This window comes from Onychostoma macrolepis, chromosome 16 (genome assembly GCF_012432095.1).
Source record: "Onychostoma macrolepis isolate SWU-2019 chromosome 16, ASM1243209v1, whole genome shotgun sequence".
NCBI lineage: Eukaryota > Metazoa > Chordata > Actinopteri > Cypriniformes > Cyprinidae > Onychostoma > Onychostoma macrolepis.
Window position 1 is genome coordinate 5,622,484 of NC_081170.1, and position 59,111 is coordinate 5,681,594.

Sequence of the window (59,111 nt, forward strand, 5' to 3'; positions counted from 1 at the left end):
CAAATTCTTAAGTAGAAAGACTGAAATATATTTTCTTGTAAAACCTACTCCAATAATCTTGGTTATACTTAACTTTGAAAAATAATTTGCTGTATTCACTGCAAAAAATAAAAATAAATAAATAAAACAAAATTGTACTGGTAATTTTAAAGACATTTCTGTTAACCAAGCAATATTAAAATAAATATGTAAAACGCCTTCAAAAAAATTAATTCCTTCATATTATAACAGTACATTTTGCCCTGTTTTTACAATTTTTTGTTTTACAGTGTAGCAGTGATTTTATATGAATCTGTAGTGTTCAGTTATAATATTGTTGTCTTTACATTTAAATGTAAAGTGTTGGCATTTTTGTTTTCTATTCTAGGTTTGTTTTTGACCACTGTCATAGGGTGGGACAAATCCTGAGATAATAATAGGTCCGTTTGTGGCTCCTGTGCATAATTACAGGGTTTGATGGGTGTTTCACAGTAAATCTATTTCTATATCCAGTGAAACGGAGTTGAAAGGCAGACGTACAACATCACAGCTGTCCAGCAGCGACAAGTTTATTGTCTAAAAATGCATTTGGTATAATTCCACAATGGAAATAATTTGCACCATATATAACCGATGCAATGATTGGATTTTCATTTTATGAAGGAAATATCACTGCTTGAAAGGCAGCAAAAGAATAGTGCTGACATTTTCAGTAAGCTTGCATTTCAGCCTTGGCTCTGTGTAAATGAAATGCCATATCGTTTCATATCACACGAGAATCAACACAGTCAGTGTACAGTGTAAGGATGGCTATAAATAGTATGCAGGGAAGACAATACCAATCACTATTCAGTATGCATATATATGCAAATGTCATGATGGCTCTATTGGTTACATTTTTAATGCTGAACATTCTATCAGAGACTTGGAAGGCTTAAATGATCAAGGCTTAAACAAACCCTTAGCAGAATGTTTGAGTAATATCAGTACAGTCCTGGCTTCCAAAGACGTGCAGATGAGATCATGTGTGGAAATGTTTTCACTGAGAGCTCAAGTTATCAGATTTCATCTGAAACAGTCTGTAACAGAATCTTTGAAGTGTCCAAATCCAATAATGTGGTGGTAGAGGATTCTGTATCTCTACCATGAGAACTTGAACAGTGATGATGTTAAACACACAGACACGTAAACATATATATATATATATATATATATATATATATAAACATATAAATGTTAGACTGATTTATGATTGTTTGTTTATTAATCAATTTCAAGAGAAAATGTAGGTTGCATACTTCATTCAGCAATATCTTTGTTGTCAACAAAATGCAGATGTTTTTGCTTTATGATGCATCTATGTTTGTTAGGTTTAGACAGATTTTTTATAGTTTCATTTGGAATCATCCATTATAGTGAAATAAATAGTGTCAATTTTGATTTCATGTCAACTTGGATGCTCAGAAACCAGTAGACTTTTAGAAGTCTCTTCTGCTCACCAAGCCTGCATTTATTTGATCACAAATACAGTAAAACAGATATATTGTAAAATATTATTACAATTTAAAATAACTGTTTTCTATCTGAATGTATTTTAAAATGTAATTTATTCATGGAATGCAAAGATGAATTTTCAGTCCTTCGGAAATAATTCTAATATTCTTATTTGCAGCTCAAGAAACATTACCAGTGTTGATTCTTTGATTAATATTTATTTGAAATAGAAATATTTTATAACATTATACATGCCTTAACAGTCAGTTTTAATCAGCTCAATGCATCCTTGCTAAATACATGTATTTATTTTACCAACAACAGAGTATGTGCTCAGTCAGAATCTATAGTGGTCACTTGTGCAGGTTCTTGTCTAAACCTTTAACTGTAGTGAAATTTGTTCTGGAGTAACTTCACCAGACTGTCTGGTTCACTTGTAAATTACAGCCAAGAACTGCTTACTTAGGCAGAAAGAGACCTGACTGTCTAGTAAAGTGTTTCGACTTGCCGTTTAGGGGCGAGTAAAATCTGAAATAGATTAAGGGACAATAATAGAAATAAAATGACAGAAAAACATTTTGCAGCAACCCTTGCTAAAACACATGCTATAGAGAAAACACAGTTGAAAAATGTGTGCATACTTTGTAATCAGAAGTCCATCCAAATATTAAAAGTATTAAAAGTTCAGACAAACTTAAGAAAACTCAAGCTCCTTCCTCAAGTTCTCTCTGTCACATTTTTTTTTTAAATCTTTTTTTCTACGCGTTGTCCTTTAATTTTATTTGTTTTATTTATTATTTGTTTATATATTAAGGTAAGGACTTGTGTATGTATGTGTATGTATATATATATATATATATATATATATATATATATATATAAAAACAAATATTCAGTTTTGCTTGAGAATAGCTAATTACCTAGAAGTGTTTCTGTCAAAAATGTGATGTTAAAAACCTGTAAAACTTTGTCAAATCTAGCAATTAGTTCTTCCTCACAACTCTTAAACACAACTGTGCAAACATGACGCAACAGTGCTGTATGTCGGGCACGCTGCACACAAGGCTATATCGGCACCAACAAGACTACCTATTTTCCCAGCCTAGTCTCTAAAACCCTACCGTCACCCACCAAACACACTAATAACGGAGTACAAAACATTGGTATATTGAAAACACAAATTTGATATATTGAAGTGTTCATTTACAGCTTTAAAACAAGCAGAGATAAAGGAAATACTAGGAAAAAGATGAAAAAAGAAAGATTGTAGAGTACAATAGTTGATTTTGGTCACAAGGCATAACCTTAGAGAGGCTAAGTAGTCTAATTATAATGGTTGAATCGAATATCATCCTACAACATCTGCTGTTAATCTTTCTATTTCCCCTCCTTGTTTAAGCAGAATGAAGAAAGACACAGAAGCTCTTGAACTCCTCAAAGAAGTGCAGCTCGTCAGAGAAGCTGCTGGAGAAGCCCAGATCTTTGCATGAGGTCTTGATTGTGTGAACCACACTTAAAGGGATTGTCTCAAAAAGCAGTTCAGCCAACGGCGTCATCGTGATCTTCTTCTGCTCCGAAATCAGGCTCTGTATCCGGGCTTTATCGATGGGTTCAGGCGAGGCGCTATAGGAGACCACAACATTTAGCTTGTCATCTGACGATGGCACCTGAAAGCGACTCTTTCCCGTCAAACCGTGGAAGTCTTTCTTGTTGGTGAACATGCCGGTGGGGGAGTTAAAGACGCGGACTGACCAGCAAACCCAGTCGTACTTCTTTTTCAGGTGCTCTACCAGCAAGTCGGCTAGTTGCTGGTTCCTTTTGTCACTCTGGTCTCTCACTATGTGTTTGGCGTCCAGCTCGGCCTGTGTCGGAAAGCTGTTGATGCAGTCTTCAATCACGACGTTCATTTTATCCTGCACCACTTTCATCTTCTCACTCCAATGTTGAAGCAGCTTCTCCTCATTATCATCGCCTTTCAATGCTGCGTGTCCCAGTAAGGCGATCAAACCAACGCAGAACAGTTTCTTGAGTGTAGCGCAAAACTCCTCCACCGCTCTGCGGCTCTTCTGCTCATAATTCAGAGTGATTTCCAGCACAGACTCTCCTGAGAAGTTATCTCCGGTTACGGCGTTATAAAGAGTGTGCAGGTTTTTATCACCCCCAGTCCTGTTGAAGTGCTCCAGGAACGTTTTCTTTCTGACCTCTCTGAATTTAGGTTTCGCATTCAAGACGTCCATGAATTTGCGGAATTGGTTGGTTAGATTCTCCTCCACGGAGAAGTAGGTTGCATCTATGCCGCTCTTTTTGATCTCCTGGTTTATCTGCTGGACTTCTTCAGAAACGACTTCCAGTCGATCTCGCACTTTCTGGAACTGCTCCTTCATGTACTCGGCCTCTTTGCTTTCCACGTTATCCAACATCAGCTTCACGATCGGAGCTGCGATGGAGAACACAGGGAACAGATCTCCAGCGATGCTGGCCACCACTTCTGCGCCCTTCTCAAACACTTCCATGACGGTCTCGACAACATCCTTCTTCTGTGAAACAAGTTTCTGCAGCTGATCGGCCATCTTTTAGTTTCAAAAGCAAAAACGTCTCTGTGTAAAATAAGATCATTATATAAGTACTTGAAACAGCATAATTCTATTTTCAGGAAGTTGTTTTTAGTTTAAAGGAATTGTTCACCAAAAAATGACAATTTGCTGAAAACGTACTCACCCTCATGCCATCCAAGATGTAGAGGAGTTCATTTCTTCATTGGAACAGATTTGGAGAAATTTAGCATTACACCAATTGATCCTCTGCAGTGAATGGGTGCCGTCAGAATGACAGTCCAAACAGCTGATAAATACATCACAATAATCCACACCACTCCAGTCCATCAATTAACATCTTGAAAAGTGAAAAGCGGCATGTTTGTAAGAAACAAATCAGTCATCAAGTCGTTTAAAATGTTAACAGTCGCTTCTGGCCAAAATATGAGTCCATAATCCATAATAACGTTTTCTCCGGTGAAAAAGTACATCTTCTGTTGTCTCCACATACATATTTGTTTAGAGCTGTTTTAGACTGTTTTCACTTGTAAATGGAGATTTATCTGTGCATATTTCTCTCCTCACTTAGATGAGATGAGAGATGACTTTAGAGGACTCTCTAAAGCAACAGTTTGAAGTTAATACATATTAATGATAGATTTGTTTCTTACGAACACGCAGCTTTTTGCTTCACAAGATGTTAATTGATGGACTGGAGTGGTGTGGGTTACTTGTGGATTATTGCTATGTTTTTATCAGCTGTTTGGACTCTCATTCTGACGGCACCCATTCACTGCAGAGGATCCATTGGTGAGCAAGTGATGTAATGCTACACTTCTCAAAATTTGCTCTAAGGATGAAACAAACTCATTTACATCTTGAAAGGCCTGAGTGTAAGTACATTTCCAGCATTTTTTTTTTTGGTGAATTATTCCTCAAAGGCTCTGATTTACTAAGGCTAATAATTAGCTTGTGCAATCTAACAAATTGCATATCCATATTTAAAGGAGGCTTTTACATGTAGTAATACCAAATTTTAGCCATGCAATGCATTTTAACATTTTTTATTTTGCAAAAATAGACAAAATATGCTATTTTCTTAATTGAAAAATTAAGTCAGCTTTAGTAAGCGAGGCCTTTGTCTTCTGAGAGTGGTATATGGAAAGAAACTTACATTTGTTAGTCCTCGTTTCCTCTCAACCTTTGAGTGGTCAATGTGAGTCAGGGTGGGCTTGCTGTAAAAAGATAAAAGAAATGTGTTATACAAATCATAAAAGCAGCAACAATACACACCAGGTGTATGTACACATGCTAACAGATGCTTGCTCTCCCTGACAACCACACCTACACGTTCATGAAAGAAATGGGCCAGATGCATTCATGCAACTCAAACATGCACTAAAAGAATTGTCAAATAATATTTGAACACTTAGTCACAGTATGCAATGCATAAAAATACAGAGGACAGACATTTCAATTGGAAACAGTTCAAATGGATTTCCCCTTTTCCAAATGATAATGATGCAACACAGAGTAGGCCAATACAAAGCTTTGCTTTTTTTTGTTAAGAGAAGAAAATAGCGTGTTAGGTCATTTTAAAACTTCCAAGAAGATCATATGCACTACCAGTCCAAAGTTTGGACATACTTGACTGACTTAATGTCCTGTGATAACTTTTTTTGAGTAGGTGTGTGCAAACCTTTGATTGGTGGTGTAATATTAAATAAATACAACCTATTACCATATAATGATACGATTGATGATTGACGAACTGATGATTTTCCATTAACATTTCTGGCTGGTGCCAACACAGGTGTGGAAATGATTAGCAGGCTAGTTCAACTAGCTGAGCAAGAACCTTTTTTTCCAAAGCACCTCAGTAACCATGGAAACAAGACAAGGAAAACACCATGTCAGCTTCTCTCCAGACATCCACATTGTGCTCTTTTTCACTTGGGCAGTAGCTACAAAATTGCAGTGTTACAAGATGAAATCTCACTAATTTCGCAGTGTTCACCACTCAACCAAAATAGACATGTGTGCATATTTGAAATGCTGACCGTTGTAAAGATCTGTTGGCATGGATCACACAAAATGAATGACTAATTTAATACACTAAGTGGGCCCATTAGCTTATAGCCTCAGCTGAATTCATAACACACACATATTAAAAAAGTCAGATCTCCTATGGGTTACAATCCAACATAGAACAATTTCAACGATGGCACATGATAAAATAAAGTTGTTACAATTTTAGCTTTAGTTAATGTAGTTGAAAATATGTTTTGTCAGTTTATGAAGCAACATATCCAAAGATTTGTGATAAAACTGGGATAAGGCCTGTAATTTAACATTAAAGACGCTGTCTCGAATACTTGATTCTGATTGGTCAATCACAGGCGGGCCTGCAAATTTTTTCCATTACCGTTGTCCAGGGCAACTTACCATTCTTCCAGAAAACATTTGCGTCCTTCGCGGTTTTTACAAATAATTTCAACTGAATTATATTTCACATGTAATACTTGATGTCTATTTTTCCCTATTCTTTCTTTCTTTATTGTTTGTTAAGCAGTCGAAGTGTAAAACGTGGGACAGCGTAAAGTCATGACAGTTGGTAATTTTCGCAAAATAAACAGCTTCAGAGAGACACGACATCCAACACCCTGTGCGTTGCCCCGTACCTGACGCAAAGGTAGGTCTTTCTTTTGTCCCAGGATGCAGATTAATTTAGTTAATAACAAGTCCACCGACACTTCTTAAGAAAAGAAGGGGAAGCGAATAAATATTTCCTTCAGATAGGATTTACTTCAGATATCAGGCTGGAAAAGTTAATACAATGTCTGTTGACATAAGAAGCACTTCCTGGTTTAGTCGGCAGCCCACCGATAATAGTCAAACAAACTCTTAGAGTTCTTCAGAACGGTAACAAATGCGATTAAATTAGTTCATTTTTGCGTGAAAAATCTATTCGTTACGCATCTCACTCGTGTTTAAAACACATCGATGTCTGGAGAAAATGTCACAGACAGAGCAGACTGTGAAGAGAAACGCCCAAAAACTTTTCATGAGCAAAAACTCAAACTACCGCGCACAGACCAACGAAATCCTTATGTTATTGACGTTTAGAGAACAAATACGTACTGTTATGAACCAAACTCACCTTCCAATCGATCACAAATGGCTTTGAATAAAATAAAGCTAAAGTTCACGCTGATCTGTCTCGCTCAACGTCTGATCATGCGCTGGTTCTTCTCAAGCGCGTGGCACACCCTTCAACTACACTCTGAAGGAATTTCAAGTATTGTCCTTTATCCATTACAAAATTTACAACTGTAACATAACATAGTTTCCACCAAAATACGATGTATGTTTTATGTGTCTGGTGTGAAATAAATATTTAAGTAGGCTATAAAAATTACTAAATGTACCATGGTTTACACCAATTTACTATAGTACAACTTTTGTTAAAGAGAATGAGGTAAGTATTGTCCTTTACCCCTTAGAATTTACCACAGTAACCATAGTTTTCACAAAACACTATAGTGCAGTTCTAGAATTGAAGTGTTGCCCTTTAATTATTTGCAATATGGTTACCATAGTAAGTTTTGTAAGGGGAAATCATTTAAAATATCTACATTCAGTCTCTTTTATGAGTCTCTTATACATTACTTTTAAAATATGAACCTTATATTTACCTTGCAAATGAAAACAAACGGATGTGACGGATTAGCGTACAGTAAGTTTAATAAAAAAGTATAATATCTGTCTTGAATATGCTCCATTTGGATGGCTGTTGATACTTTGAAACAAATTTCTAGATCATAGTTGTTTTATTTGTGATTACATACAATCATAAACAAGAAACGGACATGATTCTTGGGTTACAGAGTATATATAGCTAGTTAACTGAATGCTTATTATAGCATTTTTCCAGGAAAGACTTTTACTACAATCTAAAGTTTAAATTAAATGCTTTTTGATTGTAAACACCACGACAAACAGTGAAATCCCATGAATCTGTTGATCGTATAAGTTTTCTCCACTCAACCACTCTTTCAAATGTATTCTAAACTACAAAACATATTTTTTTTTTATCTGAAATGTACACATTTATGTTTGGTCACACACATAAATTTCTTTATGGTCCTTTTATGCACTGACATGTGAAAATAAAGTGAACCAGCAATAATATACTTTCTCCTTGTAGGTGCACAATAACAATTCAGTATTGTTTGCTTTATAATGTTCAACTATTTAATACAATCAAAATTTCTAAACCAGAAGTATATACGTAGACGGCTGATTGCCAATTAAATTTTTTGCATGTCTATTCAGAATGAATGCACAGGTATGCCTTTTTGTGCCTCCCAAAGTAGAAACATTCTGGCTGGAAGTTGTTTTTCTCTTCTACTTTCTTATAGCAGCTAATGGCATGGACCACAGTGTTGGGAAACATGTTCCACAGTGTCTGAGCCACAGACTGCATGTTCCCCTTCAACTTTTGCGTATCTATCTGATCTACAATCTGGCTCTTGTTAATCGGTTTCGGGTCTCCACTGAAAGACACCACAATTCTGATGTTGTTTGGGGTCAGAAGATCAAAAAAGCTGCCACCTCCACCACTTCCATGGTACTTTTTGCCAGCAAGCCAATTCCAGAAGAATATGCCACTGTGATTGAAGACCCGAACTGACCAGGAAACCCAGTAATACTTCTTCGCAAGCATATCCAGTATAAATCCCGTGAACTCTGGGTCAACGTTGGCTTGACACTCCAGAAGTTGATTCTCCACATCCGTCTTGGCCTGCAGAGGGAAATTCTCAATGCAGTCATCCACCGCCGCTTTCATGCGTGTCTCTACTTCTTCCATGCGATCCTGCCATTTCTTCACCATGGCCTCGCCTACCGCTCCCTCTTTCAGGGCGGTGTGACCCATTATTGCTATAATTCCCATGACAAATAGCTTCTTCAGTCTGGCACAGAACTCCTCCACTGGCTTCCTGCTCCTTTGCTCTGTGGTCAGCACCGTGTCCAACATGGCATCTCCAGAGATATTCTCTCCAGTTACAGCATTGTACAAGGAATCAATGTTCAGATCGCGACCAGTGTTCTCATACTGGGTTATAAACTTCTCCTTCTTCTTCTCCTTGAACTTGGGCTTCGCATTGACAAAGTCTTGAAACTTCTCGTATTGACTGATTATCTTCGCCTCATAGTCAAAGTTCTGCTTATTCATGGTCGTTCGCTGCAACTCCAAAGCGATTTGGTCGATTTCATCTCGAATACCTTCAAGTTTCTGGTTGATCTTTTCAAACTGCTCAGTGAGGAACTTGGCCTCTTTGCTTTCTGGGTTTCCGAGGAGCTCGGCCGAGGCCAAAAACACGGCCTCCAGGATGGGGTGGAACTGTCCCACGGTGGCTGCTAAAACCTCGCAGCCTTGCCCCATGATTTCCACTCCTTTCTCGATCTTGTCCTTGTTCTCCAAAACCCATTCTTCCACCCGATTCATTGTGGTTCAAATCAGAGAGGACGTCTTATCCTTCTTACCCTTGTCTGTAACAGATCAAGGCATATATATCATAAAGTGGAAGCCACAACATAAAAATCAATACTAAAATCAATGCAGACATTTCTAAGGGTCATATTTGTTTGCTCAGGATGGGACCTTAACAGTAACCTGAGATGAATTGGACAGCCAGACCACAGGGGCAGAAATACCAGAGTGTTTGTACATTTATACATGTTTTCCATGGGCTCGAGCCATTTGAAAAAAAAATGGTCTTGTTCGGGCATGTCCTGTTCCACCTTACACCCTGCCAGCTAAGTCTCAGCAAATTATACAACAATAAAGGCAGATCAGGTGTCTACTATAAGAATTAATAAAGCAAACATGCTAAAAGTTTTTTTGTGCTTCAAAGCACACTTTATTATTAGTATTGTGAGCACACAGTCGTCGTGAATTGGAGAGCTGTTCACTCCCCTTCTTTGGGGAATAATTCAGCATTTAAACCCCAGATGTATAGCAAAGCAGATGTTTTCAGGAGGGGTTGCTGGGAGAATATATTTGACGGCTTTAGCTGTTAAGCATTTCAGGACATTTCTGGGCACTTCGATTACACAAGGGAGATGATCTCACACTCGTATCTAATTTCCCAAGACTCAATATACAGAAAAAAGGCACACCCAGATCTGAGAAAATCTGTAACCAATACACTTGTCCAGCGGTAAAACCATATTCTACACCATATGACTCAGATTTTTACATGCAAAGTAAACACAAATAAAAATACAAGACTAAACCTGACATTTGATGAACATATTTCAAACATCAAACACTTAATTTGGCTCTGTTGCAATAATGTCTCACATAATGATTTAGTGGATTATGTGAACAATTATGGAAATTCAGTAGCTTTTATTATGAATGATAAGTATGTATAACTCGTATTTGGAATTTATGACTCAACAATGCATCTTTTAAAAGAGCATTCTGATCTCAATGGAATTAGGAGCAAAACAATACTTACTGAACAATACAATGATCCTGATTGTTTCAAGTCCTCCTTTGTAAGAATAATTAAGATGGCTTTGAAATTAAAACTCCAGGATGTGTCCGATTTGAGAAAGAAAATGACTTCATAAGAAAATAAAATGTAGGAAAATAAGTTTAAAAGAAATTCAGTCTAATGATTTGCATCAGAAAACACAGTTTTTGATGGTTCTACTCAGTGGAAAAAAGGAAAGGAACCAACCAACTGATTCTAAAAAAGAGGAACTGTTCAAGTTCAGAGCCACATCCCTTATTTCTATCCAAATGCAGCTTATAGCTTCGTGGCAGTAAGTATATTGACTTATGCACAACATCCAGTATTATATGCTCATAATATGGCAGGATCTTGTGCTTAAGTCAATATTGACTGGCATCTACATCACAATGATTCCTACAAAGTGTCTTCTCCAACTCTTCATGACAAAAAGCATAGATCACAGGCCAGCTATTTTTATTTTTGTATTTTGTGACTTTTTATTGAATGCTCTATAAAGTTTTTGAAGCTGTGCCAATAAAATAACAAAAAAGATGAAAAAAAGAGAAATGAAAAGATGATAAATGGAAATGGACAAAGACCAAAAAAAAAGAATACTCACCGTTAGTCTGGTGAAATGTTCAGAGGTGTTCTCTAGTGTTCCAACAGAGTCCAACTAAAAGCACCAGCCTCCCAGGGTCCACATGTATATATAGACTCTCTCCTGCGGCACTCCCCCTTCAGATTAACTCCATCCCCTGCCAGCATTCTTCTGAGCCCACTAGAAGAGACGAGGGACAGGCACACAGACAGATAACATCCTGTAAACATGCCTTCTTTGAGAAAAATCAGCATGCAGTGGTATAGTGCCAGAAATGCTTAGAAGCGTCTTTCCATTTGAAACATTCTGCATGCTCTGCCCTTCTACATGTGTTGTCATGGGTACAGACACTCTCATTGGCTTCTGTATGGGACGATATGGCAAGCTGAATAAATTACATTTTAAAATAAACTGAAATCGAAAACAGTTATTTTGAATTGTAAGAATATATCACAATATTACTATTTTACTGTATTTTTGATCAAATAAATACAGCCTTGGTGAGCATAAAGACTTCAAAAAACATTAAACATTATATAATTTTATATATAATACAATCCCTCTCATGCATAATTAATTAAATGACAAAGAGAAAAATGTATTGTTTTTCTTTCATCAAAACAAGAATATAAATATTCGCATACCACATTTGTCCACTGCAATTTGAATGTTGAATTTATGCTGTCATAAAAATCTTAATGACGTATAAAACTGATGTACCAGAATTGTGTGTATGTCAAAGATAAGTAATTTGCATATAATATCACACACTATGAATGGCCCAAACAATAGTAGACACCATGCATCAAAGGGTTAAATTAATTATTTTTAAATGCAAATAAATAAACTGTAGTCTTCACATTGTTCTTCTTTTAGGAGACTTTGGCGAGCAACATGGCAGTCTGAAATTAGCGTGAAAACGGCCCTTGCGGGCCCGATGCTTCTAGGTCACTTCCGTCACCCTGCTTTACATGCTAAAGAAAGACTCTACTGTTTGCAGCATAGAAAGGCGGACAAACCCAGAGCCTTTGTGCTGAAGCGGTCGCTGGGACACGCTGGCATGCATTGACTCATCTGTAGAAGAACAGTGGGGGGGCTGTTGTGGATTACAGAGGGTCTGGCTTTAGCATTTCAAATCTTCACGTCACTGTTAGATCTCGCACTATGCAAATCAGTTTTGTTAATAAACAATGACGTGCACAGTAATGCTGGGTGTGATCGCTGGTGCACATGCATGAGAAACAGTAAAAAGGGCCCTAGAGTGTGATGTGGCAGATACTTTCCAAATTTAGGCTGTCTATTAGAAGTGCAATCAAATGACTAATGCACATAATTTCCTAACTATAAGAATTAAACTTCTCTTCTCATATTGTACAGGCATGAATGATACCTCAAATTGTACAGCTTGTTGACAAGAGTGCTGTTACTTTTCACCTAGCATTGATTAAGAAACCATCCAGAATATCTTCGCAACAGAATTAAAGAAAATATAAGCATATAGTTTGATTTGTCAGTGGTCTCTATAAAGCACACTATTAGGCAAAGATGGTCTGAAATATTAAAGCAATGAATGAATGACTGAAAACAGCTTCCATATCTTGTAGTGTTTTAAGGTGTGTCTTCTGAATAATCCTTCACTGTGTTTGACATCCCTGCCCATGCATTATTGTTTCTAATTTAGCATGAGTCATGATGTAAAGTTGGATGTAAAAAAGTGGATTAAGTTTTTGCTTTGGTCTGAACAACAACAAATCTCTCAGATTGACAGTTACGCAAGGTGTGCAAGAAAGGGCAGCATAGTTCATTGCATGAATTTATCATCAATACTATTTATTATGAGTGTTGAATTAAAGTAAATGGAAAATCTGACATCTGATTTATGCACAACACAAGTTTATTGCTTACGCTTAGAGGTTTTGAAAAGTAGATATGAGCAACAGTAATAGTGTTGCTTGCCTCAGCAATCACCAGAACAACATTAGCTTTTTACCTAGTGATGTTTTTTAAAATCTTATCCTCATCTTAAACATTTATTAGTAAAAATCTAGGCACGTTAATAGTCAGTGCATCTCATGTTCAGAATCTGTCATGTTTACTGTGAGTAGTGAAGTGCTTATGTATGCAGCCACAAGATGTCACTTTGGTTCAGATAGATTTCTTATTTACCTGAAACAAAATATGATATAGTATAAAAAGGCTAGCTTTTTAATGTCCATTTTACAAATCTGTACTAGTAGACAGTGAATCAGATTTTCTTCTACAAGTAAACAAGTATTAGCATGCCTATTGTGGGAATTATTTTATGTGGGAATTAGCTGCAGGTCATGTTGACTAACTGTTAAGTTGAAATTATTCAGACAGGTTTGTCCTCTTAACTGAAACTAAAAGATCATACAGCTGGGTCTTCCAAGAATTATCAAGATGTAACCATGTGGTTTGTCTTGGCTACCAAATTGAAGTGCATTGTGAATGTTTCGTTGGAACAAATTCAATGCGTGCTTCACTGTAAATGTGTCAACGTCTGTCATGTGAGACAAACAAGATATACTGTATCTGCGAATGAGGAAATATCCAATGCAAATGAGCTGCTGTATATTATTGTGCTGTGTTAAAGTTTTTAGCACTGGTCTCTTCACAACAGCTGCCATTTTGGGGAAGAAATGTTTTTTTATTTATTTTTTTATTTTGACTGACTAATTAATTTTGAGTTTAATTCTTTGTCCATCCTTTTCTTCTCTAACAAGCAGTGTCAGGGAACAGCTGCTTCCGGATCGCAGGACGTGAGCAGAGAGCTTTCAGTGAATTATGGAAAACCATGTCATTTCGCTTAAGGCAAAGGATGAGCACTGCTTTAATAACAAACCTGAATATCTCTGCTTCCTCTGGTCTGGACAAGCTTCAGAGGAAATGACAGTAACTACAGTAAAAATCTCATGTAATGCCACTTTATTCTACATAAAATAGATTTTTTTTTCTTCTTCTAAAGACATCTGGGCTAATGCGTCTTTTTAAAATATACTTTCAAAACCACACGATAAATGTATTTCATAAGCGTTACATATATTTACATACAGTATACTAAATAATAAAATTATCATTAATAAAAACAATTGTGATATATTAGTAGCTGAATAAAGCAGGATGTGTTAAACCATGTTTAGCTCCCATCTTGACCATCCCAGTTAATGGTGAGTTTGTTTAGCAGTGTTTTGGCTGACCTCAAGTATGTCTGTATTGATTTCAGTCAGGTTTGCTAAAACATCTCTCTCTCTGCCCTTTAAAAACCTCAACCTTATGCAAATGGGAAATGTGATTACAGCCCAGACAGCGATGAAAAGAGAAGGTCACCGCTTTGTAGTTCTTCATTAATGCGCAGCGGTTTGTCCTGTGAAGGCCATTGGAGTTAATTTATGATCATTTGTCATTTAACCTTAATTTGTCATCTTGTTCTGGTTGTCCTCACGCTCAGAAACACGGATGATTTATAGTTGTGAATTCAAAATGTAACGTCTGACCATTTGCACAGGAATCGTTATGTGAATCCATTATTGCCTGAAGGACGTTTATTGTCATCCACATTGTTTGGGTTTTATCACAGTTACAGGGTCACTTTGGTGATCGTGTGATGCTCCACCCAGAACTCGGAGATAAAATGTATCAGCATGAACGTTAGACTGTCAGCACTGCAACAGACAAGATAGAAAACTAGAGGAAGGCTGTGTGTTACAGATGACTCTTGTGGTTTTCTCAGGAAAGAAGCTATAAAAAGCAGATCGTTCGTTGCCAGTTGGTTAAATGGAAAAAAAAATCCCACGCCCTGTTAACCGTTAAAATGTTACTTTAGTACACAAAATAAATTTTTACATTGTATAAATATATAAATCCTATAAATCATTGATCCATAACATTAAACCTTCAACAAAAAGATAAAGAGCATCTGGCATCCCGAAGTCAGTCCAGGATAAATTGCATGGTAATCATTTAACAGATAAAAGTCTTTAATAAAACATTCCCAGTCTAGAGATAAAGTTCACAGGAATCCACTCCTCCCATATGACCCTGTTTGTTTAACCAGTTCCTGTCAGACAAGTTTTCACTGTGTACTTTAGCCAAAAGGGTCAATGGTTTCAAATTTCACATACACTCACAATGTTTGTTTGTGGTAGTCTGAAATACAGATATTATTAAAGTGCATCATAGGGATATTTTGTATGAGACAGCTGTATGTATTGTGAAGTCTGTACTCATGTTTACCAAAGCAAGATCAACACACCATTTACAGCTTTAACACACAAGCCTTCTTTGTGGATGAATTTTCATTTGTATGAACCTATAGTTTACAAAGTATTTTTTTATTGCATAAAGCCTTTGCAGTACACAGAGAGTTGCTTATAAAGTTTATTTTATTCTGCAGTTTATTAATCCCAACAATTTCCTCCTGTGTCCCAGATTGCATTGATGTTTATTTCCTCCTCCTACTTTCTCACGCTCTTGACCCTTCACATTCAGATTAAACTAAACTCGCATCCCAAAATAAATAACCACGCAGAGCACAACCATGATTAATCACTTCTCATGACATGATTTGTTTTTTCAGTACAGTTTGAAGACTGCAAGAAAAAATTTTTTCCTAACAAAAAATAAAAAAATAAAAATAAAATTCTGAATATTGATATTAATGTTATTTATTATTCAATAAATTGTACAATAATTAATAAAATATATGAAAAGTCTACTAGTTTATATAAAAATGTGTGTGTGTGATTATAACAATATATAATTAATTCTATTATATAAATTAACTGACCTTTGACCTTTGTCCTTGGGTGTTTTCTGTAGAGACCCACTAGATGGCATCAATCTGCAGACCTGGTTTTAAATAACCAATAATCGGAAAATTGCGAGTATCAGTAAAAACAATTGATCAAAAATGGTTTATATTTTCAATGCAGTTTATTCAAATAGATTGTTACATTTTTCTCAAACCTTGTGTTTATATATATATATATATATATACACACACACATATATTGCTGTCATGAAAGTGACACTCATGGAAAGGAAGCAGTTGCTTCCTGTCAAAGTTGAAAGTGTTGTGGGAATGAATCGGGCAGAAGGGAGGGAGGTTGGACAGTCTGATATACTGCAGTGCTGAGGAGACACTCACACTGTTTAGAGTCAACAGAGCAGAGGAGTCGAGCTTATCTCACCACTAGAGACAAAACACTGAGACAGAAAGAGATTCCAGAGTGCTGACGTGTCCTCAGAGACAGAAAGTGAACGACGTGCTGTACAGCAACAGCATTGAGCTTGAAATTACTGAGCATTTATATACAGCTTCTTAGGAGAAGGAATGCATGCAATTCCTCAGTTAGCAGTACCATTCTGTGAAGAAAACTACATATTCAGAGGTTTTAAAGGCGCAGTCAGACTCATCAGAAGGAAGAAAACAGTGCGGAGGCTGAGGGTGAGCTGGTGTGTGTCACAGTACAAATGTTTTAATGCTTTTTATCAGATCAGGCCACTTAAAGGCAGGAGGCCGGTCGATGGTCCACTCTGATGAATAGGTAATGTCATTAGCTCAGGCTGTGATCGGCAGATGCAGCCAGAGTGAGGTATCCTGGGATTGATCCACCACCCCTGGCAGTACTATGATGTTGGGCTTCATAAAATCACTTATTGGTTTATTAAATATTGATATTGACTTTTCTGGAGTAGGTAGGGCCATTATTTTCAATATATAACAACAAAGTCAGAAGCAGTTTGTAGTAAAATATCACAGCTTTTTTTCTGTGGTTCACTATTTAGCTGTCATTAGCGACGTTTGGTGAAATAAAACATCCATTCATTAGTTCCAATGTGTTTTAGCGCCATCTGCCAGCAGAATGTGTATAACAACAAACAATATTTATTTTTATTTATTGTAAAAAGTAATGTATTTCAACTGTATTGTCGCTATGTCATACCAAAATAAAATACATATGTTTTGATTTAGTAACAGACGGGTGTAACTAAAAAAACTTTATCAGAGATGGAGGCTACATGGATCAATATAACTCCAACCAAGACAGAAGCATCAACCGCTAATGAATAGCCTACAGGAGTTTCAGTCCACTTTATTTTTGCAACGCAAATAAAAATAGCAAAGTAAGCTGTTTTCTTTTAATACCCGAGACTTCAGAATCATTCAGAACTTGAAGAACAACAAAGTGCAGTAAACAGTAAAACTATTGGCACTACAAACCAATGTGATTTATGTTCATTAATTAAAATAACATGGTAATAAAATACAGTATCAAACAGCATAATGGACTGTTTTGTATATGTAAAATAACTGGAAGCAAATCACACCGGAAGCTTTGCACATTGAAGTTTCAAATCTGCGAAATAATACAGAATCCAAGTGAAGTAAACGCGCCTTTTTTAAGTACTTATGTGTTTGTATAGCTTATATTGAATAATTTGCAATAAATCAGGGGTTTCATCATTAAAAATCCCATTGCTTGAAATAAGATCAAATGTAAAAAAAATCTTAAACCTTATTTCATCTAGTTGCCAAGCCAACATTTTTATTTAGCTTAAGTTAAAGTACTAAAATAACTAAAACTAAAAATTAAAAATAAAAATAAAAACTATAAAGTCAAGTCAAGTCAAGTCACCTTTATTTATATAGCGCTTTTAACAATACAGATTGTGTCAAAGCACTTAACAGTATCAAATTGGAGGACAGAGTGTCAGTAATGTATGATGATAAGATTAAACACTCAATTTTCAGTTAAAGGCATTTCATTATTGAATTCAGAGATGTCATTGTCATTTAGTTTAAATAGTATCTGTGCAATCAAATCGGCGATAATCGCTAGAAATTAAGTGTCCCCTGAGCAAGCCAAAAAGACATTACAAAAAAAAAAAAAAAAACTACGGTAATAGGCCTAATGGCAAAAACACAACAAAATTACTAAAACTAACTCAAATTAATTAATTTATTACTTAATTGATTTTTAAAATCCGATTAAAATTATCAACAAAAAATATAATACTAATAATATTAAAATAACACTGGTGTATATCAGTAGTTTTACATTGTGTCATTGTTTTTGATTCACATTATTTTCATTGCTTTATGGGATGAAAAGTTCTTCATAAATTTAACAATTTCCTATTACAATTTAACTTTTACTGTGACTTTAAAAAAAGATAAAATAAAAAATGTGTAAAGTTTGAAATGTTTTCTTTCACCTCACAGCTGGTTTGTTTGGATCATGATCTCGGACACTTTGAGCACTTTTGCCCCAATTTATTTTCTGTACGGTGAAAATGAATGGGAAAAATACCTCTGGAACAGAAGAAATGTCATCTATTTTCACAATTAATTATTTCTTTTTATTTTATTTTTGTCCCAGACACCAAATCTTCTGTCTTTATGTGAAGACACTAACATCTGATCTGCTTTTTTAAAAAAAACATAATTTTTGTGGCAGCAGCATAAAATAGAATCACATTCTAACTTAAGGCCCTTGTGAGTGTTAAATGATGGATTGTTCCCTCTTTCCGCACTTCAGTGATCTTAATGAGTGGATCTGGAGAGCTGAACACAGCACTCTGGAGCTCGTCGTCTGTATATTAACAGCGAAAGGTTACTCACCCTCTATTTCTGCAGCCCCTGGCCAGAAACTGCTGACTTCTGTACAAAAGCAGTAATTTAATTAGATGTGGCTTTGAGTGCTATATGTGTCCACTTCAGAGAGTTAATAGCAATGAATGTCAACAATCGCTTGTAAGTCATGTTAATGTGAAACATCTCATACAAAACAGGAAAATGAAATCAGATTTATTATTGCAAATAATCTTGAAAAAAGCTAAATCAGTAAACAATTGAACCTCAGGTGTTTCTAGGCAGTGTGTAAGTTCAAGTTGAACCAACATGAATTTTTAAAGGGTGTACTTTAGTCTAACATCATGCGCTCTCTGCTGTGCAAGACATGCATTAGTTTCCTGAGACGTCTTGCCGTGGGCTTTTTTATGGCTGATGAGGAACAGATACTGTCAGCTCACGTCATTATCATGCAGGCTAAATGGGGAAACACTTTTCTTTGCAGTACTTCCAAGTCGTATTGCTTCAGTTTTTATTACTACAAAGCATTTGTTTACACAACATCACAACATTTAACATTGCTGCCTACTGCATTTAAAGGGAATGGTATAGACATTGTTATATTATAACATTTTGATGCAAACATGCACAGTAATAAATCACAAATAATCAACATATTTTGTTTGAAAATATGGCAGTTGAAATTACATGGTGCTCAATATGTTTAAAGGAATAGTTCACCCAAAGATGAAAATTAGCTGAAAATGTGCTCACCCCCAGGCCATCCTCTTTGTTTCTTCATCTGAACAGATTTTGAGAAATTTAGCATTACAACACTTGCTCGCCAATGGATCCTCTGCAGTGAATGGGTGCCGTCAGAATGAGAGATCGAACAGCTGATAAAAACATCACAATAATCCACAAGTAATCCACACCACTCCAGTCCATCAATTAACGTCATGTAAAGCCAAAAGCTGCGTGTTTGTAAGAAACAAATCCATCATCAAGGCCTATTTAACTTCAAACCATTGCTTCCAGCTAAAATGCAAGTCCTCTATTTATAATATTGCTTTCTCTGGTGAAAAAGTCATTTTGTCTTATTTAGGAGAGAAGTATGCACAGAGCAGGCCCCGTTTACAAGCAAAACCAGTCCAGAACAGTTCTAAACAAATAGCCTTTTTTTCATGGAATGTGCAGAATTTTTGGATGAACTGTTCCTTTTCATAAAGCAAAAGAGATTGTTAAAATTATCATTTTTTAAATGTACAGTCGGACAGGTGATAGCAACCTTACAATGAACATATAACAATGACTTTGAGTGAACAATGAGTTTTTCAAGGCATATAGATCATGAATAAAGAAAAAACAATGCTGCAGTTGCAAAATGTTAACAATATAATAATAGTAATTATATGTTTATGTCTAAATCTACTCTGAATGCACACAGAGATTCACGTTCTTTTGTTTCTCCCAGTAGTGACATTCTTCAGGAAAACTCGACAGAGCAAAGCTGTCCTTGTGACGACTGACGGCGTGAACCAGAAACCCAGATAACTGCTTCTCCAGAAGCTCCACAACAGCTTTGGCGTCTCCCTTCCTCGCAGGGCCTTCCATCATCTGCTTTACGCTCTCGTTGGGCACAGGCTGAGGCTTGCTGCTGAAGGAGACCACCAGGTTGATGTCATTTCCTTGAGATACTTCAAAATAATTCTGTCCGGCCACACAATGAAAGTTCTGTCCGGCTCTCAAGTTTCTAATTTTGCCCAAGTTACTAATGACTCTGATGGACCAGCTCACCCAGTCGTACTTCTTCATCAGGAAGTCCAGCAGTTCCTTGGCTGTTTCCTGAATGTTCTCATCTTCTTTCTCCTTCACAAGCCTCTTGATGTCCAATTCAGCTTGCTCTGGAAACAAATCCACACATTTCTCTATCGTTTCCTTCATTTTCATCTCAATTTCTTGGATTTTCGTGCTCCACTCTTGAATCTTCTCCTGCTCTGATTCCTCACCCTGAGTAAGAAAACAATATCCCAGCAGAGCGATGATTCCCAAGCAGAGCAGCTCCTTCAGTCTGACGCAGAAATCTTCCAGGACCCTTCTGTTTCTGGCCTCGTATTGTTCCACAACATCCAGGATCGGTTCCCCAAATGTGCTGTTTCCCATCACAGCATTATAAAGCACACAGAGGTTTTTCTCTCCACCTGTTATGAAAAAATGCTCTAAGAACAAGCGCTTTTTGACTTCCTTATACTCAGGTTTAGCCTCCAGAATATCTATGTATTTTCTAAACTGGTTCCGCAAATTTTCCTCCACAGAGAAGAACTGGGTATCCAAACGTCTCCTTCTGATCTCAGAGTCAATGTCCTGTAACTGACATGAGAGGACATCTAATTTGCTTCTCACAACTAGAAACTGATCTTTGACATATGTGACCTCCTTGCTTTCCACATTGTCCAAGACCAGCCTCAAAACTGGAGCAGAAGCTTCAAAAAGAGGACACAGCTCCCCAACAGCGCTGGCCAGCACCTCGGCTCCTCTCTCAAACATCTCCATTACGGCTTCAATGGCCTCCTTCTTCTGGGCTACAACCCGCTCTAGTGGACTGGACATTTCTTTAAAAGCAAAACCACAACACACACAAAGAAAAGCCACAGTAATGTGATTTATAAAACACTTAAGGTCGATATTTAAATGATGTATGCAATTTGCATTTAAAATATATTTAAGTATGTTTTAAACATATTTTAAGAAAACACAACAGTGATGTAGTTATAAGCATGTGATACAATATATTTCTTAGTACAACCCACTAGTTTTCATAACTGATTTGCATTTTGTATGTAAATGTTTGATTTCAAAATGCACTGAATTAGGTACATTACAAATATAAATTGTTTGATTTTTGTTGTTTTATGCTCGCATAAATGCTGAAGGTCATGTTTTTTTGTTTTTTTATTGAGGTTGCTAGTCAAGTTTTTGTTCAGCTTTCTTCTTCAAATTAAATGATTGGACCGAGACATTTAAAATAGCTAAATGTACAATAAAATAATGTTGTTCAATAAAATAAATAATGAATCATTTGTAAATTTGTCTTCATAATGCACTGAATCAGGTACATTAAATGATTTGATTTATTTTGGTTTGTGTTCACATAGATGCAAAAGGTCATGTGATTTAATTGAGTTGGATAGAAAAGGTGTATAAAAAAACACTCAAGTATGCAGACTAATTATTTTGTTCAGTTTTCTTTAAATTAAATGATGGGACTGCAGTGTCATAAGACAGTCTATAGTAGGTATATTGGTGTTATCATAAATTAAAACCACAATGAAATATACAAAAGAAAGTCCTAAATAATTATGAGAAAATGTTTAAGGTTTGAATCTAACATCACACTTAAATGGTTAATGTGGCTTTTAAAGATCAACCATGAACAATAAGGATAAATAAATGTGGAGTTGAAATAATAATAATACGTTATTTTAAAATAAGGTTCAGTAAAACACATAACGAATCATTTAGGCTATATATGTAAGTCCAGAGTTCAGGACACACCTTGCTAGTCTGTCTAAAGCTCTAATGCAGTCTGCCTCACATGAATGTGTCCTAATTATGCGCATCCTTGACATCACATCATCATTCCAAGCAAAAATACATGTAAAAGGTTTCTCACGCCTCTCAGGATGAAGAGCTGCTGGAATGACCTCCAAGTTTCCAAATTATTCCCACAGGTTCAGGTTCGACTTCAAGGCAAAATGTCGTGATCATAGGCTCAGTGTGGAAAAGATGTGCTCGCGCGCGTGTGTGTGTGTGTGTGTTAGAGAGAGACGGTGAGAGAGAGAGTTGCGCGCACTGATAGATTTGGGGTGGTTTTGGAAAGCTGTTGGTAACTGTCGGATCAATGTTTCATATTTGACTGTGGTATATTTTTATAGTTTGTTTACAGATGGATCTGTGATGTGCAGCTCAGAGATCAATTTTTACACGAGACTGTTTAATTGCAGTTTATTTTGCGTCGTGCGCAACATCTCACGCGCCACTGGATTAACGTGAACGTGCGCAGATTTGGGATTTTCGCATCTCAATATCCCAAAGAAGGTATATTTCACAGATTATTTATATCATACATTGTATACTAGATAGTATAATATTATAGCCTACTATTCTATAGTATTACATTTGTTATATGTGGCATAGTACTCGTGTCTAATAGATTGTGCGTAAGTGTGGTAATGGATAGCTCAAGGGTTATTTTTTAGGGATATACGGTTGTTATTAAAAATAATGTTTTTATAGAAATATTTTATAAAAATGTTGACGTTTCGACCATAATTGTCCAGGGAAAAAATCACGCATCTGGCAGAGTTTATGGGGTTTGTCACAATATGATCCTCCTGTTTTTTGATGGTGATTTTGATTATATATATATAGAATGGCTTACAATAATAATAAAAATAATAATAATTTAAAGCATAGAAACACAATTCATGAAATTGTTTTGACCAACAAAAATATAATAAAATTATAGGCCTACTGTGTAAAGCAGCAACACAAGAAATTGTTTATATAAGCAACCAACAAAAATGGTTGTATGAAATTATACTGTATAAAGCAGCAACAAACAAGGAATTGTTTATATAAGCAAGTGCAAGAGATAAAGAGATTATCAATGTGACAACTTGCCCCAATGTGAAAACTGACCTTGAGACAGCCTAGCTTCATTACTGAATGTATTTCAGCATGGCTTTTATGTCTGACAGCTTGGTCATCCAAATGAAACATTATGATGATATTATAATTTTAATTTTGAGTATAAAATGTCCTAATTTTAGAGTTTAGCATTTAAAAACAGATAACCACTTCTAAATAAAAGCATGTGTCCAGTTGATTTTTACTCAATATTATGACTTATATCATTATATAAAGCCTTTACGACAACTTGCCCTGGTCTGTGGTACTTAGAAGAAGAACAGTGATGTTGAATGTAACGCATTAATGACGTTTCCACACCTTGGCACATTGTCCTAGAATTTTGATTAATTTTTTTTTTTTTTCTTATGTATTATTTCTTATAGTCATGTGTATCCAGCTGTAGGATTGTCTCTCTGGCCAGTTATGGTTCAGGATTTGGCTGAAGAGTTGTCCGACAGAGAGTCACAATAGGTAAAGTGAACATCTGAATTTCTTAACTTATAATTGATTTTTTGCCCCTTCATAATAAAAAAGAAACTGCCATTATTATTAGCTCGATCACGATGTATTTGTTTTTATAGTGTATAAAATATAGTTGTATGTTATCTGGGACATCTAGTGTCAGGATGAGTAGTTGCACACACTCAAAAATCTTCATATACGTGACGGTTTCATCAGGTATGCATACAAAAACAGCAAAATTATATAATAAATGTATATAAATTATATAATTAAAATTATATAAATAAATGTAATAATTAAAATAGTGATAAAATATACTTAAGCAAATTATGCGAAAAATTGACCTATGTAATTTATACCACCTGCTAAACATTTTGCCTGTAAACTGTCTCTCCGTATAAACATATTGGACAAAACAATATGATGAAACTATTAGACACTATTGCTCACTGTGGCTTTACTTAAACTGTGTGTCTTGAAATGAAATCAACAGTATGTGTATTCCTCATATCTTTGTTTATTCATAATACTGCAGAGTACATTAGACAGTGTCAAATATAAATATGCCAATGACATTCTAGACAGATAGAGATTCATGAGAAAAGTATTTCAAGGCTACATGGCATTAGAATTAGAGATTTGCAATATTTTGCATAAAGATAAATGATTATTTTAATTTTGGTTTGGGCATATTCGGTTTGAGTGCACTGTACAGAAAGATGAGTACATCATTTTCAAAAAATAACATCAGTATATTACAGTTCCATATAACTTTTGTTTCAAAAGTGCAAGTATTTGCAGAAAAACAGTAGGAGTGGGTTAACAGGTTGTTCAGGGTGGTTGCAAGGTAGCTGCTACATTGTTTTAAGTGAGACAGACAACTAGATGAATAGATAGGCAACTATGGACAGCAGTTGCTAGGGCAATGACAGGCAAAATAAATAGAGAGCATAGAAAGATAGGTAAAAGAGAAGTTGTGGAATAGGTCACATGAGGTAGAATCACTCATAACTGCTTAACACTTCTGACATCTTTTTGGCCACATCTTTCATTTTCTCTTCCCACTCGATGCGCAGAGCTTCTTCATCATCCCCGACGATGGCAGCGTAACTCATCAGAGCAATGAGGCCGATGCAGAACAAGTATGTGAGTCGAGTGCAGAGGGTTTCCATGATATGCTGGTCACCCTGTGAATGTTTCATGTAGACCTCTAGGATGGGCTGGCTGAAGAGCTTTGAGTCGCCCATCACACCGTCGTACAGCGTGTACAAGTTCTGGTCACACTGATTGATCACAAAGCTCATTTCAAATTCTTTCTTGCGCTGTTCATGTGCTGCAGATACCTCCACAGTGTCCATGAATTTGGAGAATTGATTACGAATGTTTTCTTCTACACGACAGTATAGGCCATCCACAGTCTCCTTCCTGATCTGAAGCAATACGTTCTGGTTCTGCTGTGAGATTTCGTCCAGGGCTCGATTCACGCTGCCAAACTCACGTTTGAGTTTCTGAATGTCTTTGTCATCCACATGATCTAGAACCACCCGGATGAGAGAGCCAGCCATGCCGAAGATGGGATTGATCACTGCTGCTGCGGATGAGATGGTGGCCACGCATTCCAGAACCTTCACTAGACCCCTCTTCAGCTTCTCTTGGTCTTCTAAGATCTCATTTTCAGCCATTGTGTCTGGAGGAAGAGCCCTTCCCAGTGATGTTTACCTGAAGCAGAAACTGAAGATACAAAGGCAAACAATATCATCACCTAAAATGCGGTAATTTATTTATTTATATTTATTTATTCATTAATTTTACAATTTTTTTAGGCTGTTGACATCTCTGTGCAGCACTTAGTAGGTGTTTCATTCTGACATGCCTAAGTGTTTTTGAACAAATTGATTGAATGTATGATTCTATGACTCACTCATAAAGACAGTGGCTTGTTTAGTTCCAGAATAAATAATCGTTTTTTAACGAATTGTTTGCGGAATGATTCAGTGATTCGCTAAAAAAAAGAAGTCACACGTTTGGTTCATTCCCTATTGAACAAATCGGCTGAATAAAGATAGACACCTGTTTCATTGCTAAGTAGGCCTAAGTGTTTTTGAACAAATTGACTGAATTAACCATTCACTGTTTACTTCGTAAATGAAGTGCAAGGAAATAACAGTGAAAGAAGTCTTAACATTAGCACATTTTGACACGGGGTTATGCTGCATTCACGTGCTATCGGAATTATCGTAAATACGAGCTTCCTAGTCGGAAATTGGACATGAGAGGTCTTATATGGCCAATTTCCGACGTGAATGCAGTATTAGTTGCGCTCACAGGCCCTGCAGTAAAGTGTCAGTGTTGCCAGATCTTCATAGAAAAAAAAATACACACACACACACAAATCACATATCTCATATCCGCAACAGACCACTTTATTAACTCCATAAAGTGCCTAGCTTTATGAGCTAAGACCAAACAACATGCCTAAAAGTGCTTGTAAATATGAGGACATGGCAACACAGCAAGACAGCGCTCTCAGCCTTATTAAACAACACTCAGCATGTCTATCAGCGGTTGTAGTTTAGTTAAAATCGACGGACAAAAAGAGTCTTTAGCCAAATAATGGCAGATAACAAACGGCTACATTTTTATTCACTCCCGCAAGACGCCAAAATGTTGCTATGGTTACAAATGCGGGAGTAGCTGCTGTTCCGTACACACATCGAACTATATTTAGGGGATTCACTCCGCATTTAAATGCATTTGTCACTCCTGAAACTTGTAGTGTGTATGTGGCCTATGTAACTTGCAGAATGAGTCACTGAAAATTTCCTGCCACTTATGCAAAGACTGAGGCTGATGATACATGGGGCAACTTTTTTTGAGCAATGTTGCTTAGGCACTTTCCCATTGAGAATGTGTAACAAATTTCTATCTGGATACTTCAGATTGGTCGTGGGCCTGTGTCTCACCTGGTTTCCCATTGATGGCAAAATTGTTGCTCAGCAACATTGCTCAAAAAGTTGCCCCGTGTATCATCAGCCTGACAGCCTGTCCGGAACACACATATGTAGAACTTTTGGACTTCTTATGGACCACTTTGAGTTTTTTTTTTTTTTTCGTCCTTTTTTGAGAATGGATGTGAAAAGATCTGAAGAATTCTTAAATTCTTGGTCTTTGTGTTCCACAGAAAAATAATTACCAACTGCAGAAACAGTAATGCATATTTGGAATGACACAACGGTAAGAAAATAATGGCAAATGTTTTTATTATATTTATTTATTATTTTAATTGAATTGTAATTTAATTGAAATGTTCCGTTAATATCACCTTTTTATTTGCTAAAATTAGCTCCTACTTTGAAATGACTTCAATTTGTTTGCTTGTGATAATGCCTCTGTGTTTTCAAGATCTGAACTGAGATATGAAGTACAATTCAATAATATACACTCATTTAAAGATAGATCATGAGTTGTATTATCCATAGTTATAACCGTACAATTCTGATCTCAGTCATTAAAAACAACAACAACAAAACAGTTCAAAATTTAAATAGTGTCATTTAAATTTTGAACTTTTTGTTGTTGTCGTGTTGTATAAATGCACATGAATTATAATCATGCTTATATCTACAAAACACACAGATGCTAAATACTGAAAACGGTTTACAATGACCAGCTTCAGACCTTAACTTGAATATCAAAAAGAGCTTTTTACATCACTTTGCAGGCTATGACTAAACAACACTTTATTGTAAGATTTAGGACTGAAGTCAATATTTATTTTTGAATATCCTTCCTGTATTTCATGTCAGTTTTTCTTATACAAAGCTTTCTCATTTTACACAGTGCTGGATGTTTGTTTGCAGCTCTGGGATCAAGACAGAACATTTACAACTTTATCAAGCCCAAAACACACCAATACAACATCTCCCTGTGTTTTCTCAAGCTATGTGAGTATTTGAAATGATTATTATTATTATTATTATTATTATCATCATCCCATCTAGAGTAGATGGCTTCAGTCAGATGCTGTCTGTCTGTTATAGCTCCCCCTAGCTGCTGCTTCATATTTCCTTGTTCATGCTGAGATTCATATCCTCTTTCTGCCATTCTCAAATTTTAACAAACAATGCTTAAAAAATCTAACTCTTTCTAGTTGCTTGTGAGGAATGTTTCTATTCTTACCTCTTCAGTTTGCTACCTCCCTTGAATGCGCGTCTTCCCAGCAGCCACTGCAGGATGGGCAGTTTCATCTGAGCTCAGTGTGAAGGGGTGTACAGATGGACTATACCATTATCTTACATGGTACTGGTGAATGAAACAGATTTGCTCATTCATTGACCTTCAAATTGTCTTGATGCAATCAATTTGTTTATTAATGAAATGTCATGAATATGGATATAATGTTCAATAGAAACTATCTATCTATCTATCTATCTATCTATCTATCTATCTATCTATCTATCTATCTGTCTGTCTTACTGTCTGTCTGTCTGTCTGTCTGTCTGTCTGTCTGTCTGTCTGTCTGTCTATTCTGTCTATCTATCCATACATCAATGTATCCATTCACCCAAATGTAGGTGCTGTCCGGGATGCTGCAGGACTCCAGATGTCATGTGATCATTCACACTGTGAAAGGATGTAGACCTGCTTTAGACGTTACAGAGGCATTGATGGTAATGTATGTTCCTCTAAAGGTGGAGCAATGCAAAATGTATGTAGCCAGTTCCTAAAACTTATAGTTCCTGTTCTCTTACTTGTGCACCAAAACACAGACTTGATGAGGAAGTGGTTGACAGCGCTGTGACACAGACTGCATAGTCAGAGTACTGAGAGACGTCTTCTTTTTCCTGTTACTTTGATAGACAACACTGTATAAGAGCAGGGCCTAGTAGGACTCTCGATTCTCTGCTGTTATTGTTAGAAATGATTCTCTCCATATTGAATAAAATTACTCGTAAAATGAATCAAATCAAGTGTAAATGGCTGTTTCAAATTGGAGACCCTGCAATCGGATGACAGCAAAGACACAGACAGGGACTGAAAAAGTAAGAGATTAAACTTATTTTATTTTAGCTGGTTGCCAATGCAGAACTTCTCATTTTCATTTAATTTAAGTTGAAGTACTAAAATAACTAAAAGTGATAAATAAGACATACTATATAAAATATTACTATGTAAATACTATTATAGAATATACATAGTTTTAAAACCAAAAATTCATATAATGATAAAAACACACAACAAAATTACTAAAACTGTAACTAAAATGAAAGTAATAACAAGAAATATAAAAATAAAATAAAATTCTAAATATAAAACTACTCTCTAAAAATCCTTATAAATAGTGCACAATGTACTGTATTAATATGAAGGAATTTTCTGTTTCTTTTTTTTTTTTAACAACAGGTGTTTTACCTGTATTTTGAATTTTACACTACATTGCTTTGTGTTAATCAAAATGTCCATACAATTAATAGAAAATGTCCTGGCATAAAATAATATCAATGATATATGTGTGATATATTTGTGCATGTTTCATTAGTGTTTCACTTGTAGATAGTAATTTGATCAGAAACTGTGTTAGAGTCTACTTTAGTATGATCTGGTGTATCACTATGGTTTATGTATGCCTGTAGCCACAAGATGTCACTTCAGCTCATAATTAATGCTGTGGTGTTCATAGTAAATAAATATACTGTCAATGATCAGCATGATTTCAGATATGTTTGATGAGGACCATGGGGTCAGTGAAAATCAGGTTGTCCTGGTTTGTCCTTTTAACTGAAACACGAACACTTTGTTTTGTGCCTGTTTAATTTATCATCATAAATAACATGGCAGATTGGGTTTTATTTTGTAGAAGCGCTTAATTGACATGGCAGATTTTTGAAGGAGGAGGTGAATTGAAATAATTAAGTCAAATTCCTTGTTGGTTTTGTATTTCCCAAAACAGATATTTAAAATAAAGTTCACTGCAGTGTCCTCCGTGCTGTGATCACATGACCAACTTGCAGCAATGTTTTGCAATTTGACTTCAGTAATAAAAGTAATAATACTAATAATGGTTTACTTTATATAGCACTCGCAAATGTTTGCCAGCTGTTTTTGTGCTTTAGTACTGTTGTTTCCAGTCCTGCTCTGTCTAATAACAGTCTACAGTCAACCTGCCGCTCTGCACATTAGGTCCATTCTTTAGACTCAAGAGATCGATAGACGTCTAGATCACAGGAAGCAGGCAAATGTTCAGTGGCTTGTTGGAGGCTCTATATGGATTGCAGTCCATTTCACATGAGCGTGTTTTTGATGCTCTTAAAAACAACCGATGAAACCTCAATCCCCAAACCCTACACCACAAGACTCTGATTAACAGTGAACACCAGCGCTCTCCAGTCTTTGTGCTGTGAGGCTGCTTGTGCTTTATGTTTGATTGAGTATGTTTTATCCAGTTTGTCATGCCACTTTGGTTCTAGACCAGGGTTATTATCGTTAACTAAACCTATTAAAATATTTTTGTTAATTGAAATAAAGTGGATATAAAAATAAATATCAGACGAATAACTTTAAATAAATGAAAATTAGAAATGTTGCCTTGGCAAGTGAAAAAAAAAAAAAAAAAAACTGAAGCACTAAAATTACTAACTGGAAATAAAAATAAATAAATAAAATTATGGGGAAAAAAAACTGAAATTAAAACTAAAAAAAAATGAAATTAAATAAATTAAACCTAAATAGAAATATCAAAGAAAAATAAATAAAAATGACAAACAAACACGTATTACAAAATGACTAAAAATTAAACTTAAATCAAAATGAAAACTGAAAATATATAAAGCTAATTAAAAATATTAATAAAAGATTATAATAATAATATACAAATACTATGTACACAGAAAAAAGGTACAAACGCTGTCATCGGGCACCTTCGTACCTAAAGGGTACATATTGGTACCTTAAAGGTATAAATGTATTAGTGCCTTTATTTCTGAGAGTGTAGAAACACACACACAAAGAATATAAATGGCATTTTTAAAAATGCATTCATATTTAATTTAAAAAAAGAATTTGCATTCTGCATAATTTTAGTTATGCTTTTACATTTACTAAACTATGTAGATAAATTAGTCAGGTGTCAAAATCAGAAAACGGTTGACATCATCAGTCAATACAGTCAATAATATCTGATCTTAGTCAAAAAATGTTGAATTGAAAAAAATAATTTTGTGTGACAAGCAAAAAACAAAAAGAAAAAAAGAAAAGAAAAGCTGATTCTGACTGCTCTCGTCATAATATTACTGCTGGTGACATTTATGCACAAACGCATGCTGTTAACCTTCAGAAAGGTCAGAGGACAGAGAAACACAGAGAACAGTATTACACTACGAGGCTTGCACACATTGTGTGAAATGAGAGCGAGTGCAGATGGAGCCAAAACAAGATCAATATACCGATTAGAACCGTAATACGCTAATGGTTTGGCGAACGAGCGGACAGAAATAAACCCATGAGCATAATTAGAGTGTCATTTACCTCCAGCTCCCAAAGACTGAAACTGACACTTTATTTTCTTTAAATCAACTTCCCTTTATTAAAATGAAGTTTTCATGCATCCCCAGCGAATATGACTTAAACATAAACGTTGCCTGCTGAGATCATTAAAAACTGAATAATTATTTAACAATTAGAATAATAATAGTTGCTTTGTGTACATAATCTCAAAATACATAGCCTTTTTTTTTGACACGTTGCTGCTTTCATAACTGAAAATGGGGGACTAAAAGAATTTGGCCTTAAATTCTGCATAATTTAATTAATTGTAATTCATTTAAATTTAATTTAAATAAATTAACTTGAATTTACTAACTAAAGAAATTACAGTTATTATGTATTAGATAAAACAGTTTTATGATACACCACACCAGTGTTACTGAGATGCTAATACAATTTTATTAATATTTTGAATGTTTTTATTTGTATATTTTTTGTTTTCATTTTAATACTAGTTAACATTTTAGTAAATTGTCTCTTTGTCATTTTTATTAGTTTTTAATAAGTCTATAGTTATATTAGTAATGAAAAAGAGAAATGCTGCTTTAACCAGCTGCAATAACAATGAATACAATTAAAATTTAATTTAATTTAAAGGTTTTTTTTAGGTTTCTGTTAAAGTTGATATTTTTTCTATAGTTTTAGTTTTAGATAACTTTAACAACCCTGATGTACACAATTTCAGCAAACATATTTCAATTAATTAAAGGCAAACAGAAAAAAACGCATTGTGTTTGATGGGCGTGGCCATGACCTCATGAATATTTAATTATAGTGTCCTTGGCAAGATATTGACTGATTAGAACCATTAATAGTTGTTGCTGATAATTAATAATGGTTATAGTTTTGTTTTGAGTTATGTTATTTTATTTCAGATCATCATGATTGAGATGTTATGCTAAAATGCTTTTAGGAATATTGAATGTGAGATGGTCTTTAGTTTGCACAAAATATACAGATTTTTTGAAGAATAACAGTAAGATCTTTTTGCAAAGGTTATAAGCACAGTCAGACTCATCAGAAGGATGAATCCAGTGCGGAGGCTGAGGGTGAGCTGGTGTGTGTCACAGTACAAATGTTTTAATGCTTTTTATCAGATCAGGCCACTTAAGGCCAGGAAGCTGGTCGATGGTCCACTCTGACAAAAAGGTAATGTCATTAGCTCAGGCTGTGATTGGCAGATGCAGCCAGAGTGAGGTATCCTGGGACTGATCGACTGCCTCGGCACTACTGTGATGCTGAGATTCATAAAATCACTCATTTATATATTAAATATTGATACTGACTGATGCCCTTTCCTGGAGATGGTTGTGGTTTCATTTGCCTTTATTTAAAAGTTTTAAAGTAGTCCAGCAAAACATGTCGCTGCATCGAACTGGAATGTTTGTTTTGGTCTAGTAACAGACCGGTTTAAGGTTCAGCCCTTTTTCAGAGATGGAAGCCACATGGATCAATATAGCTCCAACCAGGACAGAAGCCTCAACCGCTAATGAATACAGGCTGAGCCGTGCATTTCCATTCAGACTCTGAAAACAGAGCATAACAACTGCTTTAAAAACGTTAAATATTCCAGGATGCACCTTGTATTTTTAATAATAAATAAATAATGCATGAAAGAAAATAATGTATGAATTATTAATCACAAAGGACAAATATGAAGGAAATAATGGTTCTTTTTGCTTCAGAACAAGAAAAAAACGAAAACTTCATTTATAATTTTTTCAGAATGGTGTTTTTTTTGAGAGAGGATTGCTTTGGTGACGTCAATGGCTGTTTGTAGGAATAAAATGCCCTTTTTTTCAACAATTGCAATTTTTATGAACCTATAAAAGGTACTATAATGATTTGTTTTTGTCATAAATCAAAAAACTTATTGATATATAAAGAGGACAGTCGTATTGGATTATGTGTGTAGGGGTCAAAGGTCATCACCCATGGTGGTGTGGTTGTAAGGTCACAACTTGAATGGTTATAAATGGCTTTTAATGATCTTGCACCATAAGGTCAAATGGGCCTTTAATAATGAAGTTTTTAAATATTTTGATTCCCTGTGGTTTTGAATATAATTTCAAACAATATGCATTTTCGATCTCATTAACTCACAATAGAAACACGTAGAATGGAATACAAGAATACAATGGAAATGGATCCTCCCTCTCCTGAGTGTTAAATGATGGATTGTTCCTTCACTCGGCACCTCAGTGATTTTAATGACTAGATCCGGAGAGCTGATCACAGCACTTCAGAGCTCGTCGGTTTTATATTAACAAAGTGAAACGTTACTCACCATGTTTCTGCAGCCCTTGGCCAGAAAATGCTGACTTGCGTACAAAAACAGTAATTTAATTAAATGTGGCTTTGGGTGGTATATCATAGCAATGGGTGTCAGATATTGAAAGTATTTCTTGCAAACATTTGCAAAGGTCCTCGTTTTACTTTTACTGAAAGCTCAGTTTGTATGGGCTGCTGAGACGAGACAAAAAGACTGAGATGTGTTCATTGCCTCTTTTCATGGTTGGGAGGGCATTTTTATTCTGTCGGCACTATGTAGGTCATTCACTCACAAAGGCCAAATAGCCAGTTCTGGCACCAGTCTAATACAGTGTACTTGGTCCAAAAGCCATTTTTCCTACTTTTAACCATTTCACAAAATGTTTTATACATGATATTGTTTAAAGCAGAAGTTCTCAACCTTTTTGTCTCCAAGGCTGCACCGTTGCCCACAACAACATTAGAAAGCCCTTAAACCTTTCCGATTGTCTGTAATTGTTTGGATACGATTTTTACTCCATTTCTACCTGTGTATTTTATGCCATTTTAAGAGTTAAAATTACAATATTTCATGCCAAATTCCATGAGTTTTCCAGGTCTAGAAACAATACTTTTTAAAATAGTCTCTCATATATCCATGTTTTCTGTGGGAATACTGGTTCTTCAATGAAAGAAAAAAAAAACAGTTGTTGAGAGGGTCAATAAAATAAGGAGTATATTGATTTTTAAATATTTAATGCACGTTATGTCTTATTGTACATTATTTGAAGTCTTTTTGTGGACCACTTATAACGCCTCCCCATCGGGCCCCGGATCTCAAGGCATGATTTTAGACAGATACATTAAACTTTGTAACATAAAATTATATTATAACTGAATATAATTTCTCATAAAAGTGCATACACGGGCTGATTAATTAAACTGGTTAGTCTGAACAAGATCACTTTGGTTTTAGTTAAGAACAATGAAAAGAAGAATTACAATAAAAAACTATTTGTTAGAAACAATAAGCTGAATAAATACTGTTTTTTTCAAGACAGATCATGGATACATTAAAATGCAGTTATGGTAGATTTTTATCTAAATCTACTCTGAATGCACACAGAGATTCACGTTCTTTGTTTCTCCCAGTAGTGACATTCTTCAGGAAAACTCGACAGAGCAAAGCTGTCCTTGTGACGACTGACGGCGTGAACCAGAAACCCAGATAACTGCTTCTCCAGAAGCTCCACAACAGCTTTGGCGTCTCCCTTCCTCGCAGGGCCTTCCATCATCTGCTTTACGCTCTCGTTGGGCACAGGCTGAGGCTTGCTGCTGAAGGAGACCACCAGGTTGATGTCATTTCCTTGAGATACTTCAAAATAATTCTGTCCGGCCACACAATGAAAGTTCTGTCCGGCTCTCAAGTTGCTAATTTTGCCCAAGTTACTAATGACTCTGATGGACCAGCTCACCCAGTCGTACTTCTTCATCAGGAAGTCCAGCAGTTCCTTGGCTGTTTCCTGAATGTTCTCATCTTCTTTCTCCTTCACAAGCCTCTTGACGTCCAATTCAGCTTGCTCTGGAAACAAATCCACACATTTCTCTATCGTTTCCTTCATTTTCGTCTCAATTTCTTGGATCTTCGTGCTCCACTCTTGAATCTTCTCCTGCTCTGATTCCTCACCCTGAGTAAGAAAACAATATCCCAGCAGAGCGATGATTCCCAAGCAGAGCAGCTCCTTCAGTCTGACGCAGAAATCTTCCAGGACCCTTCTGTTTCTGGCCTCGTATTGTTCCACAACATCCAGGATCGGTTCCCCAAATGTGCTGTTTCCCATCACAGCATCGTAAAGCATGTAGAGGTTCTTCTCTCCACCTGTTTTGGGAAAATGCTGCAAGAACAAGCGTTTTCTAACCTCTTTGTACTCAGGTTTGGCCTCCAGAATGTCTATGTATTTTCTAAACTGGTTGCATATATTTTCTTCCACAGAGAAGAACTGAGAATCCAAACGTCCCTTTTTAATCTCGCAGTTGATGTCCTCTATTTGAGATGAGAGGACATCTAATTTGCTTCTCACAACTAGAAACTGATCTTTGACATATGTGACCTCCTTGCTTTCCACATTGTCCAAGACCAGCCTCAAAACTGGAGCAGAAGCTTCAAAAAGAGGACACAGCTCCCCAACAGCGCTGGCCAGCACCTCGGCTCCTCTCTCAAACATCTCCATTACGGCTTCAATGGCCTCCTTCTTCTGGGCTACAACCCGCTCTAGTGGACTGGACATTTCTACAAACAACCAAAAATAAATGCCTTAGTTTCTGGTATGATTAAAATCAGATAACAATTTTCTTTGCACAATTGGTCTATTTCAAGCTGCATAATGTCCTAATAAAAGTTGCAAACGCAATTTCATTGCTCAGAGATTGTTCTTTCATAAATAATTTGTTGCCTAAGAAAACTGAACTTCTCCATTTGTTTTATATTCTCATTATTGAGACACTGAAGTTGTAAATAAATCCTGTCGTACTTTTCTCAGATAATAGGCCTACAAGTATGAGAGACAAGAAAACTGAAGTGCATTCGGTCAGATATATTATAATAGCCTAATATTTTTTGATGTAAAATGTATTTTTTTAAAACCTAAATTATAGGCGCACGTGTTTTCATCACAGCCTAACGCATTAAGCATACAAGAAACTCCTCACGTTGCTGATTTTACACGATAGCCAACTGTGCCATCAGCATTTTCTTCCATTTTAAATCTGCCTGCGTGTTAATGAGAAAAAAAAATCATGCTAAACCAAGTCCGGGCACATTGCAAACCTCTAAATAATCACATTCAGAGCAGAAATAAAACGACTTGATCTTAAATACGTGTTACGTAGATATGGAACCACTGTATGTGCCATCTTCTGTTCCGTAAAGGACACACCTCGAAAAGCGTTTTAAAGCGCAGTCTCCCTCATAAGTATCCTACATGCGCATCACAGCAATTTACCCAGAGAAAAAAAAAAAATTTCAAACAGGTTTCTCACGTCTGGCAGGGTGAAGAGCTGCTGTCCGAAATTCAGGATTCCCTCAGGTATTGGCTCGAGGAGGATATTTGTGATGATCTGAGTGAGTGTGAAATGAACAGAGAGGCAGTGTGCGCGCGCGACAGAGAGGGAGTTGCGCGCGCTGAGAACGCGTTAGGATGATTTTGGTTTGGAAAGCACTTGGCAACAGTCGATAGATGTCTATTTTTTTGACGTGCTTGGCTGTACCTTGCGCTTTATTCGTAATATGACAACATATAGAAATGCTCTGAACTGTTTTCAGAGAGAAATAGCGCGTAATGTTTATTCATCAAGAGGAATATTGCGCGCAATGCGCAACATGGAGCAGCTCCGGTGGATCGCAAGAAACATGCGCAGATATTTTCCACACAGGGATGGCAGGTATTTTAAACACTACTGATGAATTTAAGAGCTTAATGAGTTTTATATTGTATTATGTTATATAAAAATAACGTTATATGCCACCTTCATCCAGGGGGAAATCTGATGAGTAGTTATTCTGTGCTTAATGTTCTCTTCTCTGAGCGTGTGCTGATAAAGGAAGGTCCAAATGCATTTATTAGGAAATCATACGCGGGTAAAAAGGATGTCACATACATCATTGAACATATATGCAAATCAAGTGGTGGATATACATTTATTTTCTAACAATCTACAAATAAGCGTTTGAAAATAAGTCAGGTGTGACCTTGTGTCTGAATGCGTCATAGACGGCTGACACTGCTGAACATGATGACTTATTCCCATGAGACCCAACAGAGGACAGAGGAGGTGTTTGCATTTGAATGTTTCTCAGCCTTATAGTCTACTGATGGTACGTAAGAAGTGACTACTTGAAATAGTCTGTAGGCCCATTAGATTACGTAATATTTTGATTCTGATTATTTTATTGGGGAGACCAGAGATATTTCAGACAAGCCTATGTTAAAATAAACTGTTTTCCCCTTTTTTTCTTTTTCTTTTAATCATGTAAACCCTCTAATACTAGGACATTTTCGTAATTTCTGTCCACCGAACAAAAATCACACAAAATAATTTAATCAACACAATAAAACCAAACTGGTAGCCTATACATTCAACTGAATTGAAAGCGTATTTTTCCCCAATTCATTAATTAGGCCTGCACTTTCCTTTTCCTCAAGTAAAATGCTAAAGCATTGCTGTTTTCTTTTCCATTTCGGCTGTTTCTTGAATTTTGTGTGGATCACAAATTCTCCAGAAAAGCCTTAACATTTTTATTTTTCTTTCTTTCTTTCTTTCTTTCTTTCTTTCTTTCTTTCTTTCTTTCTTTCTTTCTTTCTATCTTTTCTTTTCTTTTTTCTTTTCTTTTCTTTCTTTCTTTCTTTCTTTTCTTTCTTTCTTTCTTGCAGAATCGTGTCCATATGATTGCCTCTCCGACTTGATCGTAAGGTTTCTGGCTGATGGCGTGAAATGTCGCAGAACAAGACTCGAGATCTGTCTTCTGTAAGGGGTAAGGTAAAACTCGTTAACGTTTATGTTCTCTTAAATTAAATTTAAGCGATTAATACAACAGGGAAATAAAGATAAAGTAGCCTAGTAATATCCCCCAAACTACTTAGGATTCATTCTGAATATTTTGGGAGGGAAATGTATTTTATTATTTATTATTTGTGTGAAATTCCATTCAAAGACAGCATTTGCACGTGGTTCAATTAGCCCCTGCTGGTAGATACTGTAACTACACCATTATTGTTCTGGTATTTAACGACATAAAGATTGTAAGAAACCTCTTTCTGGAAAGGCAGTTGACAAAAGCAAAATAGATATGAAAGTTGTGAAAATTACACGATTTAGTATTTTTATACAGTGTATACCATTGTAAAGACTATCCCTCACAGACTCATTTTCATCCGCGTTAAATTCGATGTGGCGTCTAACCTGAATACATTCTGTTGTGCAGGCAAAAATAATTCATTAAAACGTAAACATTTTTTCATAAACATGAAAAGGAAACACAATTTTCATATAGCATAGATGTTTTTCCAGAGTACATTTCAAAAGTTTCAAAAGTCTGAAATAACTTATAGCCTACAGCCTTTAGTGTCTGCTGCATTGGATGCATAGATAGCCTACTTCAAATACAGTCCAATAACATAGGCTGTATGCACATTTTCTTTACACAAAATGAATGAAATGCATTTAAAAATGCATTTATTTGTCAAATGATAACGTAGTCGGATCATATGGCAGTTTAAACTGATTATAGCTGCATACATGCTGTTTTTACATAGAATAAAATAGTAGGTGTTATACACACGTTAAGAAGTATGCTTGTTTTCACATTTTTAGATCTAAACTCAGTTTATGATTTTGTACTGCCATCTAGTGGCAGAGGAACATCTAACAAGAAAAAAAAGTTCCTTCAAAGGTCCCTCCAGCTACTGTTTATGTCAAAATGTAAGCCTTTAACATGTTTATATTCTAAATATATCTTTAAATTATATAATATATATATATATATATATAATTAAATTACTGATTGTTTTAAATCTACAGTATATAATGAGTTTTAGTGCAAGTCAAAACAACTTGTAATACTTTTCATTCCTTGTATCTTTATTGAAAAATGTAACAATATTGTACAGCGTTATAAGTGCAACAACATTCCAAAGACTGAATAATAAAAAATAAAAAGGTATTTTAATGATTAGGAAGGTCGTGTGTTTCAATCCATGAGACATTCAAAAAACACACAAACACATAATTCAGGTACATTTATGTATATTGCAGTGCTTCATGGATAAACAAATGTGAAACAAACACAAGTATCTAGATGAACTTCAGCCATGTCAGACTAAACGTGCAGCACTGTACATTGTGCCACAGTATAGCAAGCACATATTTTAATTTATCCAAAACAAAAGGGTCAAAGTAATGCAAAAATAACCTTCGATATAGATTTCACCTTTCATATTAAAATATATGCTCTGATAATCTGTTCTAATGGCACTAAAAAAAACACACAGGATACACTTAAATCTATTACTAATGTGCCAAAAAGGTGCATAAATGTGAACATTTCAGACCGAAATTTTGATCTGGGTTTGCACAGACAGTAAATTGTATGCTCTTTACTTTGCAACATTTATGAATATATAGATAGATACATAGGTAGTTTCTTTAAATTATATATGTATTTTATAGAATACATTTGTATATACTATGTATTTATTCAGGAAACAGGTTGTTCATCATGTAGTCAATTTTCAAGGTGCCACTGCTTATGAGCTTTAATAACATTTATATAACCACAACCAGCATTCTGTAGATTAGTGTTAAATATCTTGGTCATGTAGTATTAAACTGAGGCAAAGCATGAAGAAATGTGATTGTGTGATTAAAAAACAAAAAACAAGAACTAGATTGCAGGAAATGACTCTGTACACTTCAGCATGACCTGCAGTCATCAAGAAGATAATGCTGCAGGTCGATGAAGTCTATTAGAGTAAGAGGAAAAGGCAAAGCACAAAGGCAATAAAGAGCAGAAAGCTTTCACGATCACTTGCATCTCCTCAGCACCTCCTGCATTTTCTCCTGCACGTTCCTCATATTCTCTTCCCACTCTTCGTTACGAGATTCCAAATCATCTCCCAGGATGCCGTAGTAGCCCATCAGAGCGATGAAACCGATGCAGAACAGGTACGCGAGTCGAGTGCAGAGGTTTTCCATGACGTGCTGGTCACCCTGTGAATGCTTCATGTAGACGTCTAGGATGGGCTGGCTGAAGAGTTTGTGCTTCCCCATCACGCCTTCATAAAGTGTGTACATGTTCTGGTCATCTTTATCATTGATGAAACTCTCTACGAAATCATCCTTCTTGCGTTGCACGTGCTCCGGTTTGGCCTCCACGATCTCCATGAATTTGCGGAACTGATTGCGAATGTTTTCTTCGACCTCGTGGTACTGTTTGTCCACTGTTTCCTTCCTGATTTGGAGCAGGGCTTGACGGTTCTGCTGTGAGATTTCGTCCAGGGCTCGATTCACGCTGCCAAACTCGCGTTTGAGTTTCTGAATGTCTTCGTCATCCACATGATGTAGAACCACCCGGATGAGAGAGCCAGCCACGCCGAAGATGGGATTGACCACTGCTGCTGCGGATGAGATGGTGGCCACGCATTCCAGAACCTTCACTAGACCCCTCTTCAGCTTGTCTAGGTCATCAAAGATCTCATTGTCAGCCATTGTATACGGAGGAAGATAGTTTTATCGGTTAGTTCACCTGAAGAAGGAAACAGATCACAGTCTTAAAGTTAAACAGAATTTCCATCAAAAATATTTATTTACTATGCACCACTGTTATATTCCGGGTCAGTCAGGGTTATTATAGTTAACTACAAATGAAACAAAATCTAAAACCATTAAAAAAAAAAAAAAAATTACGTACTTGAAATAAAATAAACGTTAACTGAAATAATATATTATTTTAGCTAGTTTATCATTTTAATTTAGTTTAACTTGGTGTATTAAATAACTAAAATCTGAAATAAAAATTAATAAAAACTATATAGACAACTTTAATTTCAAATTAATTTGAAAACTGAAAATATAAAAAAAAAATCTCAATATTTATAGAACTAGTATTAATAAAACTATATTATTAGTAAATTATTAATAAAAACTATATATAGTATCGACATGATACGAAGATAACACTGTTCAATACAGGTTAAGCTCAATCAGCATTTGTGGGACAATGTTGATTATCACAAGAATAATTTTGTTCCTCCTTTTCTTAAAAAGCAAAAAACAAGGTTACAGTCAAGCACTAATGAGGTAAATGAGGTCAATTTTGGAGTGTTTAAAAGCAAAAATGTTTTTTAACTCACATTAATTCTGTTAAAATGTGCATATTATTTGAGTTGTAAATCTGTTGAAGTTATACATTTACATTTTTTAGGCGTTATGTTGTCATAAAAAAAAATGTGTATAACATTAAACAAAACAAAACAAAAATAGTAAAAGTGTAAAAAAAAAAAATATCACTAAAATCATGCATGTTGTTAAGTCTTGTGGCTATACTTGTAAAACAGTGAGTATATACTGTAAATGTCTAAGGATTGGCCTCATTCACTTCCATCATACAGCAAATGCCTCAGTGTAACCCAGAAAGCAGCGAAACTTGTAATCAGCATTACGCCATAAATGTTGTTAATTGAGCTTAACTTGTACTGAACCTGGAATTTTTCTTTAAATTATTTTTTTCAGATGAGACTGATCAAGTATTCTGCCTCTGAAACATCGACACACTTTAAAAATGCTGGGTTAAATACAACCCAGTGCTGGGTAAATATTGGACAGAACACATGCTGGGTTGTTTTCAACCAACAGTTGAGATAAATGTTTAACCCAAACTTCTGGGCAGTAACCCAACCGCTGGGATCGTCCGTATTTTACCCAGCGCTGGGTTGTATTTAACTCAGCATTGTTTTAAAGCGCAAGTTTGAATTTAATGCAAATCAATGCAATTTCCATATTAACCTGCATTCTGCACTCACAGTCTTTAGTGTGTTCACATCATGAATTGACATGGCAGAAGTCACATTTGGTCATATAAAATGACAAATAAAGAGACTAACTGCCATGATATGAGAGAAAAAATAGATTAATTTATTGTGCAAGGAATCAGAGATGTTCCACAAAACATAAGCAAACAATTATATAATAACGTGTAATTGTTTTTTTTTTTTACAATATATTCAGTCACAATAATGACCAAAACATGCTTAATATATTATTAAAAATTTAAACTGCGATATACAGTGTTAAGAACTTTGCACTACTTAAGTATTGCATTGAAAAGTCCATTGGCAAGCAGAAAAAGATTCACCCATTTTACACCCCACACGATTTATTTAAACGTCCTAATTCAAGACTGCTTACGACGTTTGAACTTTCAACATATGAAATGAATTGTCTCAGCAATCGTTCAGTGCAATGTTCCCACTTCAGTTTTCCTTGCATTGGTCCAGAACTTCTTGCATCTTGGCTTGAATTTCAATGACCCTCGGGCCCCATTTGTCTCTCACTTCATCCTCGTCATCTTCACTGACGGCGTAGTAGGCCATCAGCGCCATTAGACCGATGTAGAACAGGTGGGCGATGTGAGAGCAGCGAGCCTCCATCACCTTTTTGTTTCTTTGGCAGCTCTCCAGGTAAACCTGCAGGATGGGCTTCCCAAACAGAGCGGCACCCTTCATTCCACGATAATATGTATCTAAGCTCATGTCCATCCCATCCTTCTCATAGATCTTCACAAACTCCCTCATGTGATTATCCGTGTTGTCAGGGTCCAGTTTTACTCTTTCCACCATGGTGTTGAAAGCATTGTACTGATGCTTGATGACTTCCTCGTGTTTACCGAAATTTTCGTTGATTGCGTTGATGCGGATCTGTCGCAGGGTCTGCTTGTTCTTCTGCGAGATGGTTTCCAGCTTATCGTGGATCTGTTTGAAGTCCTTGTTCATCTCATGGTCCTCCTCATCAACGAGGCCTTTCCTGACCACCCCGACCACTGAAGTCACAATCCCAAAGAGAGGATCTATGTTGGCGGCGAAGGAGGAGATTTTCTCCACATAGCACAGCACTTTGGCCGCAGTCACTTTGATCTGCTGTTTTTCTGCCATAGATGGGTCTGAATCTTTGGTTCTTCTAGGCTTTCAGTCTTGGCTGATTCTAAAATGAAAGGAAAACATGTTCTTAATGAACCGTATAAAAACAGCACAGACCATAATAATACAATCAACACTTCCTGAACTACATTCAGGTTTGAAACCAGCATGCTTCCTTGGACATTTGATTTTAAATATACACCAAAAAATGGCTTTGAAACTAATTTTAATTTAGAAATTGCTATAGTAAATTTCACAAATAATTACAAAGAAATGGCAGTAACATTAAATTAAACATGAAATTTTGAAGTAGGAGGACTAAAATAGTATTTTTCTTGTAAAATGTACTGCAATAACCTCTATTAAATTCAATTTTTAAATTTTTTTTTAACAGTGTAGATGTAGTCTTTTTGGCAAAAATGGTGAAAGCTGTAGCCTTCAGCATTGCGTGTAGACATTACAGAGAGGGCAATTCCACAATGTGACAATTCACTATTTTGACTCTGATCTTGCAGTGTCTAATAAGAGAAATGCATTGTGGAATTGCCTTCTCTGTTTGAGTATAGATTTATACTGATATATCATATTAAGTGTAAATTTATACATTTAAATTTTGATGTAAACTTTAATTTCATTCAATTATAAAATAGTTCAGTGCAATTCAAACTGACTATTTTACTTGGTATTTGTGCACATTTCATATTAGTGTATCATGCCGTTAGCTTAGCAGCATCGGTCTCTGTTGGAATCATTTGCGAGTCGATTCGCTAGTACTTTTATTTGAGTAGCCTATGTAGAGTTTCCTAAATTGGTTACTTGTGAGGTTTCATGACCATTAAATTCTACCTTAAAAGACAGTTGTAGGTTTTCTAATAGGACTATATTTTCTCTTTCTTCGACCGCAAAAGGTTGCTGTCCAGTTCTGAATCTGCGCTGTCCTGAGTGGTAGTTTTCAACTGTAACTTTTTACCTAATAAGTAACAAAAATATGAACTTTTAAACTATACAAAAAGTTATATGCATATATAAAAGATCTAAACCTATATACCAACATTCAGTTTATTTATAGGTCTTTGTGCTTTCAAAATGGAAATTCACAGGAAGTACTGACTCAAATTCACACATCATTTAATAGTAATAAAAAAAACCCCGGTTTGCACAGGAAAACAAACAAAACTTGTAATTCTACTACTAAAACAATGCAGTTGATAAGCATGTTGTTCTTGACATAACCATTAAACCACATGGCATAATGAATGATGTCATACTTGTGGTTTCACTCAAGTTTTCCTTTACTATAAATGAAAAGATTTTCTTAAAGCAACAGTTTTTCTATAACGTTCAGTTTATCTTTGTCGGTTTGGTAAAATAGGTTTCTAGGCTGAATGAATGGCAGGATGGCTTGTAAACAGGCTAACACAATTAGCTCAAGAGGGAGGTTAGACGAACAGCAGCGTTCAGATACATGAAGCAGCAATATCATTTCATTTTCATGTCACAGGATGCATGTTTAGTAAAACCTAGAAGCAGGATAATGTTCTAAGCTACGGATCTTACCTGTAAATGCGTCTGTAGCTGCTCAGTTCCTAATGGTGCTGCTGCTGCTGTTTTTATACAAGCAGCCACCATTTCACTGTCCGGTCTGAGAAAGAGCCCCTCCCCTCTTTGTCATATAAGGGTAGGGTGTGGAAGTGACTCATAGCACAGCAATGCTGATTGGTTTAGAAGAGGGGAAAAAAAAAGAATGCAGCTTTTCCGCAATCCCCTTTCTGAAGAACACACACACACCCTGAATGGAAAATGGCTGCAATGCGTTCTGCCAAGTTCAGTTATGGATCTTGTCATTTGTAGACTAGAATGAATAACTAAGAGGAGCAGATGAGTAAATTAGAGATCATTTGGTTTGTCTGTGTAAAAAAAAAAAAAGAAGAAAAAAAAAAGAAGAGGAAATTCTGACTTCGACTGGTCTAATATTAATGTATGAGTCATAAAAATATAGTACGTGTGAATGTGGGGGGAAAAATAGTTTATAGGCCTCAGACATCAAACACAGTATGTACAGATAGTAAAACTATTCTTACACTCAATTAAATAGAATATTCTATTCATTCCACTCGTGCTTCATGAGATGGTGAGTGCGTAAAAATTTAGGAAGCAGGTATGTCTTGTTGTGGCTTTTCTGGTTAAGTGAGAAAAACCCACTGAAGCATAAACAAAGGATGATCATACGGTGAAAGGAGAGGCTGTCGGGCAACTGTGCATGTCAGCTGCCATTTGAACAGCTGTAAGAGAGTCAAGTTCATGACAGATGTGTGCTGTGAGCTGGGCTTTGTGTGGGTTTATTTTGTAAATAGAGTGCCGGCAGATTTCATTCAATAGGTTACAAAATAATGTGCATTGTAAGTTTGGAGGAAAAGGTCAGATTTTCACTTTGTTTAACAAAGAATGAGTGTCGCTTTTAACCAGTTAAGACAGGAAAGTGAACTCTTACGTTGCAGTGAGAAAAACTGGATGTCCCAAATGGAGATCTTGTTTTCTTTCTTTCCAAGCACCTGGAAAAAAGGAAAGAACTTTTAGTAAATGCAAAGCATATTTAGAAAATTTCAGGTCAGTTATCTGTTGAAATTGTAAAAATGACTACTGATAATTTTGGTAGTATCAGTTAAGATGTTTTACACCGCGTGCTATCGTTTTCCAGAAATATATATTTTTTACTTTTCTTTTTGGTAGAGAGTGGTGAGAAAGAAAGAAAAAAAATCTTATTTGCTAAACCCTGTTAGGTTTAAACAGTGACACATCAACAAACTATCGATGCTTTTGATGTTAAAATACTTTCTGCCTTGTTAAATTATATGACTTTTCATTGGAATATTATGGCATAATCAGAAGCGAAACAGTATGGCCAGTATTAGTTATAGTTAATTTTTGTTAAGATTCAAAAAGCACTTTCAGAGAAGCAACAGGCCATTACGGAAACCGGAAGCCCCATTTCCACCTCTCAGCACCTTCAGCTTCTTACCTCACAATTTTGACTATACAGGTGCAGCTCAATAAATTAGAATGTCGTGGAAAAGTTCATTTCAGTAATTCAACTCAAATTGTGAAACTTGTGATTTAAATAAATTCAATGCACACAGACTGAAGTAGTTTAAATCTTTGGTTCTTTTAATTGTGATGATTTTGGCTCACATTTAACAAAAACCCACCAATTCACTATCTCAACAAATTAGAATACTTCATAAGACCAATAAAAAAAAAAAAAAACATTTTTAGTGAATTGTTGGCCTTCTGGAAAGTATGTTCATTTACTGTATATGTACTCAATACTTGGAAGGGGCTCCTTTTGCTTTAATTACTGCCTCAATTCGGCGTGGCATGGAGGTGATCAGTTTGTGGCACTGCTGAGGTGGTATGGAAGCCCAGGTTTCTTTGACAGTGGCCTTCAGCTCATCTGAATTTTTTGGTCACTTGTTTCTCAGTTTCCTCTTGACGATACTCCATAGATTCTCTATGGGGTTCAGGTCTGGCGAGTTTGCTGGCCAGTCAAGCACACCAACACCATGGTCATTTAACCAACTTTTGGTGCTTTTGGCAGTGTGGGCAGGTGCCAAATCCTGCTGGAAAATGAAATCAGCATCTTTAAAAAGCTGGTCAGCAGAAGGAAGCATGAAGTGCTCCAACATTTCTTGGTAAACGGGTGCAGTGACTTTGGTTTTCAAAAAACACAATGGACCAACACCAGCAGATGACATTGCACCCCAAATCATCACAGACTGTGGAAACTTAACACTGGACTTCAAGCAACTTGGGCTACAAGCTTCTCCACCCTTCCTCCAGACTCTACGACCTTGGTTTCCAAATGAAATACAAATCTTGCTCTCATCTGAAAAGAGGACTTTGGACCACTGGGCAACAGTCCAGTTCTTCTTCTCCTTAGCCCAGGTAAGACGCCTCTGACGTTGTCTGTGGTTCAGGAGTGGCTTAACAAGAGGAATACGACAACTGTAGCCAAATTCCTCGACACGTCTGTGTGTGGTGGCTCTTGATGCCTTGACCCCAGCCTCAGTCCATTCCTTGTGAAGTTCACCCAAATTCTTGAATCGATTTTGCTTGACAATCCTCATAAGGCTGCGGTTCTCTCGGGTTGGTTGTGCATCTTTTTCTTCCACACTTTTTCCTTCCACTCAACTTTCTGTTAACATGCTTGGATACAGCACTCTGTGAACAGCCAGCTTCTTTGACAATGAATGTTTGTGGCTTATCCTCCTTGTGAAGGGTGTCAATGATTGTCTTCTGGACAACTGTCAGATCAGCAGTCTTCCCCATGATTGTGTAGCCTAGTGAACCAAACTGAGAGACCGTTTTGAAGGCTCAGGAAACCTTTGCAGGTGTTTTGAGTTGATTAGCTGATTGACATGTCAATATATTCTAATTTGTTGAGATAGTGAATTGGTGGGTTTTTGTTAAATGTGAGCCAAAATCATCACAATTAAAAGAACCAAAGATTTAAACTACTTCAGTCTGTGTGCATTGAATTTATTTAATACACGAGTTAAACAATTTGAGTTGAATTACTGAAATAAATGAACTTTTCCACAACATTCTAATTTATTGAGATGCACCTGTATAGACATCTACCCAATTCTTTTTTTCCCCCCGATTCATCCAGAGGGGGCAGTAATTTTCATTTTTAGATTTTTGAAAAAAAACAAATCAAGACTGTGACAAAGTGAAAGGGTTCCACTGACAGTGATTGCTACTTAAAATGTGAACAAAACGAACATTTACTGTTTAAAGATCGGTTAAAAGATATTTTTGTGACATGTAAAAACGTAAAATATGGGATACAACAGCGAAAATGTTATGGCAAAAAACAAAAGCAAGATCAATCAGGTTATCAGTTTTTATATCACTTCATGGCTCAATAAAGAATATGACTTCAAATCAAAAGCCAATATTGTGGCATTATAACTCTGCAGAAGCATAAACATGGTTATACAATACTTCTTAAAGCATCCACATTATCAATGTTTTTTGATGTCAAAGGACATTATGGCGCAATAAATAATATGACTTCTCAGGAATACTATCACGTAATTCTTCAGAAGTTTGGCTGTAGTACAGTAGCTGTAAACATATAAAAGTTAATTTATGTTAAAACTTAAACACTTTTTTAACAGGCATTGAGACCACTGTATGAAGTTTTGGCAAATTCATGCAGTCACTTGAACAATTATCCTCAACCAGGGATGTCTAATTTACACTTGTAAATTTAGTAGTAGTTCTGTTCTAGTAATCCTAGTTTATGAGAGAAGAGGGTGTGAATTAAAGTTCTCACACCAATTATGCCTTGTGATGTGATAGTAGCTATAATGCTACCTTTAGGGGTTAAAACTCAGAGTGTCCAACTGTTGGCTATGATAGGACTGTACTGAGAGCTTAGAAGAACAATTTACGCAAAAGAAAATGGGCTACAACTCTAAATGAGAGAATGAGTGTATATTGTTCTCATTTCTCAGAGACACAGACCCTTGTTCCTGATCCATCCAGAGGGGGCAGTAATTTACATTTTAAGATTTCTGATAAAAACTGCAGACAGTGACAAAGTGAAAGGGTGTCATTTACTCTGATGCCCCCACGAGGACAAAAATTTAACCCTTTAAATGCTGGATGGTTTTAGGATATGAATATCAAAGTTGCACCTACATCCTCCATTCTTTCAGTGTTTAACCCTTTAGTTTACCTGTATGCTTTATCTTATGTAAAAAAAAAAGAAAAGAAAAAAAGATCATTGGGTTCGTTTATATTAACTAAATTACACGCATATTTAAATATAATTCAACTTCCCTCCATTTTCATGGACATATGAGACATTTAAAATCAAAAGATGAATCATTATTGATTAATATGATAACTGAAAGGGTTAATAGGTCTTCTGCACCAATCCCAGTCTAACAGCAAAATTTTGTTATAGTTTTACAGTCTATATAGGTGTATATGGATGGATAATCAAAATCTGTGCTGTGCTTTAACTAGTCCATGTCAAAAATTAAAACGAGGGCCTTCTAAGGTGACTAATCAGAGACTAGTCTATACTATGCACTTAACTAGTCCCATACTCTAGGCTTAACTAAAAAAAAAAAAAAACAGGTTTTTACACGCCACACTCACTCAGTTCACACCAAAATCGAATCTCCTAAGGGTTCCTTTTAGTTAGCAATACTAACCATAACTTTGATTATTAATTACTTAACTGTAAAGATGATTATTTTTCCTGCAGTTTTATTTGAAAACAGTTTTATATGCTTGAACACAGTGATAACCAACACAGAGTGTCGAGTGAGTCAGGAAGTAACCCGTCCCAACAGCATTCACTGCTCTAAGGAGCGGCCATCTTTAAAGCTCTCTAACAATTCACTCAAGAGTTGCTAATTTGTCCAAATAATCTTGCAAAAATCACACAAATACACAATAATATCTATGATTTACACGCTTTTAGCACATTTAAGTGTGTTTTATTCATCAAGCACCATCATTAACATGCTTCCTCTTTCTTTTGTACAGCATTGCCTGCATGTCAAACTGGCCACTTCCCTTGGACAGGCAGCCAAGGGATAAAGACACAACAATTGCAGACCATCTATATCAAGCTAAAGCACAACAATACAACATCTTCCTGTGTTTTCCCAACCAATGTGAGTATTTTAAAGAGTCTGAAGCCCATTTGGATCAGCTCACTTCAGGCAGCTGCTGTCTGCCCTGTTATAGCTCCCCCTAGCAGCTCCCTCCATATTTCCTTGTTCATGCTAACCATGATATCTATTCTCACCCTATACAGACACCATGCCAAGACCTGTAAAAGTCCATATACTGGCATGCATTATGGCCAATGTACATCCCAATGAGCCCATCCATCCATTAGTGGCCTGGCCATTGGAGAACACAGCTCCTCTTACCTCTTTAGATTGCTGCCTCCCTCTCCAAAGTCCCAATCCCGACTGTACTTTCTTCTTCCCAGCAAACACTGCAAAAGAGGCTCTTCCATTTTAGCTCAATATGGAGGGGTGTTCAAATTGGACTATACCATTTAAATTGGTGTACAGATGGCCCTGGAGCCTCAAAAAGGGCCCTTTGGCCACCATATAATGCAAGTCTCCACTTGCTCCATTGCAGAGGCATATATGAACCCCTATTGACCAGCCCCCTCCTCAAGCCACAGATGACCTCCCCTAATGACATTCAAATATTTCAGGCTTCCAACAGTCAGATAGCCTATACAGAGAGTCGACTGTCACTTCTGGAGGCAGCTGAGGGCGCACACAGTCTCCAAACAGGCCAGCTGCCAAGCTCTGCCATTGGTTACAACTGGTGCAAGCTATTCATGGGGGACTTTTTATCAAAATAAAGCTTTAAATAATTAATTAAAGGTTAGAATGAACCAAATGTATTGAAATGGGGGACTGAAATATGAGCCATCTATTGCATATGCTGGCACAGAGTTAAAAAGAACACCTTTCCAATGGTGTCAATGTGTTTCCAAATAGGACACCTGTTTCTAGCTTTAATAAAAAAGCTTTAGCAGCGGAATTAAAAATATATTTTAAGGTACACTGATCAACAAGTATATACGTATGGATTTGAGTTGAATCATTGTTTAATAACAGTATGAAGTGTCTCTTTATCATCATTTCTGAAGACAAACATTTCTAAGCTACTGTTCCTTTAAAGACAACAAATATGCTCTAAAATGAGCTGTTTAATTGTCTCTTTAATGCATGAATCAGCATACAATAACAATAATCATCCAGTAAAATGGGAAATTATAAACAACCTATTAAACTTCTGGGGATCATGCATCATATTGTGCTGTAACTTGCAAGTACTTTACATTTGTTGTAGACATGCAGAAACACAAAAGCAGGCAATTTGTCTGTAAAATGGTGTAAACACAGGAAATGTCTTTTAATTGGCACGCCTAGAATATTCTGACGTCTCAAAATATAATGTCTGCTGAAACTGAAAATAACTCCCACAGAAACATTTAGCTGAGTGCACGAAATCACAGGATGAGTAGTATATGAGGTCAGAGGCAGAGCTATTAATAAAAGACGACATCTGGGTATTGAAAGGCATATGTATAGGCCACTCAAGACAACACAAGGTTGTTGTTTTTTATCTGTAATTGTACTTTTGCTCTGAATGTCTCACATGTATTATACTATTTTAATATTAGCTGCTAATTAAATGTAGTTTAATTTCTAATGTTAAACAGCCTTGTGCTAGTTCTAATCCAGTACCAGGGTGGTTTGTATTTTAAATAAATTGTGTGCATACATTAATCGTGGTAAGCACATTTACTACTTTAAAATCATTATTATTCCATCACCACTTTAATTCAAAATGTTAAATATACAGAAGGCATTTCAATTCAAAAGAGCAGATTTAAAAGCCCTTGACTAGTGTCAGAGTTTAGTCCAATTATGTCTATGCACATTGTCTCATGTTGTGCATTCTTTTGAGAGTCCAGAAGTAGCCTACAGTAAGTCTTACAACCCTCTCAATCTGCTCAGCCATCAAATTTCTAATTTTTTAGCATGTAGATGAAAACCTTGTGTGAGTTTTATATATAAAATAAAACAAAAGAACCTGTAAATACAGATGACACAAGGTCGGGATGGTGGTGGTTCTATGATTTTACCCCGTTCCTGGTTTTTAACTAGGTAAACCGGTGTAAACACTCATTGGTGCAGTAGCGGTGTGTGCTTTAGCTTCAAGCATGCTTACAAACTAAACAGAATGAAACTAAATAATAAAAACGCTTACCGGCGTTGCGTAAAAACTGAAGGAAAATGTCAGGTGCGCCAAACCAAACTAGCCGCGGGTGGGATGTTTTGATGAAACAGCAATAACAGAGAACATTTACAAAGTAATTTAAACATTTAAAATGCGCAAATAGACTATCAGTGCGAATACTATCCAACTTCCGAGTGTAGGATTATTTCCAGACATGTCTCCGTTAACTGCCCGACGCCACGCGCTGTTATCCCAAACAAACAAGTGCGGCATCACTAGGCTTTACGCGGCCTGTGAAATCTGATCTAATGCGAAACCGTCTGCACATGATTACTGGTTCTGGTATGGACGCCAGGAATTAAGACAACATATTAAGGTAAGATAAAAACATAAATGTCAAACCGAGACTCACAGACAGCTTTTGGAGAGTTTGTTTACGCGTCGCGTCCGTCAGTTCTTTTGATGGACGTCAGCACAGCATTAGGTTTCATATGTGTACCTACTTAACCGTATTTTGGAGACAAATTTGTACCCAGAAGTGAGCCAAATCTCCCTTTGAAGAGGTTTTCATTCTGTCTGAGATCAGACATTAATTAAATCTTATACATAAATTTAATCAAATTACCAGGCAAGCTTGTTGATTTAAAAAGAGTCTTGCATTAAATATTATTTTACTATTTTGTTGTTCTTTCTTTCCTTTGTTGGTTTTGCGTTTTTGTTTAATGGAAATCATGACGGGTTTTAATCAGCTTCCTCTAATTACGAAACGTGCAAATATTTGAGCAATTTAAAAACTTTATACTGGGCAGACTAATGTGCAATTTGTAGGCTATTTTTTTCTGTCATATATACAGTATTGACATAAATCTGGCAGATTAGGAGATTAACAAGGTGTAAATTTGCATTAACAGTCTCAGTAGGGTCTTAAACTGTTTTTCTGTGAAGTATCAAGTCTGACAACTTATTAATGCTTCATATTGGTTTTAAAACATGTTGAATACCCTTCAAGCTCCTGAATGAAATTGACACCTTTCCCCCACATAATTTTGTCAATAAAGCCAAACCACTGGATTAACTTAAATTTATATTCAACATCAGATTGCAGTAATAATCATAGAGGTGAGTAATATGTATCACTGTATTATGACACACGATATACTGTATGAAATGCCAAATAAAGTTGTTCCACCTTATGTGCAGTTGTCTTCACCTATATATGACATCTCTGAATTCAATAATGAAATGCCTTTAACTGAAAATTGAGAAAATTGAGTGTTTAATCTTATCATTATACATTACTGACACTCTATCCTCCAATTTGATACTGTTAAGTGCTTTGACACATCTGTATTGTTAAAAGCTCTATATAAATAAAGATGACTTGACTATATTGCATGTGTCCATATATTACAAGTTGTGATTACACAATATAACCACATTGATGTGAAAATTAAGTAAAAAAAAAAAAAAAAAGCCATATTGTTGGTTGTGTATGTAACGATTAATTATCCCATATGGTGTGTGTTACTGTTAAAACCTTTGGTGTACTTTACACAGTTTTTAATATCAATATTACATAGAAACTGGAGTAATAAAATGTCTTTCTGGTGTTTTAGAAAAAAAAGTTTAGATCCTACTTTTCATGACTGCACCACAGCTGCATGGAAAAAGATCAGGGAACATTTGACTGCTCATGATATGAACCATTAAGTGCTTCAAGGCTGAATTTAATGAACATTATTCAAAAAGAGTAGTCTTTCAAGACTTATTCAGCACTCACTCATACAGTATAATGATACATTTAAGGCATGTGACATAACTGGAAAATCCCTGATGGATCATGGGAGCTCTGTGTGTTGGGTACTGTCCATGGTGCTGTAGCATTTCTGTAACTTCCTACTTTTTTTTTTCTTGGAATTGTAGCCTATAGGTAGGTTTGTAGGATAGATCATGTAGTTTGTTTTTCTTTATGTTTGTTAGATTACTTAACGTTTAGTTACAGTTTGATTATGTTATGCTTCTAGTCACTGGAAAATAAGCTGCAGTGAAAATCCGTCTTTGTCAAGTACTCTCCAGCATGCACAAGTGCAAAGCTCATGTTTTTACTGAAGTTTCTAGCTTTCTATTATGACAAAATATTTCCATGCCAATGCAACAATGGCAAGAATACATCTCGAACTTAATCTTTGATGAAGTTTTAGTGAACAAAACAGTGCCCGCTGACTCTGAGTCCATTTCAGATAATAGCAGGACGAGTTCATTTTTTCAGCATAAGTTTAGTTTTGATTTTTAATGCGCTACTTCAGTTAGCATTCTTCCTGAATTTCTTCGTGTTCTTTAATACAGTTCAAACTGTCTTGACGTTTCGTTGTTTTTCCGAGACCCGAAGAAGAAAAGCCATTTTGAATAAATCCAATAGTACGTTCTTAAAGCGTTTTAATGGTTTCAAGGCGCCAACTTCAAACAAACAGATGAACTTCTCTTCATGTAGCCTACTGTAATTGAACGCGGTTTTACTCCAGTAGGTGCTGTTTATAACCAGCTCTAATTCGTTCCTATAAATCGTGTCAATAGCAGCAGTATTCCAACAAATAACCTGACTCTTAACTTCTCTCTTCTTCCGTTGATCATTGAGAAGTACGTCCACAACACAGCGCCTCCTAGTGGACAACATTGAGCTGCACGGTAACCGACCAGAAAAGATCACTATTTTAAATATATTTTAAATTTCTGTTTTAAATTGAAATAAATAAGGGACACGAAGGAGAAAGGTTAAAGTTGATTGTATCTACGTCAAATGTAGATAAATGTTCAAACAAAGTAAAAACCGTTGGGCGCCGAGAGGTTCGCGCGTTTCTTGAGGTGAGGAGAAGCGTTCAAAAACATATTAACGAAAAAAACTAAAAAGCCGTTTAGTTACAGTGAGTTTACAACGGTACGAGTGTCTGAAACCTTTTTAAACCTCATAGCAAGACTAACGTTACCCTCTTTTGAGCAGTGTTGGGCTAGTTACTCAAAAAATGTAATATATTACTCATTACTAGTTACTCCTTCCAAAAATAATATTGTTACTTTACTTATTACTTTCTGGCAACAGTAATTAGTTACACTACTAGTTACATTACTTTTTCTTCACGCCCCACAGAAGTTGGTATATCTTCCAGATAAAATTCTGTTACTAACAACATATTTCTGCCTCAAAATCCATTTGAGCAAAATCCACATTGGATCGCAGTCAGAAGTTATTACAAACACTCAATAGTGATTGATAGTGGCATTCAAGTAAAAGTGTTGCTAACATGTTGATTTGATCAAATCACTACTACTAGTTACTGCAAAAAGTAATATTATTACAGTAACTAAATTACTAGTAGCTAGTTACTGCCCAACACTGCTTTTGAGTAGGCGATATGTGTGTTTGTCCGTACTTTTGTAATCAACAAGCGACGGTCCCCCTGTGTTCCTCTACACGTCCTTTAAAAAAAACTCTGGAGAAAATGGAAAATCAGAGATAAAGTAAAAAAAACAACAGTCTTCAGATTTATTCTGGAAAAAGTTGAAATTGTACTGTCGCCAATCCACCACAAGAGGGAAGTATATATCTGACCAAACAGCAGTGGACACAAAGCTGACCAGCTCACGGACATCCAACTGTTTCAGGTTTGAACTCTTCATTCCTCCACCTTCGCAAATATTGATTATTTCTTTGTGTGTGTGTGTGTGTGTGTGTGTGTGTGTGTGTGTGTGTGTGTGTCGATAGCATCGTCCAAACAGCTGTCAAAGCAGATTACTTTCAGAAATGTACCATTGCCTTAGGCTAAAGCTAAACACATACTCAAACACACACAAAAGATATACTTGGCCAATGCATTATGCGGTACTGAACATATGCATTATTGTGTTACTGTTGCAGTTAATAAGGAATTCTAATATACATTAACAATATATAACATTTGCTTCACTATACCAGTCTCACACATTAACACGAAGCTTTGAAGATGCTCTTGACAGAGTACTTCTGATAAATATGTAATTTCAAGCCTATTAGTATTTTTAAAGTTTAGCAGAATGCTCCTTATAATGAAAGTGAATGAGAACAGACCTTGTCAAGCTCCAAAATTTATATATTTATTTATTAAACTTGTATTAAATAGTTTTTATATTTAATTGTATTTCTTTTTATGTATTTTAGTAATTTAATTTAAGTATTTTTGTCGTTTTTGGAGCTCGACAGCATCATTTCACTTTCATTGTGTGGAAAATAATGTGTTATAGTACTTTTAAACATAATTTTGTATTCGACAGAAGAATAAACGTCATAATGGTTTGAAACAATAGGAGGGTGAGTAAATAAATGTACTTTTTAAATTTTTTTTTTGTTGGGTTAATTATTTCTTATATAGATTCAAAACACACCAGAAGCCTCTTTATTTACAAATGTTTGCGCAAATACAAATCTGAAACATCACACTTTCCCCCGTGTTAGTGCTAGAGACACTTGTAGTTGGTGGAAGTGTTGGTTTTATCAGAGGATGCAGTAGCATGTCAGAAGGTTTTATCACTCTCGAGGCTTCGCGTGGTTGTTCAGTGAAGTGACCCGGATTCTAAAGCAAAGTGGTGGAGGTGTTGTGGAGTGGGAACAGGGGTGGAGGGGGGGCTCGTATGATGAGAGTGGATTAGAGATGGAGGTGGGGGGGGATATGGGTGATGCAGTTTTGCAGCTGTGCGTGTGCTTCTGTGTCTGTGTGTGATTACGGGGGGGGCAGGAAAGGTTCAGAAGTGTTGGAGCAGAAAATCTCTCTTCTCTCTCCTCCTCCTCTTTCTCTTTCTGTCACCGGGCCAGACGTAAAGCAACAGCAATTTGTGCGATTTCACAGCTCACTGGATCCCAAAAAAACTCTGACAGCCTTATACTGAGAAAGGAAGAGAAGCGAGGAGAAATGGAGGGGTAGGATGATGTTATGAACTGAACAAGGGGAATTTGAAGGACCGGGGAAAATGGAAATATGTGGGATGAGGAAAACTACAGTGATTTGTCGACTTTTTTTGCTTTAGATCCAAAGTGGCGACCCGAAACAGCACTGAAACTGTTCACAGAAACAAAAATGTTCATTGAAATATGAATATCTATTAAATACTAATGTTAATATGAACTGTGTAGCTGCAACAATATATTAAAATATTGCATTAACATAAACTGAACAGCAAAAAAGACTTGAAAAACATAAACTTGGAAAAAACAAACTTAGTGGTTTTTGTGGAACAACAAAATGTTTATCGTTACTGCAAGCGAACCCTTATTTAATGTAGTCTGGGTTGTCTTTTCTTTTTCCTTCAGTAGTTTTATTTATGTTTTTCAAGGGCTCATCACACAACCTTTCTATGTTGATATTTCTTGAATTTACACACAGAACAGCCATTGATGGCTCTATCAAAAAATATAACTTTATATGGATATTAGATGCATTTCATTATTTACAATAAAAGCATGTCAGTCGAATCTATCTATCTATCTATCTATCTATCTATCTATCTAAATCTTTTTATTATTATTTATTTTTTAGATTTTTGCATGATTTGAGAAGGAAAGTTAAAAAGTTTGGGGTCAGTAGATTGTTTTTTATTTTAAGAAATTAATACTTTTATTTAGCAAGCGTGAATTCCATTGATCAAAAGGGACAGTAAAGACTTTTATATTGATGTAAAAAAGAATCCTGAAAAATATTAAGTAGTGCAACTTTTTTTTAGCATTGATAATAATAAGAAATGTTTCTTGAGCAGCAAATCAGCATATTAGAATGATATCTGAAGGATCATGTGACACTGAAGACTGGAGTAATAATGCTGAAAATACAGATTTTATCAGCTTTGATTAAAAAAGCTTTTTTTTTTTTATCTGACAGTAAGTTTATATCTCATAATTGTGAGTTTATATCCTACAGTTAAATTTTTTTCTCACAGTTCTGAGTTTGTATCTCACAGTTGTGAGAAAAAAAAGTCAGAATTATGACATAAAATGTTTTTTTATTTTTTTTATCCCATGGCAAAAACAAGCTTCCAAAGAAAATAGTTTTAGTTGTACACATATTTCACAATATTGCTGTTTTTACTGCATTTTTGCTTAAATAATGCAGCCTTATAGTGATTATAAGAGGCTTCTTTGAAAAATCCTACTGACCACAAACTTTTGAACAGTAGTGTATAAAATGTCTAAAAAGATTCTGCAGATTTGTTTCTACATATTTGTCTTTTGTGTCCTCCATTTGTGAGTCTTGTGCTGGTTTAAAAACTATACAATGAGCTCAGCATAAAATCTGAGCCTGAGGATCACCTAATCCCTCAATCTCTTCATGAGCATTAACTGCTCTCTGAGCTTCTATTTGTGTGGCCTTTTCCTTTATCTAATATTCAGAGATGTGTCACTGTTAACCCCAGAAAAACCTCTGAAGCCGTTCTGAATGCATAATGCTGTCTCCCGGACAATTACGGTGTTTGCAGACAAGCGAGCGAGAAACTTGTGCAATAATTGAAAAGGCATTTGCCAGGATGACGGAGCACTTAAAAGAACCGCCTCTTTAGAAGAGGAGCTCAAGTGCCCTCAAGATAAGACATGTCACCTGAGTTCTTTGTCTCGAGGGCTGTAGGACATCTGGATTGGCTTTTAAGGTCAGTCATGGGACAGGAAGCCCCTTTAATCCCTCCTGCTGTAAAGTGAGGAGGATATTCCTTGGGTTGCTGAACAGTAGCTGCACACAGTCCTGTCTAATCGCAGCACATCACCTTAAAGACTTGGAATACTTCACTTAAAATGAAGATAGGATGGCTTTGTCAAAAAAACAGACTGAAATTGTATTAAAAAAAATTCGATTCCTAAATATGACTTTTAAACACATGTACATTTAAGTATAGTTGTAGAAAATGTTCTTATAAATAACGCAAATGAAATGGAGATAAATT

At 35.9% G+C, this 59,111-nt stretch overlaps 6 protein-coding genes across 23 annotated transcripts; all 6 read right to left on the reverse strand.

The window, feature by feature from the left end:
* Window positions 1–1,671: 1,671 nt before the first annotated feature.
* Window positions 1,672–7,284, reverse strand: rpz4 (rapunzel 4). Of its 4 annotated transcripts, none has more exons than XM_058747379.1 (3): window positions 7,168–7,284; window positions 5,182–5,242; window positions 1,672–4,070 (listed from the first exon to the last, which is right to left on the reverse strand). In XM_058747379.1, the coding sequence occupies exon 3, from the start codon at window positions 4,041–4,043 to the stop codon at window positions 2,868–2,870; it is 1,176 nt and encodes a 391-aa protein (XP_058603362.1). In that variant the 5' UTR covers window positions 4,044–4,070; window positions 5,182–5,242; window positions 7,168–7,284; the 3' UTR covers window positions 1,672–2,867. The 4 variants fall into 4 exon arrangements, with proteins under 4 accessions (XP_058603362.1, XP_058603363.1, XP_058603365.1 ...); XM_058747380.1 differs by lacking the exon at window positions 7,168–7,284 and adding an exon at window positions 6,689–7,133; XM_058747382.1 differs by lacking the exon at window positions 7,168–7,284 and adding an exon at window positions 5,749–5,769.
* A 511-nt stretch (window positions 7,285–7,795) lies between these two features.
* rpz5 (rapunzel 5) lies at window positions 7,796–11,291 on the reverse strand. The gene is made up of 2 exons (XM_058747377.1): window positions 11,154–11,291; window positions 7,796–9,560 (listed from the first exon to the last, which is right to left on the reverse strand). Exon 2 carries the CDS (start codon window positions 9,514–9,516, stop codon window positions 8,335–8,337), a length of 1,182 nt encoding a protein of 393 aa, XP_058603360.1. The 5' UTR covers window positions 9,517–9,560; window positions 11,154–11,291; the 3' UTR covers window positions 7,796–8,334.
* Window positions 11,292–16,619: 5,328 nt separating this feature from the next.
* LOC131522121 (protein rapunzel-like) lies at window positions 16,620–22,510 on the reverse strand. Its single transcript, XM_058747378.1, has 2 exons — window positions 22,400–22,510; window positions 16,620–21,338 (listed from the first exon to the last, which is right to left on the reverse strand). Exon 2 carries the CDS (start codon window positions 21,334–21,336, stop codon window positions 20,155–20,157), a length of 1,182 nt encoding a protein of 393 aa, XP_058603361.1. The 5' UTR covers window positions 21,337–21,338; window positions 22,400–22,510; the 3' UTR covers window positions 16,620–20,154.
* Window positions 22,511–24,360: 1,850 nt separating this feature from the next.
* LOC131522127 (protein rapunzel) lies at window positions 24,361–28,126 on the reverse strand. The gene is made up of 2 exons (XM_058747401.1): window positions 28,060–28,126; window positions 24,361–25,611 (listed from the first exon to the last, which is right to left on the reverse strand). The coding sequence occupies exon 2, from the start codon at window positions 25,560–25,562 to the stop codon at window positions 24,882–24,884; it is 681 nt and encodes a 226-aa protein (XP_058603384.1). The 5' UTR covers window positions 25,563–25,611; window positions 28,060–28,126; the 3' UTR covers window positions 24,361–24,881.
* Window positions 28,127–34,508: 6,382 nt separating this feature from the next.
* On the reverse strand, window positions 34,509–36,848 carry rpz6 (rapunzel 6). 2 transcript variants are annotated; one of them, XM_058747383.1, is made up of 2 exons: window positions 36,712–36,848; window positions 34,509–35,962 (listed from the first exon to the last, which is right to left on the reverse strand). In XM_058747383.1, exon 2 carries the CDS (start codon window positions 35,958–35,960, stop codon window positions 34,803–34,805), a length of 1,158 nt encoding a protein of 385 aa, XP_058603366.1. In that variant the 5' UTR covers window positions 35,961–35,962; window positions 36,712–36,848; the 3' UTR covers window positions 34,509–34,802. The 2 variants fall into 2 exon arrangements, with proteins under 2 accessions (XP_058603366.1, XP_058603367.1); XM_058747384.1 differs by lacking the exon at window positions 36,712–36,848 and adding an exon at window positions 36,382–36,400.
* Window positions 36,849–39,270: 2,422 nt separating this feature from the next.
* Window positions 39,271–53,473, reverse strand: LOC131522126 (protein rapunzel). 14 transcript variants are annotated; one of them, XM_058747392.1, is made up of 5 exons: window positions 52,567–53,471; window positions 50,318–50,385; window positions 45,853–45,913; window positions 44,919–45,073; window positions 42,340–43,425 (listed from the first exon to the last, which is right to left on the reverse strand). In XM_058747392.1, the coding sequence occupies exon 5, from the start codon at window positions 43,374–43,376 to the stop codon at window positions 42,699–42,701; it is 678 nt and encodes a 225-aa protein (XP_058603375.1). In that variant the 5' UTR covers window positions 43,377–43,425; window positions 44,919–45,073; window positions 45,853–45,913; window positions 50,318–50,385; window positions 52,567–53,471; the 3' UTR covers window positions 42,340–42,698. The 14 variants fall into 14 exon arrangements, with proteins under 14 accessions (XP_058603369.1, XP_058603370.1, XP_058603373.1 ...); XM_058747395.1 differs by having other exon boundaries at window positions 44,919–45,130; XM_058747386.1 differs by lacking the exons at window positions 42,340–43,425; window positions 44,919–45,073 and adding an exon at window positions 39,271–40,972 and having other exon boundaries at window positions 52,567–53,472.
* Window positions 53,474–59,111: the final 5,638 nt, after the last annotated feature.

Excerpts from the sequence above, each read along its gene's own strand:
- LOC131522121 (XM_058747378.1), bottom strand. The coding sequence starts at position 21,336 with ATGTCCAGTCCACTAGAGCGGGTTGTAGCCCAGAAGAAGGAGGCCATT.
- rpz4 (XM_058747379.1), bottom strand. The coding sequence starts at position 4,043 with ATGGCCGATCAGCTGCAGAAACTTGTTTCACAGAAGAAGGATGTTGTC.
- rpz5 (XM_058747377.1), bottom strand. The coding sequence starts at position 9,516 with ATGAATCGGGTGGAAGAATGGGTTTTGGAGAACAAGGACAAGATCGAG.
- LOC131522126 (XM_058747390.1), bottom strand. The coding sequence starts at position 40,935 with ATGGCTGACAATGAGATCTTTGATGACCTAGACAAGCTGAAGAGGGGT.
- LOC131522127 (XM_058747401.1), bottom strand. The coding sequence starts at position 25,562 with ATGGCTGAAAATGAGATCTTAGAAGACCAAGAGAAGCTGAAGAGGGGT.
- rpz6 (XM_058747383.1), bottom strand. The coding sequence starts at position 35,960 with ATGTCCAGTCCACTAGAGCGGGTTGTAGCCCAGAAGAAGGAGGCCATT.